This window comes from Corvus cornix, chromosome 7 (genome assembly GCF_000738735.6).
Source record: "Corvus cornix cornix isolate S_Up_H32 chromosome 7, ASM73873v5, whole genome shotgun sequence".
In the NCBI taxonomy this organism is placed as follows: Eukaryota; Metazoa; Chordata; class Aves; order Passeriformes; family Corvidae; genus Corvus; species Corvus cornix.
In genome coordinates, this window is record NC_046337.1 from 5,483,876 (window position 1) to 5,555,964 (window position 72,089).

The window sequence follows — 72,089 nt, forward strand, 5'->3', positions numbered from 1 at the left end:
AAATACAAAGCTGAAAATCTGAAAAACCCCAGCGCCCCAAAGAAGTAACAGACAAACCAGCCTCACCCACATACACAAATCTGTATTTTTTTAGAAACACTGGAGATTGAATATGCAAATTATAAGAATGCATTAATTATCATTAATCATTCTTTCACGAAGACTAGAACTAATTGGAGAAATAATTTGAGAAAATTGAAGTACATGACAGAAAGCATTAAGATTCATTAAGTTTCAATTCTCTGGTCTGTCAGCTTGTCAGAAGTAGATGCCTGCTATTCTAGCACTACTGGTAAAATACTGCATATTTTCCTAACCTAGTACACAATTTAACCCCTGTTATAGTTTGTCCTGAGAGTAACTACATCTGACACCACACATTTTTTGCTAAAAGGACCTGTCACAAGGAAATTTGCATCTCCATTTCTTTAAATCAGCAAAATTGAACTTGCTGGAATTTCACTATAAAGCATTTGCAGGTCCACCAGATATCTAGTATTTATTTACAGTAGTTGAGAGGTGCCAGCACACATTCAAAAAACCCACAAGAGATGAACAGCAAGGCATTTGAAGGAAAAGCTGCATTCAAAAAATATCCACCCTGCTCCATACCTACACCTCAAATTCATCTTGACCAGAACAGCCAATAAATATGCAAATACTTTATGTCCCTTTATTTGTGGTCCTGGAATAATCTTCCCCCATTTGAGTTGAGTTGGTACAAACTCTTGACCCAGCACGATAACCCCCAGTCCTGCTGTGAGGGAGGAATGAGGGCTTGGTGGTGTAAGAACTCCCTCATGTGTGTGTCTGACAAGAGCAGCCCATCTGCAAGAGGTGACAGGGACAAGTTCCACCATTCAATTGACATTTTTTTCTCCATTTAAAAACATATGGTGTGGGCTTTACAAAGACCACCACAGCTCTTAATCTGGGGATGGCACAACTACCAGAGGCAAGATTAAGTCTTTGCTGGCCACAGAAGGCAAACATTTTAGCTGTACACTTCAGTAGCAAGTAGGTGGTTTGTTTTAAAATTTCAAGACTCAACAAACACAGCTGGGTTAGAAAATTGTATACATAATACATAAAATTAATTTCAAAGCTTACAGAAAAGTCACCAACTTAAAAATATGGAAAATATGAATAGCTTATGTGGCAATTAAGGTTATAGGTCAGCCTGGAGTTCGAGCTTCTATGCTTAAAAATTTCACCCTATTAGAATGTTTTTGCACACGCTTCAAAATTTACCTTTTTTAACTGAAACGGCTCAGTCAACTGCAGGGAGAAACGTGGGAAGTCAAAAACTGTAACTGCTTAAAATGCAGTACCAGTTGCCTCCATTCTGATCAGCAGCACCAGGTCTGACATGGTATAATTTATTTTCTGCATGACTATCACTGCCAACGCATGAAACATGCATAAGTTGGGCAAAGCAGAGATTTCCACTCATTATACACCTACCCCTGATTGAAACACAGCACCTGCACGAAAATATTGTTATGCTCCAAACTCTGCTAAGAATGCAAGACAAAAATGTTGGTGTCAGGTAACATTTTCAAAGAAGCCCCTGCTCCCTGCCTGATGGGATGATGATCACCAGGTATTGCTGCAGCTCTGAGGCTGCTTCAGAACACTTTAACCAAGAGCTCAAAACACTCCTGCTACTTTCTCTATAAGCCAAGGCCAAGCAAATTCTGCAAAGTTGTTTTTCCCTCCTGAGTCTCAAAACCACAAGCTCATTTCTGCTCTTTATACATGACTCATGAGAAACCTAGTTTTACACTTAGAGCACCAGCTTCACATACTGTTTAAAATATAACTTATTGACACCCCCTGGAATGCCATTCCAAAGCACTCAAGAATTCTCACTGAGCTGGGCCTGGGCCAGGTTTTTTTCCCTTGGTGCAGTGCTGGAAATGGAAAAAGCAACTCCTGTGCATCACACATCTGAGCTTCACTCAACTCCTTGTATTTTTTCCAACTTTCTCTGAGAGTACAAAGAAGGAATCTTCAAAACTGACAATAAAAAACACGTCCTTCTAGTGGAAAATTGCCAAGAAGTTTGCAGAAAAATAAACTGTTCAAGACTAATTTTAAGTGGCAATTAAGAGCATTTCCTCTGTTAGCACACTATCACAATGTTAAGAGCAAAGTTATTTGTGTGTAATGGAAGCAGCTGGATCTTTAATCCAATTTACTTAATAAACCTGGCAAGTAAAATTTGTAGTGGAATGGGTAATATTCCACCTTGAATAGTAATTGTAACTGAAGTCACCTAAAACACAGAAAACCATTAATACTATGAAGTTTGGAATATGGCACAAAGACTCACTTTAATCAACTTTAATTTCTCACCTGACTGCTCAGGCTGCACTCTGAAATACTTCAACATAAAAGCACCTCTTCAGCACGTGGCAGGACAGGCAATTCTGTACAGCAAGAGATGGTTTTTATGCTATCAGCCTCTATCACCACTTGAGATTCAATATGTGAGCTTTTCCCTTTCAAAGAAAGAGAAGGACATACACAGGACTGGACCAACACTGTAAAATACTTTCAACAATATTCAACTAAAAGGAGAAAAAGCTTTTTATATGTGCTCAGTTTCCACACAAAAAACTGGAATTCACTATAGAAAGAAAACAGGTGGTTTTTTTAAATCAATGCTCATTGAATCAATTTTGCTGAATAACAAAACTTTTGTATGATGCAAGATAAACAACTCTGAAGAAAATCATCTTCAGAAAGGATAAAAATATAGCCTTCTAAAAAGAAAAATAATGAAGTTTAATATTCTTTTTTTACCTGGAATTTGAAGCTCAGATCAAACATTTGGATTGCTTAAATAATTCTGATACCACTCACAGTGGTAGCCAGTCCTGTTCCCCTCAGAGGTTACTGAGCTGCCTGTGGGTGTGAGTTATGCCACTGTTGATATAAACCCCAGGAGGAATCTTAGACTGGATCATTTAAGTCAATTAAGTGATGCATGTTTTAAGCACACCTGGAGAATTTTGCATGGACCTACCCAGCCACACACTTTTAATGAAATAACTTACCTTGACATGAGCATTTTCAGGAGTTCAGCATGTCCACAGTGACATCCACAGAGCAGCCTATCAATAGTCCCACATACCACTGCAAGGTATTTATAACCATATCAAACCCCTGAGCTCCCCATACAGATTACTCTTACATACCACTCCTCCTGTAACAAATGCCAGCAGCATTCCTGCTGGATGTGCTCATCAGCAGCCTGTGCTCTTTGGCAGGACAAAGGATGACGGGTTTTGACGGTAGGTGGAAGAAGAAAGCAGATTTCAAACCCACCAAGCCCATCTTCATCACCACAGCAGCAACTCTTCTTCCCACCAGTCCTGTCAGAGTCTGTGTAAAGGGAGACACTTCTCAGGTAGGCAAGTTAAGATGTTCAGAGCTTTAAGGTGTCAAAACAGAAAAATAACCAAGTTAATGGAGATCAGAGCAAGGCTGCAAGATGATCCTCCCCAAAAGAGGCTTCCAAAAGCACAGCAGCATATTTTACACTAGACTGACAGTGCAGGTAAAATCCCTTTCTCAAAGCAAAGGCAGCCATTGGGAACAAATGCAGATACACACAACAAATAAAGACAGACACATTCTGTATAAGTAACAACTTTATTGTAACTTGATGTGCTGAAACGCAAAAATATTTTCAGCAACAAGGTACAAAAAGTATTTCACCATTAACATCAGCTGATAAAAAAAGGCTGGATGGTTTGATACAACTGTTTACATATCTGAATTCTCTTTATCATTTCCACCCCAAAACAGGTCCAAGTCATTTCACTGGTTTAACTTCTAAAATAGGACTCATTGATCTTAAGCCTTCAAAAACCAGGTTACAAATACAGTGAAGTTCCTTGCAAAACACTTGAAATAGTGAATTCCCTTTACAAACATAGTCCATTTACTGTAAGCAGAAGCCAAGATACGAGACTAAGTGTCCTGGCTTAGCTAAGGAGCTGAGCTCTGCACTAAATATGCTATCGACACCAGACAAAGAGGACAGGTAACATTCCATTTGTCAATTACCAAAAAAAAAAAAAAAAAATCAATTAAGCTTAGGAATTTTAACCAACTGTAAAATTCGACAAAATTTGACAACATTTCAGGTAGCAGTACCTCACATTTGCAATTCACTGCCTTCTATGAAACACAGTTTCAAATACTGCACATGGCTTTTATTCTCCCAAGGGAGAAGCCTTGCCATGAGGATTTAAAAGGAATACAATCTCCATGTAGGTCTTCTACTGATCTCCTGTGCAAAGGTGAATTTTATACTAAATACTCAGTGTTTAGAAAAACATCAGAACTAGAGTAACTTTGTATCCATGATTATCACGTTTTGACATACACTTATCTTGTAACAGCAATTACCACAATTTCACAAAAATATACCATTACTCAACTTGTATCTGTAATACTTATTCCACTTGTTTGTGTAGTTTGTACCTCGGTGAAATTGAATTTAGGAAGCAAGAATCAACATGCAACAGAGGTCAAATGCAACTTGTAACTTTTCCATCTCAATTGTGTACCAAAGAGCATTCTTCTTCACCTTTAAAAATATGTTTTACAAAGACCTTGCACCCTGTTAAATCTTCCCTTCATTGCCACAGTTTCCTAAAAAGGCACAATGTGTTCATACTTCTGCATGCAGTAAATGGACTAGGAAATAAGGATTATTTATTGAAGCAACTTCCACCCAAAGCATCTCCTTAGGAGAGGTTTGAATGGAGAAAAAAAAAATATATATATATATAATACATAATAGCATTTTAACAGCAAATTGAGTCCTTATTTTTAGAAAGTCACCCTTGACAAAAAACACCACACAGTCACACACACACACACAGTCACACACACACACACAGGACACATGCAGGGTTCTCCCCAGAAAAGCATGGAAGTGGTGGTTCACATCTATCTGAGAGAGTAGTGTTGGCAAGCCAAAACATGGCACCTTCATACGGCATATTCCTAACCTGGAGGGAAAACTAGGAAAAACCCCCAAGACTTCAGCCTGGAAAAACCTGACCATTGATTATCAGATTGTTCCTGATCTGCTGCACTTCCAAGTGAGGCTGTAAGGGCAAGTTCTTGAGGTGTGGGGAACGAAACCGAGCTACTGAATCCGAAGGGGAAGGTTGTAATGACCAATGTCCCGTTCCAGTGAGAACACTGCATGTGGGTAATTAAAAGAGGTGAATAATTAGTGCACTCACTTAAGAATACAGCAACTGCTTTACCTTTTTCTCAAGATCGGACAGAACTTGAAAACATAAATAAATAAAGTCCAATCTAAACAGATGGATCAGCAGAGGGCTCTTTCCTGTTAGGGTAACACATGGTTCACACTGCCTGGCTTGAGGAGGGGACACTCTCTGATGCAGATGATATCACAGCACAGTGTCTGACATTTTTTTGGTACAAAGTGTGCTATTAGGCTTTAAACAAAAATAATTTCTAGAAATCCTTAAGCTTTCCATCTGATTACTGTAAGTTGTTACTTTAGAACAGGCTGACCTGGGCAATCATTACAGCATTAAATATTCAAGTCACTTTGCACGTGAGAGCTGTGAGTTTTACAGTGATGAGGATGAGGAGCTGTAGTCCCAACACATTATACAGTGCAGCAAAAACATCATAATTTTGGAATAAACACCTTCACCTCCTGTTGTGGAGAATGCTTATGAGACTTTATCTTAGATAAGTATTTAAAAATTGATAAATCTCTCTAAATATATAATGTGATGCCTTGTGTATGATTAAAATTTCCAATTTTACACTTTAGCCATCATAAAGATTTAGTTAGAGGGTAAGAAAAAAATTCATATTTAGAGGTTTTAGTCTTCAAAATGGGACTGGGCATTTTTTTTTTCCAATTTACCTTTATAAGTGGTTTACTAGATGCCAAAGTATAAAATTATATATTCTTTCCTCTAAAAATTTAATTCAGGGCAAGTCAGATGAATCTCAATGAAATGAGGATGGAGAAACAATCTGAAATTCTTCCTCTCTCCTCCCTGCATGACTTTTTTTAATAGGCAAACTCAAACCCTTATGCAAAGAGGTTTATAAGCTAGGTGAGATCTCCCATTCCCCACTGCAAAACCCAAGTCTTCCCCCCCAAAAAAAAAGAAATACAGCATATTATCACTATTACAGTAAACTCAATGCAAGAACTCAGGGAACATTTAGAGTGTGCACTACTGCAGACTTTTCCTCCCAATTGTAAACAAAGCTATCAAACACTGAGGATGTTGATATTAAAGCTAAGGTTCATATAATAAAGAACTGGCCCATGACAAGCAGTTTACAAATGTTTCATCTTTTTCACATTATGCAGAATTTCAATACCATCCACAATGCTAGTACAATAACTGAAATGCAAGACTGAGCAAGTCTCTGCTTGCAGATACCATCTGACATTTCAGGGAAATACTCCTCGATGTGTGCACAGCCTCCCCAGGTGTTCGTGGATGCTGTGCACATACGTCAAGATGGGAAAAATCCCTTCAAAGTTTTCACCATTCACATGCCTTTTTCAAATAAGCAAAAATATTCTGTTACTTAAATATGAAAGCTTGCAATAGCCACCTTCAATTGAGTCTTAAAAAGACATGCCTTTCTTTTCTAACAAAACTAAATCCCATGTGGCTGTGGGCATCTTAAAATGTATCTAAAAAGTTAAGCCACAATTACCTGTACCTCATTAATTCATCAAAAGCAAAATATATATGTACCACACAACATACAAAAGTTACACATTAAAAGTGCATATTCAGAATCCATTTGGCCCATTTCCTCAATTTACATTTGGTCATTCTACGCATCCTTGACTTTTCTATGCAACCACACACTGGGATATATTTATTCCATATACAACACCACTATTCCTTTTCACATTGAACTCTTTTACCTCTCATTCAGTTCTGCATTAAATGTAAACTAATGATGGACCGGAAAGAAACACAAGCAAGAGGTTTATTCTGTGTTTCTTTTCACCGCTGGGACAGCTTTGACACACACACAATAAGCATTACAAACTGTAATGAAAATACATTTTTGGGCCAAACCATTGCATATTTGCCCCCACAATGAAAAATAAATTATGTTCAAAGCAGTATATTGCCATAAATAGCCTGTAGGCATTTGCTGAAGGTAAACAGGCTCTCCCTATATTTAGCACTTGGCCTAGGGTACATGATGTGCCTCTGGTTCAAGTGCTTTTAACAAGAGGCCAGTCAAAACCTTCCAGTTAGCACAGGACCAACTATAATCTTTTTTTTTTTTTTTTCTTCTGAAAATAATGGAAGATCCCTTTCAAAAATTAATCTTCAGTTATCAACTTTACTGCATTATGGAGCTAGTGCAATCCTGCAGAGCCTAGTCAAAAAGACAAGGCACATTAAAAAATAATAATAAAAAAATCAAGATACATTAGACTATATGGACTAGAGAGTCATTGAAGATAATTTAAGGCCTTTCAGTGAATTAGAGTAATCAGTCTAATTTAAAGCTGAGGATTAAACCATAAATTATCCATCTGAAAAGCAAACAATAGGCTTTTTCAGCTCCTGTTCTGTGGACACGGATAACAAAAACTCTTGTTATGGTTTGTGAAAACACCTCTGGACAAGGAGGAGTGGAGTCAGTCCAATTTCTCTAGAGTTCATGGAAGATTTCAGGACTGTTTTAGCCGTTTGCGTGGAATGCCAAACTGTGGACACTGTGCAGACGCCAGAGCGCGAAAGGCCTCGGCTACTAAGTGAGGGTGGGAGTGGATCATGGACTTCCAGCCTGCTGTTTCCATTATGTCTGTTGCTTGGCTGAAAACAGAAGCATTAACAACAGTCACACAATTTTACAAACCAAATGCACAGTGGAGAAGAGCAGGCAAGGCAGAAGTGCTGCAGAAGGGCAGTCAAACATTGTGGAACACGCTGTGGGTGCTAGTGAGGATGCCAACAGAGAGAAGCAGCCGTTTGCAATTTGGGTATAGAAATATAATCAGACATGGGACAAAAGGTTCTGCTCTACTCAGTACCAGCCAGAGCTCAGCTAGAGAACTGTGTCAGAATAACCACCTTGAAATTGCTCAGGAAAAACAAAGAGGAAAACTGGAAGAAAATGAGGTCTAGTGCAGAGACAAAAAACAAGGGAAGACACGATAATCTCATTACATAAAAGGGCATGCTCAATTTGGGGAGAGAGAAGGATGACAAGTTGAATCAGCTGTAACTGCAGCAAAAAGGATGTAGTTCATCTCCTAGAAAGAGCCATGAAGGCAGATTAGCTGGCTGGCTCCAGACCCCTTCACCGGGAGCCTGCACGCTCAGTACCAGTGGAGCACACTGAGAATATTCACTCTTTTTTCAGTGCAGATGATGGGCCACATTCAACAAAATGGCTTTCAATGGCCACTTGATTTTTAACTAACACAAAAGCAACAACAGATTTCAGCAAGTATCACACTGACACCCAGGAGATTAAAAAATATGTATTTACTCAGTGTTATTTACTTTTTGGTGAAATAATATAGAAAAAAGGCAAAAAATTCACTTCGCACATGAAAAATAATACATTGGTTGGAATGCATGCCACACTGACACAGGATAAATTTGTAATTTGGAACTAATATCTTATGCATCAATCCCAAGTTCTTATTGCTCTGCATTTTCAAAAGCCTTTCATGAGCACCCCCATGCTGTTTCAGGAACATTATCAAGCATAAAGTTATCAGCTGACCTCTACACCACATGATCTCTAAAACACCTTTGGCAGATTTCTAATGCAAGCCTTTAATCTGCTACTGCAAGTCAGTGAAGGTAAGGGCCTTGAGAAACAATACCAAAGTTCAGACTCCCTGGTGCCCAGAGTCAGTAAATTAAGCCAGGCCCTCTCATATTATTTCCCTGAATTACTGCAGATGTTTCAGCTGAAGCAAAGATGACCAGCATGTTAACTAGCAAACATTCACGACAGAAGTCAGCTCAGGAACTTCCAAATCACTTGAGAAGAAATACATCAAGTAGTTACATAGTTATCATCCTGACTTATCTCTATTACTGGTATTTTACTATTTACCTTTCACCCCCACTTCTTTTCCACATCATGATCAATCATTATGCCTGTGAAGCCTTTTTTATTTCAAGGAGAAACAATAATTTCAACGAAGTGGTACAATACAGCCTTTAAGTTCTCTGGAGACTCTCTGATGGTAAGAAATAAGTGCTCCACTGCCCTTAGACTGTTTGAACCTACTACCGGCTATCCTGAAGCTGGCTGTCTTCCACTCTGTGATTCACTGGAGCTGCTGCAATCAGTGCCAGAGCCTGAGCCACACAGTCTCAACCTATTTCCAGTGTAGGCAGGAGCCCTTAGAATCAGAGGGACCTGACTGACGAGTTGTGTGGCCTCCAAAGCACTTGTGCTGGCATGTGGGAAGGTGCACAAACACGTCCCCGAAGGCAAAGAGAGCAACTGCCCTCCTTTCTGTGGAAATACTGCAGGCTCAGACTGACCCAAGCAAGTCTCAAAACCACACTGGGGTTATCACTCCTCCAGGCACAAACCTGGGTACTCAAGAGAATGGTTTTCTCTATAAAGGCTGCTTCCATCATCTCACAGCACTATGCCCCTAGGAGAGGGAATGAAAACCAGCTATTGTTAGGATCTCACACTGGAGGGCAGTAAACATTCCCTATCATTTAAAAGGGGAGTCACAATCATAACTGGGGTAGCATCTGCTGAATCCTACTTTACTTACAGTCAGTGACAGGCCTCAGTAGTGTGGAAATGAAGCAACAGTTCTTAAGATCTGCAGTCTACTTAGCAGTGTTTGTACAGAACATCGTGGGGCAGGGAAACTTACTTGCTATTCCAGTTTTTCCCATCTTTACACCCAAGTTGTCTAAGAACACTGCACCTGCAAGAGAGAATTGTGCTAATATTGAAAAAGTACACCAAGCATGAACATAAATATATTTAGAGACTCATAAGCATTACTTGCCTGTTAATAAAGTCTATTGCTTGTGCTTTTAGCTGTTCAGCGCTGTGCAAATCTGCGAGGATAAGAATGTCAGCAACATTTTCTACCGAGAGGTTACTACAGAGTGCTTCCTCACACATCACCTTCAGCCGTTCCAGTGCATACTGGAGAGAGAGAAAAACTGCACTAATCATTCCTCAAACTCGTTCCTTCTGTCCTCATCCCCCTACAGTTCCTAAGACAGTTCCAGCCAGGCTTGGTGCCTCCCAAGCTTAACATCAAATCACTTCCCCACAGGTACTGCAAAGCACACTGTGCTGCACTGAAGAGTCCCCAGGTGTAACACAAGCATTAGGCTTGACACAAACTAATTAAAGACCTTGCTGACAAAATTTGTATTAAAAGAACAAAAATAACTCATTTGGAAGGTTTTGTTTCACGTCTGCTTGGTAAGGGAGGAGGAGCAAGGAACCAAATCAGCACTGAGCAGGTTCACATCTCTAAGTGAGGGGAAAGAAATGATACAATGGAGTTTCATCAAACTACATTGTTTAAAACAAATTTTAGTCCCAACTCATCTCTGAATTTCTTGATTTCCCTCATACCTTTGATATAGCCTACAAGAAATCTGATGTAAAATAACTGCATTCCCACATTATGTTTTGCACAAATAAACTGTGCTTCTTTTTTGAAGGATGTCACAGTCTGAAGAGGTTTCATTTTTATTTTCTGATATTGCAGACAATCATATAACTCTACCTTATAATAGTCTCTACATTTATCAGTTACGCCCTAAATCAAGGCCAGCATTCAAAAAATAACCTTAATTGCTGAGCTGCCGTAAATCCCTTCATCTCAAAAAGCACAGCAGAAAAAGTATTTCAAAGAGCAACAATTTTAAGAGTAGACAAGATCCCAACACAGAAGAGATGAAAGATTAGAACTATTACATTTGTAGGGAAGACAAAAAGATGAAAGTTCTAAAGTAGCAGTACTTTAGGGAAGCACAGTTAATTCAAGAACTTGGATAAAACTTCTTGAAGAATACAAAAAACTAATATACTTTTTATTCAAAAACCAATTTTCCAAATCATATTAATGGTCTCCAATTTATAAAAAAATATGATACTAAATAAATATCTGAAACACTTCTCTTTAAAAAAAAGATTTATCAGCCTGCTACTGCTAAAAAAAGTCTGTTCTTTACCATCTTCCTTCATTTCTGATGAGAACTGCTTCTCATGTTTTAAAAAAGCAAAATATATATCAAACAATCTGAAAATAAGATTTTTATTTTTTTTTTTTTTTAAGATCAACATTCCCCAAGCAAACACCAGGTATGGGAACTTTGGAGTCAATTACTTACTTTGTCTGCAGCTGCCAACAAATTGTCAGCCATTTTCTCAAGGTTTGGTGCTTTTCCTGTGTAAATGAATCTCATCATTTCTTTAAAAACTTCAGGGTCTACATCATTTATTTCTACACGATTCTGGTAAAGAAAAAGAATCAATAAAAGTCTTTGGAATTTAGCTACAATTTCCAAGTGAATATCAAGTATCATCTGCATGCACACTGCAAGTCTTCATTCACCATCCATACAAAATCCTTACTAATTTAAGGTAACATTCAACAATGTTAAGCCGAAAGCAATCAAAAAAGCTCTTAAAAGTTAGGTAGAAACCAGCTGGAAAAGCTTCAGCAATTCAAAGTAATTGCAATTTTTTTCCTAGAAATGCATAACTGGAGTCTATCACACAGACTGTACATAAAGATCAAGACACACTTTCAGGAATATTTCAAAACGCTTCTGAGTTTCCAACCAAACAACAATGTATTTGGAATATCTGAGGTCAGAGCAGCAGACAGAACAAATTGAGCCATTCTTGGCTAGACTTAAACTGAGTCAACACAGCCCAGGTTTTGTTCTGAGAATCCAAAGAGCAAACAAAGCAGCACATTGAACAGCCACCAGCTGAAGATTGCCCTAACAGTGGCACTGCAGGCTTGACCTATCCTGTAACAGTATCCCCTATAAGCAACTAATGAAGTAGGAAATGATGTCAAAGATGTAGAAGCAAGAGCCAGAGTATAAAAATCCCAGGCACAGGGCATGTACATGGTCTGGTTTCCTATCAGTATGCAGGTGTAGGGCTGCACTGGAGATCCAGTGCTAACATGAAGGCAAGGGCCTGGCATGGCACATTATTGAAGCTGAGACATGCTTGGATTTCTTTCAGTCCAGGACCCTCAATAAAATGCTCCAATTCCAGCTGTGAAAGTTTCCAAACTGGAGAGGTTCAGTGAAGAGAAGTGACCCTCAGCTGTACCACAGCACCACATTCACCTGATGTACTTGTGCACACAAGTGGCATCTTGCAGCTTTCAAGACCAAATAATGATCACCTATCATAGCCCTTCAGTGAGGTGATCAGTTCCTCCCCTTTTCATGGATTCTGCCTATAACCAACCCATCTTTGATAATGCTTCTTCAAGAAAGACACAAACAGCTCCTCGCTGTGGGAGACATCAAGTGCATAAAAGCAGAGGCAGCGCTCTGCTGATTAGGTAACTACCCATCCAAAACACTTACACAGGTCAAGTGCCTGCAGAAGCTGCGAATGAAAAGAAGTGTTCCACTGCTTCAGGGCTTAATTCCAGTCATAATTCACCCCTTGTTTCTTGGTTACCATAAAAAACACTTTAATACTCTACAGCAAAACCTTAGTCAAGTCAATCAGCTGAGGCAAAAAGGGGGCAGAGATTATCCAGTCAATTGCACCAGTAGCTAATGTTTAAAAACATTATCTAGGGCAGACACAAGCACCTGAAAAAATCCAAATCCTCCAGCACCTCTCCACTCTTTCTACACAAATTCCCTCAGAACTCATCAGGAGAGGTTCAGGAGTTGTCCCTCCTGCCCTCATCCTCCTCAATCTGAACTACCTCAAGTTTTCTGCAATGTTTTCCACTTCCACAAGGTACAAATATTTACAGGTAACATTTTCAGTAATGCTTACCTTTTTGCTTTCCTCCATTTCATGTTCAAACATTGCATTAAAAACTGGAGATCGTGCTGCAGCAAGAAAAGTGACTATTAAATATAATCAAATGTTAAACTTACAGCAATTGAAATTACAAAATAATAGCAATACAAAAGTAGAAAGTACCTGCAAGGACAGACTTATGAGCTTTGAATTCTTGTCCTCCTACATAAAAACTGCAATCTGTAAATCTTGTTGTTTCCCAGAGATTCCCTAAATCTTCTGCTAGTCGACATTCAGGTACCTTCAAAGTGTTTGTATTAGACTGTCCTGATATATTTACTGAGTCTTGGACCACGCTTACCTAACAGAAAATCACAGCAAGACAACTCCTTCATAACTGAATGCCAACAATAATTAAATCACAGTACCTATTGCTAGAATTCCAACAATTCCAAAGCAAAGCAAAAAACAGTGAAGCTTCTGGCATTAGGCCAGAACCATAAGCTAATGCTTTACAGTTTACTTTTAAGTAACATTTAAACAAACAGGGCTTCACTTAGAGACTCTAATATTGTGTACTTATCCAACCAAAACAAAAAGAAAGAGCACAATACCACATACCACCTGACAGAAATGCCAAAGTAAGTAAGGACAGATAGGGTTCTTAGAAAACCAGTGGGAACAAAAAAAAGTTAATGCTATTTCAGAGTTAAGTTAACAGTTCAACACTTCACACACATCCGAGCAAAATATACACAATATAAATTTTTATACAGACCATCAGGATCACATGGTCACGGAATAGTTTCATAAGAACAACCCACAGATTTTTTAATAAGATATCCCTATTGTACTGACAGTTACGTTTATGTATAACCTGCAGTGTGATAATGCAAACCAAGTGCAAGTAACAGCTCCTTCATGTTTTCATTTTACTTAGTCCAGGTGAGGCCTGAATCACAAGTAATTGTTTTCCAAACAAGACTAAAAGCCGTTACTTTCAAAATACAAGATGTAGTAGGTAACTTCAATAATGAAATGCATGCTCACAGGATGTAGCTTCTGTACAGAACCAGTTCAGAAAACTGAAATATGTGCTTTTGAAGTGAATATTCTGCCATTATTCCCCATGTTTAAGTCTTTCATATAGGAAGTAAACAGGACAGCAGCACTCCCTGCTGCTTTTTCAGTTGTATTCACATACTAAGTCCTTTTAATCAGTATGCTGGGGAAACAGAAGAGCTAAGCAGGTTTTGCTTCTCTTGTCTGAGAGCACAACCTGAGAATAAAACCTTTGTAAAGAGCCATACTACAACATCTTGATCACTTCATCTCTCAAATACAGAAAATTAGGATTACATATTAAGAGAAAATGCTGATACTGCTAGGATCAGGGCTTTGGTTGATTTCCAAAGGCATCTGGAATAAATCTGGGATAAAGCAAAAACAGCCCAGCTAAGCTTCACAGAAAGTTTGAGCACTGCAAACCAAACTCCAGACCAGAAGAGGAGGAGGATGATCCAATTATGACAGCAGCTTGGGGATATGAATCACTGCCTAATTCCCTGTATCGTCTCATACCCCCTTGTGAATACAAGAAATTCCTTTACATTCTTCCACCTTAAAAAAAAAAAAAAACAGAAGAAACCCAAAGCACAGCAAAATTTCCCTTTCACAGTGAGACTGTACATTTATAACAGCAAAAAATCTATAGAGCTATTTCCCAGTTTCCATACACAGTGATTTCAGGAGATATTCATACACACAAAAGAAGTTTTAGCTTAGCCAAGCTCATCTTCTGTTGCCAGAGGAGAGTTATGCTTTTCCAGAGCCTTGACTCAAAGTTCATGATCCCAGCTGTCCACACAGCATCATTTTGTTAGCTACAGACAGTGTCTAGGGAAAGTCACCTACACACTCTAAGTGCACTTAAACTGATTTCTGACCTTCCAAACTTCTGGTTTAGAATAGCTTCTAGTATTTATTGAGAGATGTGCAACACAAGCATTTATTACAAATCATCTTCTTAAGATATATAACCCAAGCAAGGTTTTAATTCAAGTCTCTCCCATCCAAGTGGCCTGGCATGTATTGTCTTTTAAAGATTAATCTTACTATTTATAATTAATTTAAATAAAGCTGAAATCCAACTAAGTTAATCCCATATAACTACCGAAAACTTGTCAACTCAAACAAGTTCTGTGTGATGACAGTTAACAAGGATAATGTCCGTGATTTTCTTGATTTTGAATCTGTGGTAATCCAATAGTAAGGGTGATATAAGTGATTCCTGAGACTACTAAGCCAGGTAAGAGATCTGTGATAGCAGAGAATATGCTATTCCATTAGCAAATGGAACATCTGCAAGGCTTCAGTACTTTTGGATTATATGGGAAGGGAGAATTCAGTCAAACAGAGAACAGTGTGTCTACAACACTGAGGTTGTATTTAACCACTAGGTCACTTGTTGGTGGCAGCACCAGACTTCACAAAGTATTAAACTTATCAACCCTTCAGGTTCCAATCCAAGGACATATCCAGATGATCTTGAAAACCTCTGGCAACACAGAATGAGTATCTTTGCTGCCAAAGACAACCAAATAATCTTCCTGCAACCCAACAGGAAGAAGGGCCAACCAACAGTCAGTGATCAGTTACCTTCACTGAATACCTGCTACATCTGACAAGTTTTATCAAGCCAAGTGCAATATAGGCTTAAGACGTGGTAAGCCAGTTTTCCAAACAGGAAACAAGTAGGAAGGCAAACATGGAAATTGGAATTTAACAGTTAAGTTGTGAAAGGACAAAAACTTCAGGCTTGTCTATAGAAACAGGTCCTTCAAACAACACCTGTCATTTCTAAGGACAGCTGAAGAGCTGGTATCACACATCCAAAGAAAGAAATTCTCAAAATATTTGGATTTCCAAGTTTTTCCTTCACCTTGAAACAAGCCAGAAGTTATTTTAACACACTTGCTGTGAACAACTAAATGTTTTACTTCATTCCACATTTATAATCACAGTAGGTCCAACATTTCACAAAAACCACTCACATTAAAACATCAAGACATTTTGTCAGTGATTAGCATCAGAATTTAAGTAACAGTGTTCTCTGTGGAAAATTCAGTATTTCTTCTACTTACATTTCTTAAACAAACTTAATCTCTAAAATTAGAGTGATCTATTCCAAAACCAAATGCTACTTTTAAGAGCTGCTCATTTACATCAAAGTGTTCATTAAGAGGACAACTTAAGAAGAGAAAATACTCAAAAGTATCTTTACAGAACCATAAAACACTTGTTATATCTGCTTTTATCACCCAAATAATTGTATTCAAAACTAATTTATCATGCAGCTAATTTAACTTGTCTAAGTGAAAATAAGATGCACTATATTTGCAATATCTAGTCTCAAGGGCCACATTTCAATTATTCTTCCTACCCAGCATAATGACATATAATTAAATTGTAATCTTGCCAAGACAATTTTACACATTTCCTGTAAATACACAGATCAAAGTAAACTTATTAGCAGTTAGAGCATCTATCATCCTCCTAAGTCACTAATCACTTTATGGCAGCCCAGATAACCAGCCAATGTATATTCAACATACAGTCCACTTACACTGCTACTTTCTCTACTTTCCATTTTTAACACTAAGCTTTTTACTTAAATTTAATATGAAAATTTAGCTTATGAAAATAAATGATATTATAGAAGAACGGACCCACAATACACCGTGAAGTTAAATTCATACCACAGCTCTCAATATTAATTTTCAGTATCGAACACACCTTCTAGAAGATACTTGCATTTGCTCAGAAAACAAAATATAACAATTAGCCCAAAAATAAAGTGTTTGATTTACTGGAAAGACCTGTTCATTGGTTAAAGCCATCAATTAGGATATTACAGGAATATAGATTCTGACCATTAGTAGGGTTTTCTTTTATAATGTGAACCAGTATGTGAACATTTCCTTCTGCTTATCCAGTGAAAACCAATCCTCTAATTCCAAACACAACTTCTTTAAATAAAAGTGACCTCAGTAAAACAGCATTTCTGTAGACAGCACACACCAGCCACCTTTGGCATAAATAATTCTACAGTCGATTCTGATGTAACTGTGACAAGTTCATGGAGAAGTCCAGCAGTTTACAAGTGATCAATTCAACATTCTACACCTCAGTGTACAAGCACCAAAACAGAAAAAAATGCAATGCAGACAAAGCAATGTATATTTTACCACGCTTCTAGATTTCAGAAGACAATTTTAGAGCATGTTACTGCTTAAATAAACATAAATCTCTACTTATTCGAGCAGAAAACATTTTATTTAAAATTTTATTACTTAAAAATGAATACCCACCTCACAAAATAATGTAAGCTTGTCATCTGGTAGAAGACCATTAGCTTCATCTAGTAAAAAATCTCTTCGGATAAATTTCTTAAACCCCCAGTCCTTGCCTTGCACAAATCGATACGCTCTTTGGCTTTCTGATAAAAAATTGTGTACAAATACAGCAAGTTAAAGGAAAATATTAACAAATAACACCTCATTCCACATCAAGGCTAAGTGTTAATAAAAAAATGAATCAATTTCACACATTTGGATCACATGTCACGTTTCTAGAAAACACAGAACGGATTAAAACCTTTTTAATATTGTAATAGTGTTATTTTATAAAACACTTGATAGAACTTAGTAGAGCACAATTTGCAATTCAAACCATATCATCTCCTTAGATCTCTCTGGCACCATCCAGCAAAAGGAGTTTTTTCAGTGAGTGTTTAAGAAAGCCAATGTGTCAAAACAGGAATTGTTCGGAGGGAAGCACCATTACAATGAATTTGTCACCACAAACCCATCCTGACAACGCTCTGCAGTTGTCATAACAATGTGGTTTGACTTCTTCCTGAAACGGAAAATCTTGTTTCACAGGTTGAAATTAGTTTAAAATACAGTAAAAGCATTAAAATAGCAAAACAGAAATAAAAGATTTCAAGCAGTAAACTCTTTTTTGTCATTAAAAGATATTACTTGTATTTACCTTTTAGCCCTAGTTACGAGAATTTTTTTTTAATCCATCAGATTTGCTGTGACCACACAACTTTTTTTTTTCCCAGTTCTAATGTTCACAGCCAAAAAAGAATTCCCACAGTCATCTCAGTGCAAACACATGTAAATTCAGTAAGATCGCACATTTTACATGGCTGGTTCACTGAAAAGTGGCCACTTGATCCGCAAATTAGCCAAAGGAAAGAGCACCATATACTTTAACTCAAATAGGAGAAAGAGGTTATTTGGAAATGGCTTTGAGAATCTAAGTAGAATAAAGCACATTCTGAATTACATTTAGAAAGACTGTTCAAAATTAAGACAGCAAAAAATACTTCTGAAATAAGACCATAGGGGGAAGTGGGGAGGGATCTCATGACGAGTTCTTTAAGAAAGAACTTTCCTTTGATTCCAAGAAAGCTGGGCAAAAAACACATCACCATCTCATTTGCTGTATGCAGAGATGCTTCAGCCTTCCAAAAAGCAATTTAAAAGTTTAAGTCAGAAGTTTGTAATAAAAGCAACATGTTTTTCATGACAGAATCTGTTAAAATATCATTCCTTCTACAACCTCCAAAATGAAGCCATCAGCAAAGCCAGACTTCCCTGTACTATTGACCTTGGCAGCATCACTGGAACACACTTGACCACGTACCACAGAAAACACACACGTGTCACACACTGCCCTCACCACCAAGAGCTGGAAAAATTACATTCACAACAGCTCTTCACTAGGATTGCATCAAGCAAAATATCCTATCGAGATTTTCACTGTATTTTCAGAATACACTGAAGAACCACCTGGGAGCTGACACTGCAGGAGGTGTGAGGTCTCTACCACTGCCACTTCATCACACTCCCAGTTCAACAACCCCCCTGCTCACACAGAGCCCAGAAGCAGAGGAAAATGCACTTACTGAAGTGCAGTGTGGGCTTTGAGGGTGACACAACAAACACACAACACTGTTCACATCTGAAAATCTGTATACCAAAGAAGAAAATCATATTTCAAAAAAATATTGTCTAGGCTTTTTTTGGCATCTGGATTAGTGTTTTCACATTTTCCCCAACTTTTAACCTCATTAAACTGAGTGAAAAAGATTCAGAAAATCACGTTCCAAAAGGATTCAAAAATTTCTTTTTTAGGTTCAGCCCAGTTCTTTATTCTGCAGACTTGGGTTTCACTCTTAGCAGCAACAACCAGTGTTAACCCCCAAAATTAAGAGCAGAAATAGAGCAGCATAAAAGTGCAAATGTATTTTTCTTCTAATAAAGTAAAAATGTTAGCTTGCTCTCTGTTTCATACATAGCTTCACCCCTTGAAGCAGCAGCCTATGCATGAATTACCAATTTACAAGGGACATTGGAAGTGGGGCATCATTTTCCTATCTCAGTAAATACACAGCATCTACAGCAGCAGATGGCAAATGGCTGGAGAGTCCAAGAAATAAGACTTCTGTTGGTAATTTCCCAAAGTGAAAAGATATTTATAACTCCTGTGGTGCCCAACACAGCACAGATACTATTGCAGAAGCTGAAGACACACCCACTCATAGGATTTTTAGCACTGCAGGGGATGATGAACCAACAGAGAGCTGATGGGCCAGGATTTGGGTGTTTGCTGCAGCCCTACTGTCAGGAACAATCAGGTCACTGGAGATGGGGGTCCTGTGTACAACAAATCAACAAGAACCCACAATGAACCCCATAAGGCAAAAAAGGACAAGCAGGACACAGCTAAAGACTAAAACAGGCTGCCCAGATAAGCTGTGGAGTCTCCATCCTTGGAGCTCTCAAAGCACCACAGGTCCAAGCAAACTGCTCAGGCTGACCCTGCTTTCAGCAGGGGTTTGGGGCCAGCCAGCCGCCAGAGCTCCTGTGCAAACTCAACAATTCTGCACTTCTGTCATTATCTCCAAATAGTTTTTGATGCAGTTTCACATTTTATTACAAACACCAATCCACTCCTGGACTGTGTCAAGTCCAAATGTATACATTCTCCAAATGATTCTCCAAATGTACACAAACAAGTGTAGCTTTGCTCCAGAAGCAGGAAGCTTGCAGTGACTGAAGAAAACACCTCCATCAGTGTAAGAGGATTAATAGAGTGAAACATGCATGTGAAACATAAATATTTACCTTCCTTCCAAAGAGTCCAATAATTTAATTTTAACATTTGAACTCAGTTCTATGGATTTAATTTAGAGATTACAAGTGGGCCTAGTTACATAAGGAGAAATAGCATGAACTTTGGCTATAAACACTGCAGAACTATAGACTTTTCGTAAGAAATGCAGAACTTGCAACAAAACAGGGCCTGAAACATCTCTTAAGTCCTGGAGTAGAAGGGAAGCAAAGAAGAGATATTCTTCACAGACAGGAGTTGAAGCAGCACAAATTCAGTGCAGATCAGCATCAAATTATTCATTTTCACAAGAATCCCAGCTTTCCCAAAAAGCATTTCCAATGAAGGTTGTGCTCACAAGTTTGAAACTAAGAGCTTTCCATACATTTTTCATATCAACACAACAATTAAATCAAATCACCAGTTATTTCAAAGTCTTCTAATTCCTTGGGTACACGGCTCATGTTTTTAAACTGATTACAGTGCAAATCAGCTGAAATAGACCAAAATATTGTAAAGGATGTCTAAAAAAAACTGCCACGTATGCTTATCCTAATTAACTATAGAAATCAAACACTTCCACTGGAGCTACGAACAAGCAAATACACCTCTACTAACAGGAAGCAAGAATAATCTGCTGGAAAAACTAAGTGACAAGGACCTGGAATAACAGCAGTTGGCAACGTGCTGTAATTTATACTGCTCAGGATAGAATTAACACAGCTCAGTGATCAGAAACATGTGAAACATGAACAGGATTTTATAATTAAGTTTCTAAAAGGAAATTTAAAAAGGTATTTTTAAATTTTATCTCAGTATTAAATTCTGCTCTCAACTGAAAAAAAATTACATTGCTGATGTTCTTCAGGATGCTCTTACAAAACCACATTAATATCCCCTTACCCATTGCTTTCGTTTCTTCTCTTTTAGCATTCAGCAGGGAAAATTTGAATTTTGCTCTGACTTCACTTTTTGGACAACTGACTAAAAGCAAATACAATGACAAATAGTCTTTGCTTTCATCATCTAATCCCTTTGGATTCACTCTCAGGCACCTGAAAAAAAAAAAGAAGAAATAGTAATTTTTAAATGGTACCCAGAATAAATTCAGAAATACTTTTACAAGACACAGTAATAAATGCTACTGAAATAAAGATTTCCCTTGTGATTGCCGACACTTTGAAATTAGAACCAATCCATACCTACAGTAAAACTCCAAGAAGTGTCCAAGTTTTAATATTTATTTGTAATTTAACTTCACATTTTTTGTGAGTAAAAAAAAACCCAGAAAAAAACCAAAGCACTTGCTCAAATAAAGACCTTACCACTTCATTTTGTCATTTGGCCCTGATGAAAATGTAGAACTCTTTAAAACTTCACCCATTTCTTCACGGCAAAAACTGAAGTTATTAATGGTCCACATGTACGAAAATTTTACTACTTTAACCTGAACAAAAGATCAGAAGATGTTAAGAAAATTTAACTTGCATACCAAGCATTAACTATGAGAACTACTTAGGCTGTCAGCTATAATTTTTCGATATGTCAATAACTTTAATTTGGTTTTTCTTAACAATTATTATGACAATAAAAGAAAATAAAGCCATTGGAATTTATGTAGATTACCTGTGTGTAACACCAGCTTTCAGCCACAGGTCCACTGGACATCTCCCCAGGAGGAGGTGGGGTAGGAACCCTTGACATTGCCACTTATTGCAGGTTTATAGTATCAAGAGAGCAATCCAAACTTCAGCAATTCTCCTAAAAAAAAATAATTCATACATTTTGTTCATCCTTTTTGAGGTGTGGGAAACACAAAAACTCCTATTACTGTGTTTACTAAATGATGCATCTGAAAATTAAACCTGAAAAGAGGACAATGGCTCTGCTGGGTGTCTCACATTAATAACCACTGGAGCTCAAAACCTGCAGGCTGAGCCCTCACACAATAATTTATAAAAATAAGCACCTCTGCATCACACACCACCACTAATGACATTATTGACACCCCCTTTGCAAATTACCACTTTGCCCACTCCAGAAGCGTTATAACTTTCTTCAGGCTCTTCTCCTTTGATTTGCAGAATACCCAGAGCACTCAGTTATTAGTACAGTGCCTTAGTTTTCCACCCAGACATAATTCAGAAGAACACTCAGCCACCTGGGAGTAGAATAGGTTCACACAACCCTGAGATTTCTGAATGGAGGGTAAGAAATTAAACCTGCACTTCAAGTAGTATTTTCTTTCACAGGTGCCTTCTATCTTTAACACCAACAGACACAGCTGAAGAACTATAATCAACCATGTGCTCATTCCCTCTCAAAGGACAAAGCTGGAAAACAGCTTCAGTCAACTACCCAGCCCTGCAGAACTTTCCAACAACAAATAAAGTGATTTGGTTATGGACTACCACCACCTAACAGAGCACTACAACTCCTTCTGCCCATCAGGAACTGAGTCACTTGCCCAGATCGCTCACAGCTGGCTACAGAGCAGTCATTGGGCCTGGCTCATGAAAGAAGGTGGGCCCATGAGAGGGCAGCTCTGGCTTCCTGGCTGGCTCTCCTTCAAGGGAGGGTTTGCTCTCAGCTGTAGACAGCTTCCTGTCACAAGCACAGCCTCTCACTTAAGCTGCTCCATTAAACTGCTAAGAAGTGAAATGAACCCTAATCAAACCAGAAGAAAGTCAATTATTTCTGCCACAAAACATTTTCTCTTAGTACAGAAAGTTTCTTTAAACACACCCTGCTATCACTTAAAAGCAACCATCTTTCTGCAACATTTGACTGCTTCACTGTATAGCTCTTTTTTGCTGTGACAGAACAGCATTCATTGTCTTCCTCAAAAGATGTGATTGCACATCACTAATCATGATGGAACTCTCCAGGGACAGAGCAACACTTAGAAACAAGGTTTTATGCAAACATTGGTAAAAAGACACTGCGAGAGCACATACAATTCAGTCATGATGTGAACAAGTTTATTATTCCTACAGGAAGAATTCTGTTGTGTGAATTGCTATGATCCTCACTGGATGTTTTCCCACCTGCCTTTTCTGGTACTGCTTCTCACTCACAGTATGAAGTAGCCTTTCCACATCAAAGCCTGCTGACAGGGGATTGCTCTGAATCACGTAAGTATAAGACCTTGAAAAGAAAGCTAATTCTCAGTTTTCACCAGATGAGGAAGCAGATGCTTTATAATCATATCCCTTAACGAATCTCTACCAACAGATCTGCTATGACAGGGTGAAAACAAAATATTGAATAGGTCTCCTGCAAGATATGGATCCCTGAGACATTGAAAACTAATCATAAATACAATTCAGCTGTCTTTAATAAATGAGTTTTCCCCAAATAAGGCTTGTATTTGTGGCAGCATTCAGTACTTCATTAGTACTTTCCATAAATGAAAAACAAACAGCATCCCTAAATTTAAGATAACTGAGCTTGTTTGCCTCATATTTTTTTAAGCAGGAAACACATATATTGTGCATGTTGTGTTTACAGAGCTTTTGCTAACATGTTTACAATTGGTTTTGATTCTCTGTACAGAACCACCCAGAGTACAATTCCCGGGAAGGATACCTATCCACTTCTGCTTTTGTAAAGCAAATATTAGCACTTATATTACCCTTATTTCTGGAAGCACATCCTACTCAGTGGTAACAACTGAAGCTGTTCCCCAAATGCAACAGATTTGACATAAAACCATATCCTGAAAGGGTTAGAACAGCTTACCTCAGTCTTACTGAACCCGCTTGCTGCTCCTCAATTCTCCAAAGCTAAAAGCAGGAAGAAATACAGCCCATTCCTTATTCTGTCATTTGCATGAGATGCACAGGACTGTCTCGTCTCTCATCTGTACCTCAATTCTTCAGTCCATTAGACCAGTCAGCTTCCAGTAACCATGAAGGAACAGCAGATCTGAGCCAAATTTGCTCTGAAGTGGTTTCTAAATTGGAAAAGCCTGAAAATAACTGCTGTACACAATCTCTTTTAAGAAAGTGTTTGGTGACCTTGGGCCAGCTACCACTAGTTATCTGCCCACTCCTGTCTCACAGCTAAATCATCTTGATTCACTGAGAATTTAATTCCAAGCAAAGGTAGTTATTTGCAATTATTTTCAGGTCCATCTGTTGCCTTGTCTCTGTACCTGATCTACCCAGGGCATCTGTACTTCAGAGGCTGCTTCCACCTGCTGCAGGGCCTTTATTTAAGGAAGACCTGATTTTACCTAAGTACACTTCCCAGGTCCTTTTGAATAGCCTCAGCTTTTTGTAAAGTTTCCCCTTTACAGTACTAGAACCAGACAACTGATTTTCATGACCTTCTGGTACATCTCTTAGGATCAGATTTCCACCTCACTTTTTTTGCAAGGATTTACTATGCCAATCACATTTTTAGACTGAGAAAACTGGCAGAAAGCAGTAACTTTAAATCCTTGATGCTGGGAGTCTGTGTTGAGGAGCTGTCTGTATTTTTTAGTATGCCTGGGCACACAACTTAAAAAAAACAAGGGACCAACCAAGACAAACTGAATAGTGGAGAAGGAATAAACAGAGCATCTGATGCTCTGTTAACGTGTACCAAAACACAGGGAGAAGGATGGAAATGGTTTAGCAGTACTGCAGATCTGCCCCTCACTTTACTTAATCAGTTAATTGGGATTTGGGTGAGGTCATAGGGACATTTATCAGAACTTCAAGGTGAGAAAGAACACAAGGTTTAAAGATGCTGTCCTGAAGTGCAGAGATGTTTTGAGAAGGACTTTTGCAGTCCTCAGACTGACAGTCAGACCACGCTGAGTGGCCACCAATGGTCACCAGGGCAAAGGAGACCCTGAAGGTGAAAACAGAGATGCAAATACACACTCACCCTTTGTTCTACTGTGCTCTGCATGGCGAGGAGACTAAATACTACTTTGAAGACATTGTTTATGAATCATTGATTAGCCACTGTCATCAGCCCTGACAAAATGGTTCTTCCAAGTACCAACCCCTCATCACAGCCTATTAGACCAAATGGTTGGGAACAGAGAGAGCTGCAGTTCACAAAACCAGTTGGAGAATGACTGGGAGGAATTAAATCAGTGAAGGGCAGGAAGACAGGTCTGCTATCTGCAGGATGAAACAACTTAGAGGGACAATTTTCATGCTAGAACCTGCATTTATTACTCTGCAGGCTATCATGAACAAAGCAGCAGAAATGATGGAACATTATCAGACAACAGCTCCAAGAGTTTTCAGGCAGTGCTGTGCCTGTCTGGACAGGGCTCAACAAACCAGTCCGTGTGGCCATTCTGCCAGGCTGAAATGTCTGACCATCAGGGAAAACATGCACTGGGAACAGGAAAATGAGCTTTAATGGATGGGGTAAATGAAGTTTCTGGCTTTCAAAAGGAAAATAAGATGTATTCTTAAAGGGTGTCAAGTTCCTTTGTTTGGGTTTTTTCTAATGAAGTGATATATTCATACTGAATGTTGTACAGAAGTCAGCAAGGATTTAATTCAGGGTTTGTGTTCACTGTCCTACTTTAAAAAAAAAAAAAAAAAAAAGGAGAAAAGGTCAAAGGTTCTTTGCTTGTGCTTCCAGACCCCAAACACGATGGGCTTATCACTTCTTCTACTGGTCTGTTAAGGAAGGTACTGGCTTCACCTGATAATCGTTCTGCAAATAGACCAGATTCTGTTAACTCGGGATCTTTGAGGAGCTGATCCTCCTACAGTGAGCAGTAGGCAGAAATAAGATAAAAAAGGGGGATTTCTCAAAGCACATTTTATTTAGGAATTAGCTGAAGAGCTCTCCTAGTCAAACAAATACTTGTGCTAAATTTAAAGCCATCTCAAATTGATTATTGTTAATTAATTACCTGCACACAGAGTGTAAAGAAAGCACAGGCTACCTTCCAAAAAATGTACTTACAAAGATTTTCATCACAAGCTGGATCAGCTCTCTACTTTCCTAACTTTTAAAATGAGATCTTAAGATTCAAAGTGACTTCCTACATCAATAACATGACTTTCAAAAACACTATGTTGTTTCCTTCTCTAAAATTGAGTATTTATCAACATTCTAAACGAAGTTACTTTTCAACCTCTCAGAGCTAGACAAGAGCACATTCCCAGTCTCTTACATCTTGTGCTGGAATTATCTCAACTTTTTCACTGAAAAAAGCGACTAGCTCATTAAGAAAGCACCACATACATAGGAAGACACAAAGAAGAATTTTCTACACCCCCAATAATAAGCCCACAAAACACTTCATAAACCTGTTTCAAGAACAGCCCTGTTAAGAGGATGTTGGGCCAGCTCTCTCACTAGGAGCAGCTCAGTGCAACAAGCAGATCCCAGGAGTTGTGTCAGGGCAGCCACAGTGGAGCAGGTGCACACGAGGTGTTGCACATTAACCACTGACCATAGCAATGGTTTATCTCGGTATTTCAGTGAGGGATTGCAGCCAGCAAATTGCTGGTAGCAATGGCTAAACAAACTGTCTTCTGCAGAGTACCCAACACACCCCAAAAGTCAAATCCAGCCTGCCAGAACCCAACCCACAGATAGTTCTCCAAGCAAATCAGTGACCCTGTCCTGCTCCCTCAAGAGCGAGAAGAAAAGCACATTGTGAACTGGGTGATCAGTTCCTGCTGAGCCTCTTCCTTCCAGCATCCCTTCTTCCCAGGGCTCAAGCCTCCAGGATCAAAGTGGTTCCCTCCTGGGTCACACCAACAAATTAAACATGCATGTACTGCATATTCCATTTGGATGGTGACAGTCTTTTCCTGAGCAGGGCAGAACATTGCACAAAACACAAAGCTGTTATGAATTAACTTTTTGTCCCTTCTCTGGAAATACTGATATTTTATCACTGGCTGAAATAAAGATCACCTTCTGAAGCTGAACTGACAAATAATACCCCATTCCTCCAAGTTTTTATTCCTAGTAAATACATAATTCAGAAACCAAATACAGTTTTGAAATTTTCAGGGCTTGGTTTTTTGGGGAAAAAAAAAAATCTGAAGTCAGTCTTTCATTCAGTAAAATCAGCTCCCAAAAACCCACTCAAAATAAACGGTTACAGAGATACTAGTCTAGTTACAGAGATACTTATTTCCTCTCATTAAATGATCACCAGAAAATAAAGTATCACATAGTATTATATAATTAACATGTAAGTGTTACATGTAAAACTATCTATAAGTATTTGTTCAGGGAATCAGTTTTGTTTTTCAAATTACAGAGAAGGCAAATTCTTGGGAAAAACACCATCATCACTTCTTGGCTGAGAAAGAGTACATTTATGAATATAAAAATGAAGGAAACAAACAAAGCCAATCAAAATAGTTATGTCTGAAGTGGACATTCCAAGGCCCAAGACAAAGTTACCCCTGCAGTCTACCATGTGAAGCAATATTCCAGCTGGATGACACAGGTCAAGGTAGCATCAGCTTATGAAGGCCAAACTATTAAGAGTGAAAAAAGCCATGTCCCTTTCTCATTGATCACAGAAGGATTTGTGTAACAGCCACCCACTACCTGGCTCACACTTATTCAGTGGCATGAAATGCCTGTGGCTTGAAATTTATTTTTTTTCTGTTTAAAAGTTTGTCTTATAAGCCAATTATGCTTACATAAATTCCTAAGATTTTTACTAGTAGTAGAAAAAAAAAAAGAACTTTGCAAAAAATAGGATTGTTTTTTTAATTAGGAGGATTTGTATCCCTTCACAATTGATCTTTTTGAAAGAACTGCTGTTGTATTTCCTAAACAGCTAACTATTAAACTAAGTTTCCTGCTGGATGATCCACAACACAGTAACAGATGTCTGAAAGGTCTATTAAGCTCAGGCAGTTTTGCAATTTGTTCAGTTATTATCTTCTCTGAAAACAGACTCAAGATATACCTAAGAAAATTTAAATACTGTGTTTAGCATTTATTGATTTTAATCCCCATCTATCACTGCATCATTTGAGCAAACAGAATTACTCATCCTTACACAATTGCAATCACATATATACATCCCTAAGTTAGAAAACCTATAGGTTAAGGATGTACTACACTTCACATTATCTGTGGTACTTCTAACATGAAGAATTTCTCCTTTTTGGGGCAAAAGATGGGAACAGCAGTTGGACTACACACAGGAAAACCCTAAGACACTTAGTGAAGAGGCAGCCCATAACAATCACAAAGGTTTGAGGCTTTTTTAGAACATGATACTAAAAAATGCTTATTTAAGTACATGTTTGCTCTGGAACCACGCAATAGCAACCAAGTTTACACAAACCCAAGCTCTGGGGCTTAAATCAGAAGCTCTGGCTGCTCCTGTGCGCTTCATGCTTAACATCTCACCCCTGCCATCCCACAGCTCTGCTGGAAGCCTGTGCTCTGCCAGGAGACACAACCAGCAGCCACACCACGAGCCAGTTCATGACTCTCTCCACACTGTTCCAGTGAGAAAAAAATACTACCATGGACTGGACTGTGACAGCTGAGAAACTCCACATACACCCTGTCACCCCTGCCCGGGGACAGTAAACTCCAGCAAAGAGAGGGCAGGCAGCTGGGGTCACAGACATCTCAAAATAGCTGCAACTAAGACTCCGGAATCTAAAAGCACATCCCCGTGGTGGTTCCAGCAGAAAAGCCCCAGCAAGGCAAAACCCAGCACATGGGAAATGCCCAACTTTTCAGGAGGGTGGTGGTGTAGCTATGACTGAAAACACTGAAGTCAGCAGCTCAAAATTAGCAAGATAGTACCTATTAGTTGTACAAACTGAAAAGTTGAGTACACACCATTTTCAGGCTTTTCTCTAAATTTTCTTTCCTACCCTAAGCCTTTGAAAAATAAAGTTGAATTTTACTTCAGCTGAGAGAAAGCCCAAGTGCTCAGCAGAGCTGGAGCTGTAACTGTCTAGTTTACATCAGCCAAGCCTACTGATAAAAATCCCCCAGCATTAGCCTTGCATTATTGTTCTGTAATACAGGAAACCCACTGTGCTCTGTATTAGATATCCCAGACCATTCCCTACAGCAGTTATCCATACATTTCCCTGGAGAAGAAATGCAAGATTATTTCTTACAGCATTTTTCATTTTCATTGCCCAGTCTAGTTTTACTGGACCCAAAATAGGGGTATTTCCACCACGATTCCTCTTGGGAAACTATTCTATTCAAATAATCTATTGCTGTTGGGGTTTGTTTCCTGGTATACAGCCAAACTGATCTTTTCCCCTCCTTAGTTTCACTCCATTACTCTTACTCCAACAAATCATTGGCATGTGAAAGTATATTAAGTGAAGACATTTTTACCCTAAATGCTTTAGTTACACACAATTAAGAGTTCACCAAATTGAAAATGCTAATCTTAACTTTCTTCTTTGCACTTGGAACAGAAGTCTGTATTAGCCAACAGAATGTTGATTTCAACCAAACAAGAAAGTATCTTTCCCTAGGAGATTCACAGCTAGTCTGGGGTGGTTTGGGTTGTTTTGGTTTTCTTTACTTCTAAAACTTGTAAGGTTTGCCAGAAGCACTGCCCTACACTCTTTGGAGACAGGTGTTTTCATTTGCTGCAAAGGAGCTGTACAGAGCAGCACGATGTTCTCCTCATTAACCTCTGCAGACTGGCATCACCTGCAAAGCTCACATCGAATTGCTACAACTGCTTTCAGCAGGCAAAAGCTCACACTCACAGATGTTGTCAGGAGGGGGGCTGATCATCCATTTGTTGCCCTGTTACCTCTCACGGCAAACCAGTGGTCACATTTGTGCACACAGCTGCATCTTGGAGATTCTCAGAGTCACAGCTCATTTCAGGTCTGCTCTATGCCTGAGTGTCAGACCTTGAGAAAAAAACAACTGATACTTTTAAGCTAGGAAATCGAGAAAAAAAAGCCCAAAACTCAATTCTGCCAGAGGACCAAACTGCATTTGATGCTAATTTGCCCAAACAGTCTTGAAATTGAACTAATCCACAACAGCTGATTAGACACATCCTAAGAAAGACAGGCAGGTCAACAGGTAGAGCTGCACACACACTTGCTTTGGTGAATACGAAGCAGGAATCTCTAAAAGCCATCAATGCAAGCAAAACCTGACCTCTCAGAATTAGACTGCAGCTAAACTGGTTTAGACCCACAGAGATAAAGAAAATCCTAAAAGTTCATAGAATATCTTGAGTTGGAAGGACGAGTCCAGCTCACAAATTAGTCCAAGAGAAACTGGCTTCTGAATTTCAAAGACAAGTACACCATTGTACAACTTCTACCATTCTATTGTTCAAAAAACACCCAGGCACTGTTTTGCTTATACTTTAGGATTTAAGAACCATTCAGATATAATCTGTTTAAGATCCCTTTTTCCACAAGAAAAGCAATTCAAAGCTTGGCAGATCCCTGTAAGTTTCCCCACTTACAGCACAGTCTTAGTTGCTCAAGACAGAAGAAAATTTCCCAAGTAAATAGCAAGGCAAAGAGACTGGCACAGGCCTGTTGGGGTGGCTTGGCTGTGGAGTAAATAGATTTGGTTTCATCTTGAGTGCTGTCAAACAAGGCAGACCAGAAGCAGATCTGAGTCTGCTGCTCTTTGCCTCCATCCACAGAAGACACAACCCTGCTGTGAATCATCCCAACGAGGCCATCTCATCATACACAGAGTAGTGCCTGCAGTGCCGCCACAGAAAAGTGCTCTCCCAGAGCACTAAAATAAACAGAAGGAAAAAAATGCAATTTACTGTCAGGAAATCAAGAAGTCAGCCAACACCAAGCGCCGAGCCTCTCTCTACAAGTGACTCTGGAAACCTCTGAAAGCTCAGACACTGTAATTTATTAGTAACCCAGACTAACACTTGATGATGTTACTGCCATATATCTTTCCCCTCAGCACTCAGTGAGCAGAGTCTCACACTCGTTGGAGGGGATGGCACATTTCCAAACACAACTGCTATTTAAATCATTAAAAATTACGCCTGGCCTGTAAAACAATATTCAAAACCCCCGACTACAGAATAAAGGTGGATTTTACTTGATGATCTTATTAATATAACTAATCATAGCAACTAATTCTGGATATAAAGTTTGCCACACACAAATTTTGAGCATTACTGACTATGGAAGACTGTCTTTCACTTCCATCATGATTTCCTTCTCCCTCCCTCTGTTGTTTTTTTTTTTAAAGGGAAAACCAACACTTCAGGAGAATGTTACTAAAAAGGGGTTTTTTTGTCATAAGCAAGACAGGAACTCCCCTAATCACAAGCCTCTCATGAGATGCAACAGTATTAATTCAAATCTTTTGGATCTATTTACTGTATTTTTTCCCCTGGATCAACCACCTGCCCAGTGGATTTTGCAAAACTCACAAAAAATGTATTTATGCAAACTTCTTCAGTATAAGAAGTTTCAGTTTCTTAGAAGCTATATCACCCATCGCAACACAATTATTCTGCTGCCATTTTTTATTTAAATTTGTTTGCTATATGCACATAAGGAAACAGAAAAAACTACCTTGACATACTCTGCAGAGATCAGAAAAACACACTGAAAATAGATTTCATACATTTTATTCCTCTGAAACCATCATATGCCAAGTGCAGTGCCAGACCCAAGAGTGAGATCACACCCACTTGGACAGTCAGGACAGCAATGCATTACATTAACCTGCAACCACACACATCAGCCAGAGATTTCAGACAACTTCGTCTCCAGAATAACATTTTCAGAACTGAAATAATATGACTTTAAATAAGCTCATACAGACTCTATGTGGAACTTTCCAAATGCATGAAAAAACACCTAAAAATAGGAATAAATCCAGATGTACACAAATAATTTTGCTGCAATTAACTTTGCACACAGCACAGACACGTTAGTTAAAATTACTATTTCGTCCTGTTACAGCAACAGTTATTTGATTTGATATGCAAATATCAATGTGCCCACTGGTACATCTGATACTTACAAAAAGGAGCTAAAGTTCAATATTTTCTTTATATATTGCTCCACCCCTGAAGCTGAAGCAAACTATATTAACCACCTGTTATCTATATGCGTTTCAAAACTGTTCTGGTTTTATCTTCAAGAGTTTAGATTACAAACAAGTAACTCTGAAATTAAACTCAGTTAACAAGGAATCTATCTGCCTTAAAATTTAAGAAAAACTGCCACTAAAGAGTGCTGGTTTTGTTGCTGAGGTAATGTCTACAGATGAAGTAATTCAGAGCCCTGTTGTGTTCTGTGCTGAAGACAGTAAACATGTGTCTCCTCTAAAGAATTTAGAGAAATTATTAGCTAATCTGAATAATTAGATTAATATATTAAGTGCTTGAAGCAACAAATTACTTGTATTTAGATTTTATTTCAACTTAACCCAGTGATTTTTAACTTAAACTCTGTGTATTGAAATCATCTGTCCTTCAGAGGCTACAGGCCATGTTAATGGAGAAAACAGATTCATCAATTAGAAACTGAATATGAATAAAGAAAGCCAGGAAAATGAAAACTTTTGTGAAGTTTTCCAAAGAAAAAGTCAACATGGAACAGAGAGCTAGAAAGTAGGACACCAGAGGAGAAAGTTACACCAGCTATTCCTCAGGCCAGAGGAGTTCTGCACCTACACCTAATTTCAGTTGTTCAGGAAGCAACCACTGATGGCAATCACCCCAAACCCTTTTAGAGACACCCAAGTCTAATTAATTTGCTGAACATTCAGTACACAAGAAAACAAGGCATTTGAAAGACATCAAGTACAAGTCATAGCCCCCCCCATTTCCTTCATCTCCACTCACAGCCCTACTCATGAATCGATTTTGCAAAAGACTTGACCAACTGGTAAGTGAGCTCTTGGGAGAGGACAAACATTAAAGGAACAACCAGGAAGGAGGCCAAGAGAAAGCTTGGCTCCCAAGTTTCACCCAGTGATCCTTTCCACTGCACAACAATAAGAGGTTCCCACCCCATGAACTTTGGAAGTTTCCCAACTGCTGGAGACATTTACTCCAGCAGCAGCAGCACTGCCTACGCCAAGAGCTACTCTGTTGCATTCTTCCTGGCACACAATTGCTTTTTCTTCCTATAAAGCAGCCAGGTAAATTACACATCAAATGATACTTCACCTTTGAACTACTTAAGAATTCAAGTCACAATACAGTGCAAAGAGCAAATGTCATGAGAACCGCGGTGGATGAGCTGACACAAACTGTTACAATTAAAAGTAGCATGTGTAGTATTTTTCACCAAAAAATGAAGTGATAAATGGTTTCTGGGAGATGCAAGGCAGTATCAAGGATAAGTAATCTAATTCAGGGAATTTGGACATGTGAGCTCTCTGGGTTATTCCATGCCAATGACTTTCTGAATCAGCTGAAAGAGTATCTCACTTTCCACTACATTTCCCAAAAGCTATATGCAAACACTCATCACAACAACGTTGACAGATACATGCATGGTTGCAAAGTGATTCCTTGTACAAAACATAAAAAACCTTGTAGCTGATAAAGAATAATTTTAAACCAGGCTACCAAAAACCACACTGGAAAGCTATTAAACTTGGATAAAATAAAACCAACAGAGTTGAGGTTTATAGCTGAGGGATTTTAGGTTAAGCTCTTTCCAACACTGAACATACACTTCTGCCAAAATTCCACCACACAAGTTGAATAGCTAAAACATTACCAAACCCCCACATTTATGCACTCTCCGTAACACAGTTACACACACTTCTTAAGAAAAACACTGAACTAAAGCAAGCAACCATCTTCTCTCAGTTAAGAACATCTAAATTACCACCACTAAAATACCTCACAGAGTTGCAACAAATCTCCTCTAAGTACCGAGCACAAACCGAATGAGAGATTTCCTACTTCCATTTGAAGGGACAATTCCAATAGGAAGCCTTTTGATGTGAGTGGGACAAGAAGCAACAGAATGTCACAGGAACATGAACTGGAAAGTTTCTCAAGAAATCAAAGGAAGGAAGGTCTCCTGTGAATATGCATGTATTTTGTAGAGGGGAAAGGGAATCGTGGAATGACGGGATGGTTTGGGTTTGAAGGAAACTTGAAGATCATTTCATTCCAACACCCCCCTGCCATGGGCAGGGACACCTTCCACTGTCCCAGGTTCCTCCAAGCCCCATCCAACATGGCCTTGGACACTTCCAGGAATAGGGCAGCCACAGCTGCTCTGGGCAACCTGTGCCAGTGCCAAGAGCCAAGGTACAAGAGCCTCTTGGAGAGCACAGATAGGCATTAATCAAGCACTGAGGGAAGTGTCTTCTATTTCATCCTAAAAATGCAGGGCCCAGGACATACACAACAAAATGCATGGTCTTCATGCTTTGATTTGGGATACAGTATTTTGAAGATCCCAGGATTTTATGACTACAAGTATCAGGTTGCTGCTTCTGGGAAGTGTAACAATCTCACTTTAGACTTCCATAGTCTCAACCAGGTTTTGCTAAATACACAGGAAGCAGACTGCTTTTGACAAGGAGATAGAAATGCTCATAAGGAGCATATGAACCTGTCACAAAAACTGTGAGAAAAAAACACCAAAAATATCCACTTGTCATCAACAGGAAAATATAACAGAAAAAAGCAGGCTGAGGTAGTTTTGTAAGGCAAGACACACAGAAGCCTACGCTGTGGGCCTGGAAACATTCAACAGCACAAATTCCTAACTACCACCACTTCTACAAGGGCGTGAGATGCAAGGAGAAAAAACGTGACCAGATGCGAAGAGACTGTATATGAAAGGCTGGAAAAACAACAAATGCAGACAGAAAACCTGGGAGGAACAAATGAAGAGAAAAGTCAGTGAGACCTAAGTGCAAGTCAACTGTTACCTATTGCTGTCCTCAGCTATTTCTTCTCCACTCTAACTTACGCTGATAATGACAACTGGTGTCATTCTCTCCTGTATATTTATGTTTAGGTGCTTTCAAAGGCACAAAAATCAACAGCAAAACACAACCGATAGAAAAAAAGAGGAAAAAAAAGTAGTTTTAGAATATGTGATTTCAGTTGAACATGCAAAACTGTAAACAGCATGCACTGACAGTTGAAACCAGTGACTAGGGCCAGGAAAAAAACTTGGTGGCTTTTCAAATTCATTTTATATTTGTCTATAGCATATACAAGTTTTTAATAGCAAAAAGTAGCTTGCGCCGCCTATGCAAGTACAGAATGTAATTCTTTATTTTCACTGACAGTTTAAAAGCAGACTGCAAAGTACCAAAGTTAAAAGTTTGGCAGAAAGCTGTTTCAAGGGAATATAACACCAAGGATATTTCTGGATATTTAAAATCTCAGATTTCCAGAAGAGAGTTAAACGCGGTTTCTGCTGATGTACCAAAGCCTGACAAGTTTGCAGCTTTATATACAAAAGGCATATTGTTTAAAAATTATTTTCCCTTTCCTGAGTAAATATCCCCTTACAGAGTGAGGGGGAAATACCATGCAACAGACACACACTGGAAATCCTTCACAAACATTTATGGTTGTCCTGGCCACACATCCCAGAAGGCCCAGAGAGAGAAGCCAGGTAAAATACTTTCAGAAGTGACAGTAACTGCTAAGTGCCCCTCTAAAAAGGGATATTTGTTTCCAGAAATAATAAAACTTCTAGTAAAAACAGAAAAAGGGACCTTCTTTTTTTTAAACCTTTTTTTCTAGTGGTTAAAACAAAATGCCTTGGCAGTCATACAAATGGTTTAGCTCAGAACCACTGTGGTAAAAATTCCTGTAACCATATGGGATATCTATCAAAATAATGCTTTCTGCAGAGCTGATAAGAATAAGGAAGGACCCAGCTTGACTCTGTCACAGATTGTTCTTCCTGGCAGGAGGTTCGAAACAATCCTTTTTGTTCAAATACTATTTTTATAACTCTTAACGTCTCTTTAGAAAAGAACTGAAGAGTATTAAAATTGATTGCTGATTTCAGTACCCTGCAGTTAAAAAAAATACCGAGAGCTCATCGATATCACCCATGCTGCTTCCTTTGTTTTGCTGCTTTCCATTCTTCACGGTCTTTCTCACCTACTCGTGCCCTCGAACAGCCTCAGTGTGATGCAAATTCCCCCGGACTCCCGGGAATTTCAGCAGACGACATCATCAGGTGAAACCCAGCCTGAGTCAACTTCACTTCCTGACCACGTCTAAGATGGTGCGCGCAGCCCGGTGAATCGAGGGGAGCTCTGCTCACACACCATTCACTCCCTGCCACAGCGTCCCTCAAACTTTGCCGCAGCCCAAAGACGGCAAACAACCTTCCAACCAGCCCCCCCATACACACACACCTTTTTTTCTTTCTTACGAGGACGCGAACTTCCCAAAACCAAACTGCACCGGGGGGTAATGAGGGCGCGGGCGGAAAACACCGCGCTGTTCCGCGGGGCTCTCCGCGGCCGAGCGGCGGGCAGCGCTCACCCCGGCCTGCAGGAGCCCGAGGCCAGCGATCGCCGGATCCCTGGATCGCCGGATCCTCGGACCCCGCAGAGCCGACACCGCCCGCCCCGGCGGCCGCGGCCCAGCCCGGCCCTCCCGCAGCACCTCCCGGCGCTTGCCCCGGCCCGAGGCACGACAAAAGCTTTTCCCCCCGCGGCCCCGGCCCGGCACGTACCGGATCGCGGTGCTGGCGGGCGGCGCGGCGGGGCTCATTCCGCCGGGGCGGGGACGCTGTGACGGTCACCGGCGCCCGGCGGAGGCGAAGGCGGCGAGCCCGGGCGGCGGCGGAGCCGCATCGTTGCCCGCGCCGAGTCCCGCTGCTCCCGGCCGTGCCCGCCCCGCGCTCGGCACCTCCCGGCTCCCGCACGGCTCCGCTCCCGCTCCCGCCGCACTTCCGGGAGGGAGCGGTCACGCGGCCGCGGGACGCGCCGCTTCCATCCGGGAACGCGCGCGGGGCGGGGCGGGAGCGGGCGGGGGGGGCCGGGCCGCCCGCGGGCTGTGGGTGAGCGCTCCCGGGTTGCTGGGGACCGCAGCGGGCCATCGGGGCACTCAGGGCCATCCCGGCGCTCAGGGCCATCCCAGAGCACGTGGCGCAGGATTGCGTCCGGATGGGTCTGGAATATCTCCGCTGAGGGAGACTCCGCGCCCTCTCCGGGCAGTCTGTTCCAGAAAGGTGTTCTTCCTCGTGCTCAGGTGGAGCTTCCTGCGCCTTCTCGTGGCCTCGTGTCCTCTTGCCCGTCCAGAAGGATGGAGCACCTCTCCTGAGGGGCTGAGACAAAGGGATTGTTCAGCCGGGAAGAGAGAAGCTTTGGGGTGACCTTGCAGTACTTGAAGGGAACTTACTGGGAAGTCAGGAGGACTGTTTACAAGAGCAGGTAGTGACAGGACGAGGGAGAATGGGTTCAGATGGAAAGAGTAGGTTTAGACCAGATATTAGGGAAAAAAATTTATTTTGAAGGAGGTGAGGCCCTGGCAGAGGTTGCCCAGAGAAGCTGTGGCTGCCTCATCCCTGCAGGTGTCCAAGGCCAGGTTGGGCAGGACTTGGAGCAACTTGGTCTAGGGGAAGGTGTCCCTGCCCATGGCAGGGGGGTGGAACGAGATGATCATCGAGGTCGCCTCCCAACCCAAACCATTCCATGCTTCTGTTGCTTGGCACTACCAAGAAGACCCTGGCATCCTCTTCTTGGTACCCCCCTTTAGGTATTTATACACATCAATGAGGTCCCCTCTCAGCTATCGTTTCTCAAGCTTAACAGGCCCAGCTCCCTCAGCCTTTCCTTTTAAGAGAAATGTTCCAGTCCCCCAATCATCCTCATTGCCCTCCTCTGGACCTCTGCTCTAAGGGGTCAGCAGGCTCCTCTGAGGACTCCTTATTTACTTATTTATTTCTTGTTTTGTTTTTCAGATGAAGTTGACCTGAAATTGACACTCACAAGTTCCATCTGCTCCCCAGTATTGGAGCTGGAGCAGAGCCAGTCCTCAGTGACTGCTTCCCCATGTACAGGGCTGGTGTTGGGCTCTCAGCTTCTCACCCTGCCCACAGATCTGTTCCTGGCTGGCACAGGCATGGGCTTCAAGCCCTTCAGTCCACAGCCCCTGACCAGGACTTTTCTGTCGCCTCCACACATTCATGTTCACATGTTCAACCACCAGCAGTTCTGAGAGCTGCTGGTCAGATCTGTTTCCTTTAGAACCAGGTGAATTTCTCTACATCATTGAAGTAGTTGCTTCTAAAAATAAATGGTGCGATAATTTGTAAATTACATACACAGAACCGCAAAATTCCCTGTGGAGGGTTGAAAATAAAACTTAAGCAGTATGTTTTGCTTTGTTTTTCAAACAAACAGGGCTTTAAAGAAAACATCCTCTACGGAGACAATTAAGACCCAGTGACACCTTAATTGCTTCTCTTGAGAATGAGCACTAAGAATACACACACAGAGCATTGTGCTGTGTAAGGATACCCAGGCCAGTGAGGTTTCAAAATCGATATAACTGCATTAGTGAGGCTCAGAGCCCTGGATAATTCATCCTGCAGAGAAAAACTGCACTGACAGGGCCATACTGCCTTTGGTAGTACTAGTTCTCTCAAAACCATTTCAGGAACCTGTTCAGCACTGCACTGTATTTTCAGATGTCTCAGCGTTTTTTGTTTATTTGGAGTCTTTCACACCAGGCCTTGTAGGAAATATCTTTACATCCATAGTCAGGACTTACTCCATTCAGTGAGCAGGATTCTTGCAGGGGGACCTGGCTGCTTTTATGCGGCCCACTGCTTAGAAGAAAACACAGTAAGCACTCGTCACTTGTGAGAAACACAAATAGAACACAGAGTATCAGGATGTTTGGGGTTGTGAACTGAACAGTTCAGTGATTGGAGACACTGTTGCAACTGGGAAGTGAAAGATGTCCATTCTTTCACAGGGCAGAATTCAGTCACTTACTGGAAATCAGGGATGCATTCCTAGTTGTAACTGAAGAGTCTGCAATGGGAATCTTAGGATTTAAATAGAATAACTTAGCACATAAGAAAAACAGTGAGTCAAGCGAATCTTTGTATCTAGTAACCATCATCTCCCTTAAATCCCACTCCAGAGAAAGTCTGCAAAGATGAATCATTAACAGAAGTTGTGGAAAACACGCATATTTGCCAGCAGTCAAAAGGTGAGATTACATCTCACGCATCCCTTGGGCTGAAAAGTTCTTTTGCTCAGCCTCAGATATACAATATCGTGGGGGTGTGGGCACATGCCACAGCAGGGTGTGTAAATTGTGACCAAGCAGAGCCACTACCACCTTCCAGATCTGGAGTATCCACTTGGATTTAGCAGAAGTTTAACTTATTTTCCTGTGCTTTTCACCCACTGCTTAGTCCTGTTCCCTGCTATTCCCCCGCAGATTCCCATTTTTGCACCCTCTCAGTGCTAAATTCAAGTGCCACATGTAGCGTTGGCCTCTTGTGTAACATTAAGGTGGAATTCTGTCACATCAGGAGGCATCAGTGTGATTTGCATTTTGGCACCACTTAGTGGGTCAACTGAGATAAGTGACCCTTCATGCCAGACATTTTACCAAAACCAGAGTTTGTAATCTAATTAGGACAGACAATGGTAGAGAAAAACAAGGCAGGGTGATGTGATTAAGCACACCTCCAGAAAAAAGATTTTGGCAGAGACTGGAGTGAAGACAAAACTTTCCTGGGTCCAGAGTGAATGCCCTGGTCATGCTTCCTCAGGCCAGGCAGGAGGACCCACAGGAATATATTCTTACAATATACACCATTTTCTGGCAGGACCTTGGTGGTATTTATACTTTCCAAAGCTTTTCATAGAACAATGCCATGTTAGTTTATTGTCCTAAATAAAACCTAACACTAAATGTATTTCGTTTCCAAATTACAGCCTGGGAAACTATTTCTAGAGAAATCTGAACAAGGCACCATGGCTGTTGTAGTTGCTTTTAGTTGTACACACAGCCAGCAGTGCTGACTCCTCTATTTAGACTGCCCATCACTTCTCATTATGAAAAAAACTCTCATTGCGCATATTTGTGTGTGGGGAAGGGTTTTTTAATGTGAAAGACCTCTAAAATAATTTTACTTAAGAATTCTCCTAGGAAGATTAAGAAAGCATGTTCACATACAGCTATAAAAGGATTAGTATTTGGAGATTTTAAGTGCTCTAGTCTGGGCAGGCAACAGGGTGTGATCAAGTTTCAGGCTGTTGGGACTTTCACCTTAGATAAACCCTTCAAAATACAAATTCTGTCTGCTGTAATATTAAACATCATATTTCCTGTGCTTCTATGTGAAATAGAGAATTTATTCTAGGCTATTGATGAGATTTCTTCACCCTTGCTTTGTGATACGAGGTGAGCTGAATTCAGCTGCTGCACATGGTGATGTTAACTCTCAGGGCCTGTAAATAGATTGTTTTTAGTATTACTCCCACAGATTTAAGGGAAGTACTTGCATATGTAAACATGAATTGAAATTATTTGCAAAATGCAGTTGTGAGTGGAAGTCATTTTCTACCCAATAAGTAGTCACATTTCAATGGTGAAATTATATATCCTAATTACAGATTCATTATAAATCTCTTTGAGATATTTCTGGTGAAAGGAGCCATTTATACACATGCATGTAAGCACATTGCTGCAATAGGTTTTTAAGATCCACAACAGGATTGTGTCACTAAAATAACATTTTTGAAAAAATTAAAGACGGGAATATTGATTTAATCTATTTTCTCAATCAGTATAATTATTTTATTAGCATATTCTAGAAGAATTAATGGCAAATAATCCAAGAGAGGGCTATATCACATGCTTTCTGTTTTCTTTTCCAGCCAGTTGTCCAAATGTGAGCACTTTCTGGAGGAACCATGATAAATCCGTAGCATCTTATTTCAACCAACCCTATTTATTTACTTTTAACAGAGCCAGCAGACAACACTGCAAATGCACTGCCAAGATGTATGGGTGACTTTGCATTAAGTAAATGCAAAGGCAGATCTAGCTGATATAAATCACAATTTTATGGGCAGTTTTAAAAGACTGAAAAATTTCAGCAGGAAAGTGTTTAGTCTTTTTATAATATAGTGGCTTCAGAATTTGAATTGCTTTTTGGAATTTAAAATTCCAGGGCATTAAGATGTCACTTAATTTAGAGTGACTTTTCCACCTTAAAATGTTTTGATATTTTCCTGGGCTTCCTTTCTGAAAAAGAAAAGTAAAGAATAAAACTGCTAAGCCACAACAAACAACTGATTTCCTACAAGGTAGTGATACAGCTCTGAAATTATTCAGTAATGTTTCAACAGAATAGGTCTTCACTTGAAAAGGTCAGTGTTTTGAAGCCAGTACTCTTCACTGTGAAATATATGCTAGTTGTAGCAGGAAGGTTTTAGCAAAGATGCAGTTTCTCCTGAGAGAGGAGGGTGGCATTGGAGGAGTGAAGTGCACCTGCCAGTGGAACAGAGCCTGGCAGTGGGGGATGAGTCACAGGCAAGTCTCTGTTTTTCCTGATTCAGTGTGAATTTTGATCTTCTATCTTTGACCGCAGATAAAAACCACCCAGCTACTGTAACCACCAAGTCTTCTCTGTTTATACTTTGTATAAACAAACACTGGTTTTAGCAGAGACTTGAATTTGGGACTTCCAAACTTCACCTGAGCTCAGCAGCTGCTGGGTGTGAGCTTCCCTTTCTTCTTCCATTAAAAACAAATAAATAGACACTGAAAATATTTTCGTGCAAAATATGAAAACATTTCAGTTTTCTAACTTCCATAAGACAGTAAAATGTCTCCCAAATAGTTTTAGTCAGTTTTTCAAAATATTTTATTTCATGAGGTGCTTATATGTTATTAGTGTTAAAGAAAGAATTATTAAATAGAATTTGCTTTGTGTTGTCATGTTCTTTTCCCTCAGTTTCTCTTTCTGTTTGTTCTATTCACTGTTATGCCTTAAAATAAAGAATAAGGACTTCAAAGCAGGTATCCTATCTTCCTGTGGATATTTCTTTAATTCATAATGGCAGAAAACTTACTGGAAACTGGTTGCAGCACTGCATGACAATAATTTTTCTGCAGAATGATGAGCTGCAAGTCACTGACCATCTTTGTTTTATTCCTCCTCAGTATTTTCTAATGTGCTATCACCAGTTTCTTGTCAAAAAAAAACCCATATTCCTTTAAGTCATGCACCCCAACAAATATTCTTATTTTGTACTTAGTTTTTCTTCATTCATATCTGCCAGAACTCCACAACCATGATGGCTGTGTAACCATGTGCTGTGTCCCAGGTTTTTTCTCCTTTACTCTCCCTTCACTGCCATTGCAGGGTCACTGAGGGTCACAAGTGAGATGGCAAACCAGGGGTATTATTTGATGTGCTCAGTAAGTCACAAATCTGACAGCCACAACTGGACATGGTAACACTTTTTAATATAGTTTCTTCAGGGAAAGATGATTTTTTTTTATTGCTTTGTAAAATTAATAGACTCTTTTTAGGTCTTGCTAAAGGATGAGAAAACCTCTTTAAAATTCTTTGCAAATAAGCATTCCTCTCCTTTCAAAAAAAAAAAAAAGTAAAATCAAACCCCATGGTTTTAAATGTTATGCCAGATTTGTCCTCCTCTACTTCCTTCTGCTCTCCAAACAGCGCTGAAACACAAAGGGTCTTCCCTTCTACAGACTTCAGAGAGTGGGGAAACTTCTTTTTGTACCAGAAAGCAACAATAAAGAGCAAATTTTGCTTTGTGGCTTATACTCATACATTTGGTAATGAAGCCAAATGCAGTCTTTTCCTTATTTCAATACTAAGTAGCTTTTAAAACGGCTTTAAAAGTAACTTTCATAGAGAGAAGAACAAGAAGTTCTGAATTTTATGAAAGCCCCAAACATCATCATTTATAAATGGAGATATGCCCAGCATCTGAACACAATTCAGTTGGCTCAGAGAGCCTATGAACAGACTCTCAGAAGAATCAACAGATTCTTCACTGAATGAAGATCAAGCTGCTAAGGCACATTTAGAGGAAAAACCACACCTCAGTTCAGTTCTGTCAGGAAGACAAGTTGTTTTGAACTTTATCACCCTTTTTGGTTGTGAGATTCTGTGGTGTTGCCTCTCGAAACAGCCTCCTGCTTCCCAGCTGATAAACAAAGTCCTTAATTATGCTGCTCACAAGAGCACTTTTCAATATTAATATTCCCCAAATTCTCTTGAGTTTCATGACAGGACTTGGCTTAATTGGCTCTATGCATGGTAAAAAACCCTATATTCCTTCTAATGTAGCATTTTATAGGACTGAGCTCTTCTGCCATACTTTGCAAACCAAACATTTTTAGCATGGAGCACTAAGTACATAATTTTTAATAATAACTAAAATAAAGCAGCATTGTCAGTTCAGTAAATGCCTATTTCTAGACCTGTGAAATATGCATAACAGGCAACTGGATATTTACTGATTGTTGCACAATAATTTACCCATGAATTTATGAGTTACACATTAAATTGCCTATTTTGTTCAGTTCTTATTCCACCAAAGCATCCTGTATTTTCTTATTCTTTTTGTCCTTATTGCACGATTTTTTGGGTAGGAAATCATACATATGGGAGAAATATTAAATTTAAAGCTCATGCCTTCATGTTTTGCACATGGCTTGGCCTCTGTTATTTCAGGAAGTTAATTAATCTCTAATGAAACATGATTTTACTGTGTATCATTTTCATTTGACCATAAATTGTTTTTCATGTTTATTTTCTGAGAAATGAAAGCATTCTAATGGCTATTTTTTCTAATTTTTCAATTTCACCATCCCCACAAAAGTCATAATTTACACAGCTTGATTCATCACCATTATCTATAATTAATCTGGTCATATGGTTTTAATAAAGTTAAATAGTTAAAGTGTAAGACTGTGACTATCTTCCAAAAAAATGTTAATTTTAAAGAGTGCTGGACCATGTGCACTAGATAATAAGCAATATTAGATGTATATGTGTATAACAATATCTTTAATTGTAAAAATAACATAACCTGTGCAATAAGTTTGAGTTTCTGTAGGAAAATCTCCTAAGCAGAATGATTCCTGAATTTTAGTGCAAATATATGGGCTCACTGAATTTCATCCCTAAGAAATATTGGAGATGTGCGTAAGAGATTCCCCATTCCTTGTGAATAGATGTAAGGACAAATGGCAGATTCTGAACACCAGAAAAAAACCAAACAACTTTCAGGATTATTGGAAGGATCCCAATGCAAATGCTAAACCCCAAGCTGGGGACACAGAACAGCCCTGTGGTAATTCCTAACAGAATTCTGCTAGATATTTGAAATTTTGATGAAGCAAACTTTTTCATTTTAAGACAACACAGGTTTTTCTTATTTATTTTTTATTTCTTTTGGCATCTATTTAGATTTAACACCTTTTTACATATCTGTGTGTGCTGTAAGTGCTGTAGTTCTCCTTAGCACAGATTTTGCACTGTTGGTGTTTTCATCCAGTTCATTTCTCCTTGCTGGCAAGCATTTAGTGTCTCTAGACATATTATGATTCATAAGATGAATAGCTTCCCCTTTTTCTGGGATTCAAGAGACCAGCATGGAAGTATCCTATTCCTAGAGCAAAATCTCAGATGAATAATGTAGTATGACAAGTGTATTACTCACTGATGGAGATCTGCTGGAGTCTCTTCAGCAGCTTAAAACTGCTGGTCAGGAAGAGGGAGGTTAGGGCAGACAGTGGTCTTCTGAATCAGATCATGTAGTGGTAAAACAGTGTTAGAATCCTTTTGCAATACTGTAATTGGATGCAAACTTCATTTGAGATTTCAGCTTTCAACTGCTTTACCAAATTTACATAACACAAATGCTAATTAGTGATGAATAGTTGAATATTATACAGCAAACTCCCATGCACATTATGCTTAGGTCAAAATCCCACTTATATCAAAAGGTGAAAGTGGCTTCTTTTTTAAAAAAAAAAGTTTATTGGCACTGTTGATTTGGAAAGATGTGATATTTTTGTATTTACATGTGGGTTCATTTTGCATCTCTTCATTAAAAAAGAATTTGCCATAGTTTCCTCAAGCATATATTAAAAGCCAAACTTTCTTGTAACTCAAAATTCAGGTGCCTAATTGCTCTCAACTCTTTCTTCTTTCATACTTTGAATACTTCAAATTAAATACTTGATGTTTAGAATCAGATATTTTAATGTGATTGTTTTATGCCTGAGCATCTCTCTATTGAATTCAACAGAATTATTCATATAGAAGGTGACTCAGTAATGGTCATGTCAAAAAAAGCAGGAATTCCCTGTGGAACAATTGCAAGATATTGTGTTCAAATTCAGAAGACATAAGTAATAGCTCCCTAGTGCGTCCTGGTGAAAAAGACCAGGTAGGTACCAATCCAGAGAGATATCTTGCATTTCAGTTGTTCAGTAATGAAATACTGGAATGCCCTTTGAATTTTAGTATTTCAAGGTATTATGAGGTAGATAATTAAAAAGGAAGAAGTCAAATATGATCATCCTGGATAACTAGCTTGAACTCTCTTTAAGTGCCAGCCAAACTTGAAGCGTGTTATCTCAAACTCATTGACAGTCATTGACAGTCATGGCAGCAACTCTAAAAAATATCTTCTAAGAACACAAGGATCAGATTTGTCATCTAAACCACCTGTTTGGCCCTGCAAATTCTAAGAGAAGAGAAGATGACAGCAGCATCTCCTCAAAATGAAGAGACTCACGGGGAGCTGTGATCTCATGAGCATGGAATAGCTTGAGGCTTTTCTCTGAGTCGTCTCTGCCTAACAGCAATTTTAAGGTCACTCCTGAAAATGGACAGTTTATTCTGGAGACAAGAAACAATACTTGGCAAGAAAGAAGCAGAGATCAATTGGCACAATACATGACTGTAGTCCAGTTAATCAAAGTGCCTTTGAAATACTTTTGATTTGCTGCTTTGGTATTGTGTTGTTCTAGAAATCAGTTCTAATTTTTCATCCAGCACTTTAGGAAGGAGTCTGAATTCCATAACATCTGGATAGAAAATTATTTCCGTTTAGTGCTTTGATCAGTCTTCATTGACAAAGCTTCATCAACCATTACTGAGATTGATTTTTTAGTTTTTATTTCAAAATATTTATGCAAGGAAGACCTTTCACAAATGTTAATTCCTTGGAATTACAGCTAACTCAGAACCCAAAACAGAGAGGGAAATTTCCAGCTGTTGGTCTCAGTTAACATCACCTCACACTTGTTTCTAGCTCTTTGGCTGCTCATTTGCAAGGAGGTGGATAGCTCTTATCTCTTAACTGTGGGCACCTTGTCTCAAATGCCTTTACCAAAGCTTGGGAATTTGGCTCTTTTCTACCTAAATGAACAATCACAAGAGGAGCTTAAAGAACTGATTCATGAGTGCTCCTCATCAGTGCCAAACATATTTACTTATGAGAAATGTGGATGGTAGTATTGTGTTTCTGTTCTTATTTAAAAGGATAAGTCTATCAATACTCTTCTTTGAAATAAATGGAAAGCTGTTTTCCATTCAGCTGGCCTCTTTATCAGAGAATTAGTTATTGAATGGTCAACGTTGCTCGTTCGTCTCCCCATGCACTGGGTAACAGAGTGCAGATACACACACAACACGGCTTTCAGAGCAATGCAAAAGAGAGGGTTTGTGCAAACTCATTTATACAGATAAGGGAAGCCTCTGAGGACTTGGGCCCAGGGCTTCATAGCACAGAACTGCCAGGATGGGTCCTGGGGCTGGTTAGAGACAATGCTGAAAAAGGAAGAACTTGTGCTCCTCACATTACACAGTTTATTCATAGCAAATTTGCAGTTATATAGTATGGCATGCTGGTTAAAAAAGCCTTAATTAGCTCTTCTGAGTCCCAAACAACCTTAGAGGTGCAGGCCCTGCATTATTGCTGACCATGCTCACCTGAAAGAAAGAAATTATGAGTGGTGTTAGTGCTACCCATGAAGCACTAATACCACTCATAATTTATATAATAAAAAAAAAAAGGCTGAAGTTGAGCAGCAATTATGGCTGAAACCTGCAACATTTGAAGCTTTTTCGACTCCTGTGCTGTAAGGAGTCTTTCATGTAAATTGGATGGCACTTAGATGAGGAGTACAAGTTGAAAGACAGAAGAGTGTAGACCAGACAGTACAAATCTAAATGCACGGCTCAGACGTTTGCCACAGTTCTGGGATTTCTGTAAGTAGCAGATAAAGAACAATTCTGTTGTAAAGCTCGAGCTGTTACTGTTCAGCATTCCCAAGATGAAATTTGATGTCACTGAGCAGATTTATGGCATCCACAACATGGCAGGAAATACAATTAACAAGGCAGAACTGCAACACCTACAGAAAGAAATTGGGGATGGAAAAACAAATGAAGATAAAATTGTTTTTCTTTTTCATTTTTCTTATTCTTTTGTTTCTGTGCTTTCCCACTGTGAAGCAAGGACATAAAATGATTGATGCTGTTACTAGGCATAATGCCTGAAATACAGAAGTATTTAGTGTCTGATGAGAACTGTGACCTAAGACAGAAAGAGGCTTCAGAGTGAAAAGGATCAAAACCTTAATAGCCATTAATGCAGAACAATCACAAAAGTTCAAGGTAAGGGAACAGGGAAGCAGAGTAGGCAGGCACTGTCTGAGAGAGCAGACACTGACTCTTAAGGCAGAGAAAACACACAAAAAGCAGGAGCTAAAACACTCAGCCCAAAATATTACTGAGTGTTGTGTGGGCAGAGGAAATATCCCAGTGTTTGTTCCCTAAAGAAAATGGAAGCTGAAGGACGTGCAAGTACCCTCAGAGGCTACCAAGAAACAAAAGTTGCGTGACTAGATTCTCGAAATGGACACTTCTTTTCCAGAAAATAACATCCTGGGTGTTATTTTTCCACTTCCTTTAAGACCAGTAACAACCTGGGTTCTGGCTGAGCAGCAGAGCTGCAATCTTGTTCCAACAACACTGATAAGCCACTGACACGTGACCACCAGAAGAGAACTTCAGCATTGCAGGATCAATGGACTGGCCATCAAAACATTCATCACAAGATGATGTATTGTTGCCTGAACTTTTTGACAACTGTCACAGAAATACCCTAGCTTCCAGGAAAACTGCTTCCCAGAACAGCTGAGTAAATCTCAGATGAGCCATTAACTTGATCTACCACAGAAATGTGCCACTTTTTTTCTAAAATCAAGTTGAGTTAAATTTTTTCTGCTTTTTTCATTTGCTTTAAAGTGACTTCTAAAATGTTTCCTAATGAAAAACCAAAATGAAATAATTATGTAACATAGACACAGAATATTTCTTACAAAACATGTTGACTTCTCTCATTCCCTGATATTTTTGACTAATAGCTAGACAAAATGTAACTCAAAACAACAAATAACTTGGGTTGTCTTCAGTGTTTTGGAAAATAAAGAAGTATTTGGCCAAGGGAATCATGGAACATGTGCCACAATAATGAAAAATTGTGCCTTAATATTGAGTAGCAGGCAGAATTCACTGCTCTGGAATAAGGAACTGGTTCCACTTTCCACATGAGAGACAGGCCAAAGCCTGAGTTGCCAAAGCTGTCCAGGAGAACCAGAGGGCTTCCCAAACGTCCTCTGTTTGCGAATTTTGTGAATACAAAGCTCTCTGTGAATTCCTGTGTTACGTTCACCCTGACATTTTTACAAACCCCAGTCTTTGTTCTAACAGAATCTCACAAGTGACACAATTACAGAAGTGGACTAACAAACATTAAAACTGACAGAACATAAAATGTTCTCAGTTCAGTGGCTTGGATATAAGCTAAAAGCAAAGAAGACAGCACATGTTTCTTCATTTGAAAAGCTTCCCCCAGAATCTTCTTTCAGGGACAGATTGAAGAGACAAATTGTACTGGAGTTCTCCAATCTGTCACAGTAGAGGAAAGCTTCTGAGCTGTAGAGACATGCCTTCAAATTAAAAATATATCATTTCATCCAAGAATTTATAAACCTTTCTAGTTCAGTTGGGTTTTTTCTCTCCCTTTGAATATCAGAAATGCACCTTCTAACTCTTATACAGGTACAAACTACCCAGACAACTGTAGCAATCCAAACCAAGCGTTGCAGCGTTGACGTTTTAGTATATTTTTAATGCTAGTTCTTTCTTCAAAATTTAAAGGTCAATGTAGTGCAAAGTGAGGGTGTGTTTTAATGGGAGCTCCAGGCTGAAGATGATCATCCATACCATAGGGAGCTTGAATCCAGGCTCAGTGATCTCACTGAAAAAAAACCAGTACAAGTGAGAAGTTATTGTCTCTCATGCAAGGAGAGAAATTTTGTGTAAGACCCTACAAAACAGGTTAATTTTAAGGGTAATGCAAAACTCAACCAATCTCTGACTTAAAGTATGTGGATTTATTTATCCTGGGAGATTTTTCTTTTTACGAGGAACCTGCATCAGTGCACAAGAATTGGTAGAATCTCATCATGGTCTGACATGATGCACATAAAATTGAAGAACACTGTGTTTTCTGATCAAGTGATTCCTGTAAACACAACTTCCTTGGTGGCTGCCTATTCAGTGCTCATCTATGGTCATCTGTAGAGTTATACTTTCATATGAACTCTGTTCTAGCATGATGTCATGGGTCATAACCTTTACAGTTTGGTAAAGATCTTAAAAATTATCATTTACAACTCATTTTCTTCTTGTAATTCTTCTTTTTGGGAAATAAGTCAACTGCAGGTTTTATTTTCTTTTCCTCAGGGAAGGTTCATATATATTTTTCAGTTAAGCATTTTGATTAAGTGAATCACTGAGGCTTTCTGTGAAGTCAGTCACGATATTCATGTTTTACAAATGGGGAAGATGCAGAACAGAGAAGGAAAGTGACTTTCACTGTGACACTGTAAGTGGCAAGGCTGGGAATAGAAACTGGAGATCTTTACTGCCAGATCCACTCTAGTAAATGGAGACCATTCCCTGTGACTCCTTATTTTTCCATGATTTGCTTTTTAAAAGTCATTATCCTTGTGGGTTTGCACATAGTATGATAAATGATGTATTAAATCACCTTTACCAATTTCATGCAATTTTATTGCAAAATAGTAGAAGGCGATACTCTGGCAGTGTTTTGTAGAAAATTAAAACAGAAAAAACCACCCCAAAACCAGATTTTAATTCTGACTCTTTAGAATTTTCAAAAATTCTAAGAGAGTTCAAGGAGTGGGAATGTAAATTTCAGGAAATTAGCAAAAGCATTCAAAGAAATTGTTGTAAAAGTGAGAGTGTAGAAAGCCTGTAATGCCTCAAGGAAAAGGAAATGCGTAGTGGGATGTAACTCAACACCTTTCATTTGGGGCAATGATTTGAGGGTGTAGTAAATTAGGATTTTGAGCTCCTGTTGCCCCATCAGAAAAGTCTTGTGTTCCCTCTGCAAACCATCATCTCACATAGGTTGCATTTGCCAGTTAAGATGCTCTGTCTTCGTGTCATGGTAGAAAACCTTTCTAAGCATCCTCATTGGTCTGGATAATTCAACAGGAGTGCAGTTTGCATCTGTGGCTGGTGTGGAACAGATTTATATTGCAAAGTGGTTTGATCCTGCAGAGATTTGGTTTTGCTATTTGCAGTCACAGCCTGAGCCAGAATGAACAGTAATGACCAATCTGGAAAGAATCCCTAAGTCATCACTCCTTTTACCATGGTAAAAGTCTCAACCAGACATGATTCTGTTTCCATTCTCTCTCTGGCTACTTTTTTTGACCTGTCCCTGAACAGGGTCATTCTCTGGTTGAGTTTAAAGATTTAGATAGAAGAACGACTTCCTGAGCTCTTACCCCATCTGCTCTTGGAGAGACCCAGCGGTTTCTTTTAAAAATGCACTCTTGCAAACTTTACACCTGAGCTTGCTGACCCCTTACCAGCAGATTATGTTGAGGAACCCCCATAGCACCTTCTGTTATTCTTAGGGGGTGGGAGGTAAGTTGGGTTGTGCAGAAAAGCTTCATGAAACAAACTCAGACCCTAAATAAAAGTTTCAGCCTAGAGTAAGGTTTTTGTGACTGAATTATGAGCCTCCTGTAATAGAAACTGTAAGGGAAATTCAAACAGGCTATTAATTGTAGCAGTGCCAATATATTAAGATGAGTAAGATTTTCTAAAGGTATATACTAAGCAATTTCAGTTCTTTTTACTTGCTTCATTAGGAGGAAATTCTTTGCACATGCATTTCCAATAAATGTGTGTGCTGATTTAAGAGCTCCTGTATTGGAGTCAGTCACCTCTGCCAAGACTCAGAAAACACCATGTTCCTAAAGCCATCAGGGTTGTACTGCAGTTACATGCTCCTCTCTGCCTTTGGCTTTCTCTAATCTTCATCTGACCTGTGGTAAATTCACGCTGACTGTTCTCACCCTCAAGGAAATGAAGTAAGATTAAGGTTTCTAAGAGTATAAAGTTCTGAAAATAAATATCATGGTCCTGAAGCCTCTTGGCTGTTTTAGGAAATGGTACAAGTCCACTGGTCACGGTATTTTGTTCAGTTGACAGAACTGTTTTTTGGAAAGGCTGAAACTTCTCCTTTGAGAAGGCCACTTTCGGTTATTCTTGGTCAATGAAGGATTCCCTGAAATTCTGCCTGGAATTTCAAACCCAGAGAGAGAGAATCAACCCAGAATTATCCATGGCATAGTGGCTCTGTCACACAGCAAGAGAAGAAAGCTGGCTTAAGTCCCCTCTCTGCCTGATTCAGGTCAAGGATTTGAGTCTCAGTTGAGATCTTTTGTCGTAGCACTCACTTCACCTGGTCCAATTTTTTTTTTTAATATTTACATGCACTGGAACAGTTCTTTGGAAAGACACTGTAAAAAAGGAAACAAGGTTTGCCTTCTAATTAAAAAAAGAAATTCTGTGAGTCAGAACTCTTATCCAGATCTCATTCTTCAGGAGTGGATTGTGTGAAGTTCACAATATATGTGCATTAATATGTTAGCCACAAATCAATGTGAAACCTAGTGAAACTTTAACTTAGAAGTGATAACACTAAGCACAGAGTTCTACACTGAAGTAAGAACTGCATCTACAAAAGCAATTCTTGTCATTGAAAGAAGAGAACAATTTTGTTTCCATAAAGAATCATCTGCATTGGGCTCCTTCTAGCTGTGCATGAGATAAAAAGTTTATTTTATTTCCTTACTGACCCTCTTCTGTTCTTCATGTGCCAAACCTCTGTGCATGCTACTGTGAACACAAATTTGTGTTACATCACTGTAGAAGTGCTTGCCTTTGTGTGTCTGGATGCTTAGGTGTATTTGGGGAACAGGCACCTCTGCCAGAAACAACTGAGTAAAAAAATATGTATCAGCATAAATGGTGTCTGTTTTTCCTGAGTATTCATAGTCTCATGGGAAGTATTTCCACAGGCTTCCTTTAAAAGAATGAAGTGTTTGGAAAGCCTAAAGGGACAAAAAATCATTTCCTCTGACTAAGCATCCCTAAAATGTTAAACATAATTTTCAGAATACACAAAAATATACGTTACTTCATTTGACTTGCTCCAAAAAAATTGGTTTTCTGCCAACCTCTTCTTCCCTTAGCTTCTCTTGTAAAGATATTTCCATTCTGAGACCAGTTGCAAAAAAAATAAGGACTCTCATCAATGGAACAAAATCAACTTTATAACAGATGAAACTGGACTATCACAAAAGAAAGAAAATTTGATTTATGTTGTTATTGAAGTAAATCCAGAAAAAATTCTTATTTCTGTCTGTCCAGGAACACATGCAAGACAGTAACTCCTCACTGTTTTCAGCGGCAAGGTACCTTCAATAGCACTTTGAGCTCCAGGTGGCCCAGGAGACCTAAAGACTGAGAAATAAAAACTGTTATTAAATAACAGTTTTTATGTTATTTAATGACTGTTAATAAAAACTGATACCAGGCTGCCAGAACCAGTGAGGCTGTTCCAATATACACAAGCTGAAGCTCTGGCCTGTGAGAGGCAGTGGTGTCCATCAGTACCAGAATGCTGTCAGGAGGGTTTTACACTGGCACCAGTATAAAGCACCTCTGGTTTTTTTTCTCTGCTCTGAAATCATGGAACTCCTTTTCTTAACTGCTTTTCATTACAGTTCTCTCTGGAAAAATACCAGTAATTTAAAGGTTAATAGAATGCTGATGTCACTGTAATTAGAGCAGAGGAAAAACATTTTTATAATTACTGCTAATGCTTTCCTGCTGTTTAGCCAGTAAGATATGGCCCCAAATCTGAGATGGAAGGTGGGTGTAGAGATCTCTGTGTGAGCGAGAACTTGTGACAGGGTGATCAGACTAGTGCAGAAGTGATGCCTGAGTCACTGGCAGCATGTTGGAAATTGGTCATTAAGAAACCCACCTGGCAAAAATAGAAGTCAAAATGTCAAGGATGAGGATGTCATAAAAATGCAGTTTATGGCACTGGTTAGCTAAAAAAATTCAGGACATGGATAATCAAAAGTCATGTTTTGATTTCACTACACAGCATTACAAGTAATCCCATTAGAGTAGGAGTTTTACATTTTCAAAAATAGCTGTGATGCTGCAGAGCTGACCACGCACAGGAGCCTGTGGGAGTGACCTCTGGGACAGGGCTGGCAGTCGGTCACACCCGGATCATTATCCCTAAAGTTCTGTGCCTGGCCACTTCCCATGGAGTGAGTTGGTGCCTTGAAGTGCACAGTGAGGTCTCTGCTCTGCCTTCCCAAGATGGGAAGTAGCATTTCAGAGCTCAGTGGAATAGCTGGGAGCACAGAGAAGCTCAGCTTGGGAGGTTTTCTGTTCCGCTGATGGGAGGCCTCTCAAACTTAAATTTATAGTTATACAAATTTCTGTATTGTCAAAAGACCATAAAAAGAGAATAATTGCTGCATTGTAGTTGTTTCAAGAAATGTCAATTCCTTTCCCCATTTTCCAACAGAAATTCAATATTAGTGGGTTTTTACTAGAAAAAGCATTTGTTTGCCTGCACCTAAGACCTTAAGAAAAAAACTCTCTACAAATAAGGCATCACGTGAGTTTTGCTACCTTTAATGGAATTGCCTTTGCTCAATTGCTACTGAAATTTTACACTCTGATGGATGCTCTGATGAAGACACACTAACTTCCTTCTGTGACCCTCCTGGCACAGCACTGGGCTCAGGCACATTAGCTCTGTCCCTCAGAGCTGCTCCATACAGCAGTAGCTCAGGCATCCTGTGTGCTGTAGTATTTTACAGTGCAGAAATGCCCCAAAAAACTCATCAATGAAGAATAAATTTTACTGTTGTTCTTTCTACTATCACATATTTCCCAGATTCCCTTTGGCAGCCCTGTCCTTAGTCGCCTCATGGTTTCCACGTGTCGCAGGGGATGTGGATTGTAAGAAACAAAAAGAGTTTACAAAAAAGTAGCTACATGTTTCAGTGCAGAGCTGGCATCCCCTGGAGGAGCTTGGGATGAGAGAAGCAGCATGTGCAGGTGAAGGTCAGAAACACCAAGAGGAGTTGGAGAATGTGATAATAGACAGGAGCAGATAACAGGAAGAGTTTCACTGCATGGGGAACAAGCAGGGCAGATTAGGAGGAAGATAAATAGGCCTTTGAAACTTCAAGTCTTCCCCTTTCCAATTTAACATATGAAAGTGAATTATATCTGTATGCTTATAGGGTTCTAAAACTGAGAAATAGCCAAGGTTCTTTTCTGACTTCTTTTCAGTGTTCCAGCAGCTCAGTTTTCACTTTGAAACACAAGTGGCAAGCAAAATGTTCCGAATGGGAGCTGTACAGTTCTGAAAGGCATGGCCTCCAGAGGTGATCACTACAGCAGCAAGTGTTCCTTTCTTGTATCATCTCTGCAGTGATCAGGACTCTTGTACAGACTCTGAGTGTTGTACCAAACTGCCCCTAAGTGATTTGAATGATTTGAAATTGCAAATAAGTTATAGTTTAGCTGCACCAACTCAAATGTAATACTGAAACTGCATCCTCAGGTATCTATTTCGCTACTACTTTTAAGTGAACTAAACTATTTGACTTTTAACTTGTGCTGTGGATGTAGTCTGCATTAACTTGTCATCATGGTTGAGAATCTGAGAGACCTGAGATCTTCATGGTCTCAGGCTTAGGACAGGCTTTTTTCCTACAGGCCAAATTGATTAATAAGAATTGACACCCAAAGGCTTAGCATAAATTTATTATCTCTAATTCTTTTCAAGCTGTTTTGACTGAGCTGTTTCGACATAGAGTATGGACCAAATAAGTCAGACATTTCAAACAAAACCAGAAATTGGAGGAATGGTACCTCTTTTATAGACCCAAGAGTTCTTTACAACTCAGGTAATAAATACATAGGAGAATGAAGGATACCATTTATATCTTGGCTCTTCAGAAAACAGGAATCCTCCCCCTCAGTTAACTGTAATTGCTGTGATTCTATGCAAACATTAAATTAATTGCTTTAATATAGTGGGAAGATCACTGTTCAAGAGGTGGCTCATCCCCTCACTTTTAGGTTCAGTTTCCAGCTTTCCTAGCTGTCACTTCTGTTTAGACTATATCAGGCTAAAATGAAGCTAATCACAGACATGCAGCGTGGCAAATCTGCTTGACCAGAAATTTCTCTTCACTCTTCTGGCAGGATTAGATCCTAACATTGTGTTAATTCAGCCAGGCTTTTCCTCTGATCAACAGAGTGACTAATGGTCCTGACTGTGGTGTTTGTCTCAAGGGCAAAGCAGACCGTGGCAGCCAGGAACTGGAGCTGTCATGCTGGGCAGTCAGCAGTGTTTGCCTTGCTATAAAACTTAGCAAAGCTGTGGCCATGCAGAGATGCTGCTGGAGGGGAGCATTTGCAGGGGACCTGTCATTTGCTCAGGCTCATGGAAAGCAGTTGTCTTCTTCAAGCTCCAGGGGAGCAATCCTTGGACATGGAGAAAGCTTATTTAGACTGTAAGGGACAGTTTTCCAGTGAGGTGGAAGCCATGCTATGGGTGTCAAAGAGTTCTCAGGCCTATCTGAATCCTTTTTTACATGTGTTCCTTCTCCTCTTCTTACTTCTGTCGTCCTCTGCTCCTTGTTCCCCTTGCTCCCATGACCTGAGATTGGTGAAGACATGGTGATAATACACAGCAAACAGTTCTTTGTCAGAAAAGCATGTGCACAGATCTTGTCCTCTTCACCAGATATTTAATTTTAATTTGTTACAGTACAGAAAACAGTGGTGTATGGAAACCATATTGACTGACATAAGCTTCTCAAAGGAAAATCTAATATGGATTTCATGCACATATTGATGGAAAAGAGCATCTCATTTTCTCAGATAATGGCATAGAACTCTCAAGGACATTTAAAACAATGAGATTGTTTTGTGAAAAAAAAACCAAACCTGTGTGAGTTAGTTCACCAAATACCTTTAAAACCAATATGTGCTCACTATTGCTTGTCCTGGTTTTGGCTGGGAGAGAGTTCATTTTTTTCATTGCTCATAATCTGAATCTGCAAATAACATTTTTACTTCATTTTTAAATGCCCACACTGTACTGCATGGCTATTTCAGCAGCTTCATGTGCAGTTTTTTTATTGAGGGCAGTTTGCCCACAGCAGCTTTGGCACTTTCAAGGTGAGTAAGCATAGTAATAAGGTAATGGTTTTGCTACTGCAATTAAAGGTGAAAATTATTTCTTTTAAATTTGCAAATACTTTCAGTGGATACTGGCATAAACTCACAACTATATAATCAGTCCAAGAATCTACACTAACTTTCAAAGGTCAAAGCACTAGCATAAAGAAGGAAAATGAGATGTAATGTACCAGTTTCTGTGATTCCTACTTTCCTAAGTTTGCTATCAACAGCTATTGCAATAATGTAGTAATGAGGACAATTGTCAGCATAGGCAAAAAGATTCTGTACCTTTCATTGTAATATGAAACTCATCTTCCTAAGTATCTTTACATGCACACTTGCTAAATGCAATAGTCAATCCAGTAGAAATGGTTTTCTCCTTTACCTTTTCCCTTACATCTAAGCACCTAAGCAAAAATGTGTTTTTGATTGTTTCTGTCTTAGCACAATAGTTACACAGTATTTTTCATGACAGAAGCTCACAAAGCTCTTAGCAATCTATTAAAAAACCCCAAAACCACAACAAACCATGAATGTAACACAAAGAAGAGAACAAATTAGCAAAAGCCATGGGATAAGAACCTGTTAATAATATTTCTGCTATTAAGTGACTCCTTCTGTGCCTTTAAACTTGCACTGTGTCCTTTGCCAAATGGCTGCTCGTTATGCGTGTGCTGGCTTTTACCTCTCTAGATAAAAAAATACTGCTGTGGTAGTATTAATAGTGCAGGCAAATGGTTTAATCACAGGAAGGGACAAGAAGTTTTCTTGTAATCAGATGAGTATCTTCCCCTGGTTGAAAATTTAGCTTGTGGCCATTTATAACCTTTCTATTTTCAGCTGAAACCTGAACCCTTGTTCTTTACACGGAGAATGCTGCTTTCTGATAATGTTCCCCTATAACTGAGAGGAGGGGTTGAGTGTTGAGCGTGTATTTACGGGTCAATATTAGGCCTCTAAATTTCTCAGGGAAACATTTACTTCTGTCAAATTCTTTGCTGCAAAGTATGCAGCTCTACAGATCCCCTGACTTGACTTTGCTGGCTAACAGTGATCCACAGACCACACTTCAGGCACCACTATCCAAAACCAAAGAACAGCATGAAAGGCAAACAGTAGTAGGGATCTCTATCACAGCTGTGTTCCGTTGTTCAGCTCTGTAGTGTCATGCTGTTTCTTGATCCCAGTTTGAGAGAATTTTCTTATCTATAAAATAGTAGTAGAGATGTCAAGTACAACCACTGTACTTGGAAGAACTGTTTTACTCCATGCCATGAGTGTTACACTGGGAAAAAAAAAGGTGAAGGGCCATTTCATATTTCTCTAGGCACCAGTGAATATTTGTTTCCACACTTTCCACTGCATAAAAATGGTTTTTTTCCTGGCATACATGGGCTTGTATCTGATTATTACAAAATATTTTTTGAATTTATGTTCCTTGTGTGCTTATTTATTATATAACAAATGTTCAGTCTATGTCACAAAATTGCAGCCTCTTTGTCTCCTCAGTTTAGTGCAGCTAAGAAGAGGCAATTAGTCTGAGAAAATAAATGTGTGTTTCACATGAAACTGCAGCAGCTTGGAGTGGCCTCTGCTCACAGTCCCTTAACTAAGAATTTTTAATTTAGGGAGGTTGTATTAGGTGCACAGCATGAGCCTATATCATACTGAAGTGTCCTTGTATGTACAGGTTGTGTAGATATTCTTCAGTTTTAAGATGGGGACAAAAGTATCAGCCTGTGATCAGATCCTGTTAAATGGATCATGTTATTTAAGGCACAGGGAATGTAGCTAGTTACAGATTTTGATATTTGCAGTGCATTGTCTGTATTTTGCCTGTGGCACAGAATGCAGTAAGAGAGCTTATTGCAGGACCTAAGTATGGTACACGTGAAACTTGTCTGGGCCTTAATTTTAGTAGCAGTTCTGTCATTACTTTTCCTGTGCAAAGTTGTACTCCTTTGGCCAAATGAGTTTTAACCCGAATTGAAGCTGTTTCTCAGGAACAGATTTGCTTTAACCATCACTTTCATTCTTACTTGTGTGTGTTGGGCTGTGGTTTTTTTCAATGGCACCTGACTACCTCTCTCACTTGGCATTTAACCTTTTTTTTTTTTTTTTTTTTTTTTTTTGATAATAGATGTGTGAGAAGGCCTTCTGTGAGCTTCCAGAGCTTGCTTTCAAAACTCAATGAGTTCCCAGTCATACGAGCCCTCTGCAAGATTAATTCAAGCCAATAGAGGATTTAAAAGTGAAAGGGGAGAAAAAGCAGGTCAGCAAGAAATATGAATAGACTGATTAAATCAGTGGGAAATGCTGTGGTAAAAGACAGAGGATTCCAATTCCATTTATTATAAACTGGGAGGCTGAGATGCTTAATAGCAAGGAAGGACAGTATTGCTTGAGAATTGGATTGAATTGGCAGAGTACATCCACACATTCTCCTTCCAACAGAATGATTGAATATGTAATATAACTTGGTACCAGTGCTTGGTCTCTGCTTTTTAGTAGGAAGACTGGGAACATAACTCCTGAGGAAAAGATCAGTGGTGTTTCCTTCCACCAAAGGAATGAATTATCTAAGAATGCATTGGATACTGTGTGTTTTTGTGATTTCTGTTTTAAAATAGTGATGACAAAACCAGGGTGGACCTAGTTCATCACATTCTGTTCTGAAAGGCCAAGATGAATTCCTGATCCAGTGATCAGTTCCAGAGTCCTAATTGCTGGTTGCATACAGCTATCAATACATTCCAGAGTATGGTTTGTTTTCCTTTAAGTCCTAGATTTTACTGTAGTAAAAACATTCCCCACTGCACTGGAAATTGATACAGGCAGGAAGGAGTGTGACTAGGATACTCCAGGAAGAGTTAAATTTGAAACAAAAATCCTGGCTTCCCTTAAAACCTATTTATAAGAGACGTATCCAGTGTTGATAAAATGTGCTGTCATGTGGCTTTTGGATCATGAGAAGCAGATGTTCCCTGGGGTTTTGTCATCTCCAAATGAGATAAGTAATTTAGGCTTGTGATTGACTTGTTACAGACATGCAAAAATCACAAACACAACAGAACCCCAAACTTCATTGGGGAATCCAGTGACTTGTTCTGTATAAATATTCAGTGGTAGGAGATGAGACAGAATTTCTCGCTATGGCATTATGCATGCACCCAGCATGATGGCATTTTAATTCTCTTCTTAGATGGTACAGTGCTGTCACCCCATAGAAACTAGAAATTAAAAAGTCTGTGCCAGCCTGCACATTCCCCATGCTACATGGAAGAAAAGCCATCTGAAGGCTCAGAGGTGGCAGAGAATGTCTGGATTAAAGTTTGATGACAAAGGTACACATACCCTGAAGATCTGACTGTTATCATCGCCATCTGACACTTGAGAGTGCTGCTCAGCAGAGTGTGAATTGATGACATGCTGTTTGTTTCTCCTCATGCTAACTCCCTGTGTGGGCATGGCTTGTGTGTGTGTATATATATATATGTATATGTATATATGTTAAAGTGGACTCAGCTATCATCATTACCTGGAAGTGGACATAGAGCCATGAGAGATTCAGAAACTTGGAGCCCAGGTTTGTGTACAACTTATTTATGTGGAGAGACCCTCCCTAGGCAAGTTAAAGTCACTGATTATAAGTGCCCATGGAGAGGTTTCACAAAGTTAAATAAACTGTAGTAAACTTTGTCAAGTTTCCCATTTGTCCCTCAGCAGGTGAGTTCTAAATGTCTTCACCATGTTTTCTAACAGCCTTCCCAAATCCTTCCTGAGTCCAATTTCTTGATGTCAGAACAGGACTGGGATCTGCAACCACATCAAAGTTAACTTGTGGGATTTTGCTTTGCTTTTCATAGTTATGGATGCTAAGCTTCAGTAATGTGCTTAGTGCTGTAAGAGGCAGCAAAACTGACACTTGGTGGCCCAAGGAGTGTGCAGTCTAACAACAGACAGACAGTGCAGAGCGTGCTGGGAGACCTGGGGAACACACTTCTGAGAGAAGTGGTGCTTTTTGAAATGATGGTTGGGTGCCTGACAACATTTACATTAGCACTGGTGAGTATTCACAGCTTCAAGAATGATGAGAGTTTGGGGAAGGGATTTGGCTCCAGCAGATTTTATTCTGCCACATGCAGAGGGATCGGATCAGTCGACCGTTGATGGTGTAGTCATGTACTCTCCTTCCTTGCTTTCTTTTTTTTCCATGTGGTGTTTAAGCCTGCTTTTTGATCTGTGCCCCTTACATTCTGCACTCTGACTAACAGGCTGCTCACAAATGCAGAGGGGTTTGCGTCCTGCCAAATGTGTAATTACTGCAGTACTCCAAGCACCTCACTGCATACTAAGGAAGTTTTGCTGGCCTTACACTGATGTCAGATATTGCTGTACCAAAAAATCATCTTCAAGAAAATAAGCTTCTTTAGTCTATGATTTTTAGTAAGTCCTTCAAAGTAAAATTGATATATTTGGGCCCTTACTTCCTTTTCCTTAGTTATGTGGATATGTGTAGGATTAAAACTTCTTTCTCTATTAGTGATCTCTCTTCTAGTTAAATAAGTGTATTTATTGAAGGGACAATTCTATTAGTAGCAAAAAGTGTCTAAAGACAAAAAGTGAGAAATTTTCAAGCATACTAACAATGCGAATTGCTAAGCTGTTTTGGGGCCGACTTTAGAACAGAATACACATGAGGAAATAATTTGTCATATGCTTAACTTGTATTTGGAATAGATTAATGAGCATGGTATCTAAAATCTGGGTCATGCAGTAAAAGTGAAAAAAACTGACACGCAGCCCAAGTGAAGTCAATGAAATTCTCAAGTTAGGAACTGGAATAGGCCTTAAGAGAAAACAAGAGATATTTAGGGTAAAGCTGATGAATATGACACACTTCCCTTTGCTCTAATTCTTTTGCCCTGCTTGAGCTTTTGTTCCAGGTACAGATCCCGGGCTTGCCTGTGTTTTAGCCTTCTGATTCTAGAAGCAGCTGAAGGCTCATTGTTTCCCATTGCAGATGTGTGAGAAATCAGTTCTCAGCACACAGTAACTGTTTGTTAATTGTGATTACTTTAAAGCAAATGGGTCTCCCTCTTAGAGTAGTGATGCAGTCCTCTACTAAGCCTGACAGGAGTCATCCAGTGCAGGCTCTAACAAAGGAATGTATTGTTGTGTAAGGGGCAAATTAGTAGATCTATAGCTTTACTCAGAAGGCAGCAATTACTGTAGTCATGATTTGTCACTTAGTTTGTGAATATTAATTATCAGCTTCTCAATCTATTTCCTCTGAAATAGGCACTAACCACTGGAGATGACCAATTTCTATGGACTGGTTTGGGTTACCACTTTTTCTTGTGTTACTGCCATTGCCTCGGGCCTCGTCTGCACTGGGTGGCTTCAACAGAAACACTCTTGCTCTTTCGAAAGAGCTGCTGTAACTCATCTGTTCTTGGTTGAGAGTCCTCACAGAGACTGGTTTTACCTGCAGATGCTGTGCAGTGTTATAAATGAGTGTTTTGTTGTCTCCTCTGCAATGATTGAGTGGGAGTTCATTTACAGTGCTCCGCGGGATGCCTCCCTGGGATTGTGAAATCCTTAACATCAATGCACTTGGTCCTCTGCACCCCATCAAACTTTTTTTCACAAACTTGGTGATTGCTTTAGACTTGTGTATTGGTTTCTCTTTAAAAGAAAAAAGCAGTGTCTGTACAGTTGTCTTTTTGTTTTGTATGCTAAGCTACACTCTTTTGTGATTTTTGACTTGCTTTTTAGCAGAAGGGAGGCTGTGTTTCTATTTGCTCTAGAAGCAGCGAATTGAATTTAAATAGAGGTGAGTGTGATCTGGTGATGTGACAGGCAGGCTTTTCCCAGCACCACCGACAGCACAACTTCCCCAGCTCTGAAATGGGATGGGCAGCAGGTCAGGGCATCCTTTTGCCCCAACATCCACACGCCTCAGCTTGTTGCATTTCACCTCCTTGTGCTTGTAAGTGTCTCAGCAGAGTTTGCAGGTGGGGACTTGTTGAAACTCTCCCTGCGCTCAGACAGCACCGGCTGCTCCGCAGATTTCCATGGATTCCACAGCCCTGGACATCCAGCACCAGCAGCCCCTTTGTCAGCAAAGGCCAGAGAGAAAATACCACTACAAGGTGGGAACAGAGCAGGTGGCTCAGCTGTACAGGAATGAATCACCAAGTTCAGCCCCTGGCAGGGGCTGTGAGGGCTGATAAGGCGGCATCCTCAGCTGGAGCAAACGTGCCTCATTTCACTGCATCTCAGCTGCTCTCCAGAGTGAGGCACATCCAGCTTCCCGTGACTGGATTGCTGATTCACTATGAGAGTTCTGTGGGTTATGTGGAAAGAGGAAGTCCGAGGCTGTCAGGAGAAAAGGAGGAATCTTCATTTTTGGAAAGTGGCAGGGAGGACAGATTTTGAGATGTGGTAATAGAAAATAGAAGGAAAAAACATTATTGTGACAGAATGTGGATCTGCGCTGTTCTCCATTTGTGAGCCTTCATTTGAGAACAAACTGAGAGATGGGATTTGCAAAGTGGCTTATATACAGGTTGTGGTTTTACTAAATATATACTATTGTTGACCAAGCTTTCTTATTTCATCAGAAAAAATAAATTTCAATCTCTAACAAGCCAAATTCAACATGAGATCAGATCACTGCAGCTGCTACAACTTTGCCACGTATATCCACAGAGTCAAGAGCTAGTGCTTTAAAAAAATGCATATTTTGCAGTTTTCTTTCATCTTGAAAATCAACAGGATAATAAAGATAGCAAGCATTTTTCTTTAGTAATTGTTAAGTGTCACAGAGGCAGTTAGGCATTCTGTAATTAGCTAGAGAAACACATATATCCTTATGCATTGACTCTTTAAGGTGTTTTATTACAGTTTGACAATCATTTTGGGATACTGAGTAAAGGTGCTTACACCCTCAGCCCTCGTGGCCATGCCAAAGCAGGAACCAGCAGGAGGTTCAAGATCTTACAGTGTTGCAAGTAAAGGCAAGTAGTTTACAGCTGAGTTGTTTGTTGCTGTGAACATTTTATTTTCCTTGATTCCGAGACCATAAAATGGTACAGCAGATAAAGTATTTGATGTGTACAAAAGATTAAGTCAGAGACTGCAGGGTGGGTCAGTCTGAAACATATGGACAAAAAAGGGCATGGTTGGTTGTGGCAGTAATCATTTTTTCTTCTCTGATTCAGGTGATCCTTACAAACTTGCCTGGACATTTTGTGGGAGAGAAAAGAGTTGTGTTGATGTGAAACCTCTACAGTCATGTCTCAGAGCTTCCCAGATCACCTAGATTTGTAGTGGGTAATGGGTTGTTATCTTCTCCTCTTCCTTGTCTTTGACTTGCAGCCTCTGCCTGTCTCTAGTGAAAACACCAACCTCACAGTCTCAGTTTGCTCTTTACTCACCCCAGAGTGGCTGCAGTGAAGCAAAGCGGTCAGTGCAAGTTGTTACCTGGGCGTGCTTTCTTTTAACTGGTTGGCATTAGAAGAGATTCAAACAACCCAGTAAATCTTCCAGCAGACCACCCCTCATAGTTCAAGGAATCCCATTGAAATGATTCCTAAGCTACCACCATTATTCTGGTTTCCAGCAACAAGTAGGCAGAACTGCTAGTGTGGCTGCTGTTCCATCACTTGTCCTGCTGGGCAGCTGGTCCCTGAAATTTTTGGAGACCGTGCAGATGGAACCAGAGAAGTTGGAACAGCTCTGTGCCCAGAGGAGCAGCCAAACTTTAGATGTCCAAAACCTCTCTGTCCCCACCATTAAATTTCTACAGTGGTTTCCAGAATCCCAAATTGAACACTCAGGCTCTCTGCTTCATAGCTGTCTCCACTGAAAATCCAGCTGATGCTGGAAAGTGCATGTGTGCGTGTGCCATGTGCTATCTACCTGAAAGAAATGTGTCTGTAAGAGAGATGTAAGATTTGCCTTTTGAAAAGCCATTATCTGGAGAAATGAAGGGTGCTGATTTTACAGCGCTAAGAGATCCTGCTGAATGGAGGGAAAGCAGCATGGCATGAACCTGTGAAAAGCTGGAAAGTTTACAGAGGACTGATCCCACAGCTCCTAGCGACAGCAGCTGTGCTGTGACATACAGAGTGATGTACCAGTTGTCTGATCCATAGGTTTCACTTCTAGGACTATTATTTCTTGGCAGCCAACCTAACGTAATTACGTATGTTTTCCTGCAACAAGTAAACACTTTATGTGGCTGAGGAAACAGCTGCACTACACTGAAGAGCTCATTTGCATAAATATGAAAGTATAGTTGCAGAATTGCAAAATTACATCTTGTGTAGGGTTAATGTCAAGGATTATAAATACCTATAATGCCCCTTTATTTAAAAGGAATTAATATTTAGCCATTTTGAACATTGAAAGACAGTTTGTCATCTGACTATTTAAAAATGTGACTATCTAGTCTAAAAATAACTTTGAATGTGACTCTGAACTGGAGATCTTTGCATCTTTCCTTATTTTCTGATTTGAGCTACTCTTCAGAGAGTGGAGAGGCAGAGAGACACCTTCAAAAAGGATTGCCAAGCCAGATAAAATTTGCCTCATTTTCTTTGAATTTAAACTAGGCTTCTTGTTTGTAAATTCATAGAGGAGTTTCTGAAGGAACCTGGTAAAACTTCTTGTGTGTGAACTACATAATACAGGAACTAAACTCCAGGCTGCAAGTAACGTGACCTGGGGTACTCACTGAGTCATAACACAAAGTGTTTCCAGAAAAGACCTAGTGACAACACAAGTGCTTGTGCAAATATGTGTCTAAAGGAAGAGATTTGGTGGAGAAAAACTTAAAGGTTTGTTTCAGTCCCTCACCTGCTTCACTAAGTGACCATACAAACACTTGTGAGGTACAAGATGTACAAACCAGAAAAGAAAGGCTAAAAATGTGGAGGATATGGACAGCACCAGCCCATACTTCCCTAAATGATATGTGGATTTACAGCATCACACTGGGACAGCTGAGTCCCTGCTCTGTGCAGGGGCAGCTTGGCAGGGAGACCTTGTGAAGAGGGCGCAGCTTAGGTGGTGTTTAGCCCAGTGCTTTAAAAGAGATTTGTCACTCGTTCTGTGTCACCACAAGGCAGGGAGGCTGTAAACTACACACACTTCTGTAGAGGGGACAGAAACCCCTGAGAACAGAGCTCCATGGGCTGCTGGGGCCACCTAAGCCCTCTCTGCCTCTGCCCCCAGAGCCTTTGTGCTCACAGCACAGTCAGCACATTGCAGTGCTGACACAGTGCAATGGGTCCAACCAAAGCTCTTGGTGCTGGCCCCAGAGTGATGCGTTGTTTTGATTTCTTGAGTGGTTTTATGCAGATTTGATTGACGTGGTAGGTTTCAGCTGATAGATTCAGTTGTGAAATTTGTTCAGCTTTTAATGAAGTAAGAGCAGAAAAATGCTCCAAGTGTCATGACAGCATGGTGAGATGAGCTCTAACTCATCTTCTCATGATATTTCAAAATATGTTGCCACATTTTTCCTCCAGCTGTTTATTCTGCCCATCTGCTGGATGCTGCCTTTCTTGTTGGCAATAGAAAATCCAGTTGCAGCGCCCAGAGGGTGATGAGGTTTTTTTCTGAGTTGGTTTTTGCTCACAGTTTTAAGTCTTGGCACTAAAGCAGCTCAAGAGCATGAACATGGACTGTTGAATGATACTGCATTTCCCCAGAACCTGCTGCATTTCTCAGAGCCTGCTCCTCTCCAAGAGGAAGTCCTGCTTGGTTTCATCCTTTTCCTTCCACCAGCCTTTGTGAACAGATCAAACATTAACCAGAAAGAAAATTAACCTTATTTTGGCCAAATCAGCGTGGGCTCAGTGGCTTGAGGGCACTGTGAGAAGCAAAGGAAGAAGGAGAAAGAGAGAAGGTACCAGCCCTCCCGTGGGCAAGCTGTCAAATTTGCCTGTTTAGATTACTGATTCCACAACATGACCCCACTGTCACCTCCAGCAAGAAGATGGTAACCCAAATCCAGAGGGTGGAGGTGCCTAACGCTCTCAGGGCCATCTTTAGCTTTTCTGGCAGCAGATTGTTGTAGCTATTGAGTGACTACTTTGCATCAGCATTTTGGGCCTGGAGAAGATAAACTGTTAACGCTGTAGCCAAAACATCCTTGTTACCTTGGGAAGAAGGCATTGGACCGTTACCAAAAATTTGGTAAAAATAAAAAACTCCTTAACACCAATGTAGCAGGCATTCTTTGTTTGTTCCAGATGCATGAGGGGATATCTCCTGTGAAATACCATAGAAACATTCATAGAATGCCTGTCCTCTCTAATATCCTTCTCTGAGCACAGAAATCACACAGCTGGAACACACATAACAGAGGTTCAGGAATGCATGGGATGGGGGGAGTAATAGGAACTTTTTAAACTGGCTTGCTATTAAGGGTAAGGGTGAACATCCACATCAACTTGCATTCATCAGCTCCTGGCCATGCCCTCCCACCCATATATTCCTTGCCTCTTTCATCACCAGTGATGCACAGGAAGCTGATTCATCTAAAATTTCCTGTGACAAAAAAAGGAAGAGCTTAAGGTGTGATGGAGACGCTCCCTTATTAGCATGCAAGTACGTGATGAGGAAATATTTCCTCTAAACACTGCTGATACCTCTGAGACAACAGCAGTCAGATGAGACAATCCATGGGGCTTTTGACTATTCCCTTGGACCCAAACTGATTTTCTCACCATGTGGTTTAGAATGGGAGGTTATTGGGATGGTTTGGAAACCTGCAAAGCATCCAGGATTGGTTTTGTGCTGAAGCAGACAGACTGGAACCAGTGTGTATTTATAATAAGCTTAAAAGAGCTGTTGTGGGAAAATAAGACACCAGTAAGAAGATGTGGAATTAAAGAAGAGAACAGGTGATAAATATGAGAAATGTGAGTTGGAGTCACATGTATGGAAGGTATACAAAGTAGCAGTACTTAGCACGATGCCAGTAAGTTAGTGTAGACTAATCAAATGTACATATCATGAGGAAAGGTGAGTGAAGTCATAGTAATTTTCTTGTTCCTCAAAAAGGGGAGCAGAAATCTGTATCAATCTGCCTCCTGGGTACTCTTACAGCTCTTACAAGCTGCAGGAAAGCGTATCCAGCTTCAGAAGAGGATGTTTGTGCTTTTCAGGTGATCTTGCCAAGACAAATAAACAAACAGGGCCAGGAAATGGTCTTTTTTGAATTTAAACAGGTGTATTACTCAGTGTGGGAAGACTGTCTGAGAATTGATGGAACCCTGTGGACTTGCTATAAAGCCTGGATGATGAAAGAATGATAACATATGTGAGAACTGAAGCTGAAAAAGCATGTCAGTTAAAAGTGAGGCTGGAAATGCAACAGGACTCCGTCTTGTTCTCCCAGTTGTTTGAAATTCTCAGGCATAAGCCTCTTAACACTTGCTGGAAGAAGACATGCTAAAGATTACCAGCCTGGAGGTATTAGGCTATGCAAGGCATTAGGAATGGTAATTACCATGACCTCATACATAAATAATCATTTAATAACACAGCTGATTTCTGGAGATGTAACAAGGTGCTGTCAGAGTAGAAAACACAAAAAGGAAATTTCTTGAAGAAGGAAATGCCTTCAGTCTAAGAACTATAAAGGAAAGAAACTTTGAAGAACAAAAAGCAAGCAGTATCGTGTTCCATAAAAAGGCAGTGAAGCTGAGCAAGAGATGCTGCACAAGAACCTGTTGGCAGGTTTTCAGACTTTGTGAAATGCTAATGGTAAGCTCCTAAACAGGCAGGCCAGGGCTGGCTGGTACTGCAAAGTATCAGCTCCCACTAGACCAGCATCTTTTTGATACCTTTTCAGATCAGCTGTTTTCCAGTTAGCTGAAATACAAACATAAGGTCTAATTTTAGATATATTTATGTTTGAAAAGTGGGACTTTATCCATGCAATTACTTAAAATGTCTGGTTTGTTATCTTGTTTATTACTCTGTTGTCCGAAATCTCATCAATTTTATGGTTAGCATCAACTCTGGCAGTGTTTACAGAGCCAAATAAACTTCACAACAACTTTCTGGTGTAAGATGTGTAATAACTTGTAATTCATTGTGCAGTTTGACAATATTTATTCATAGCTTTAACATTTGCAACTTGATAGCCTATTTTAACAATACTGCCGAAAATGTTCTCAAACAAACATTTCTGTAACTAAGCAATCCTAATGAATTTACATCATGTATGGTAAGGCATTTAATTTTTAATTTAAATTTAACTCCAGTTGGAATACCTCTGAAATCATTAATGGAAAGTCAATGAAAAGTCATGAATGTTATTAATTGTGAGTAGAAGACTATTTTTAGTCTCTGTTCCCTATGATCACAGAAGACTTGTTCTTAAAAAAACTTGGTTTTGAGAATGAGTCCTAGATCTGTGCTGCAGATTTCTGCAAGGAGAGATATTTTTAAAGTGGCAAATCATATCCAATTAAGACAATTGAATATAAAACTTTAATACTTAATTGCCATATGTAGATTTTGCTGTTTAATTTATAAATTTTCTCAGTTACATAGGAAGAGTTAAATGATGAACTATTGATTACTACAGATATTTACATTCCTGCACTAATTTTTTTCCCCTTTTCTCGCCCAACATTTAAGAAGTGTCCTTCTGAGGGCAGTACTTAGCTAGGAATGAACTATCCAAAGCTGTGGGTTAGTTTGTGGGGAGAGCTGCTTTTGTTATTTAGATGAAAGACAAGGTTTGTATAAACACATTCTCACACTATCCTGGGAGGATTTGCAATTAAGTGAAGTTAGTTAGATAGAGAATTATGACATTTGGGCCAAATAATTTCAGAATTTGTTTCCATAAACTCTTAACTGAGAAGCCACTGGGAGGGTTGGTGACTCTGCTGTTTAAATTATTTTGTTTCAGAACTCAAGACATCCATGTCTGTTTAACACTGTGTGTGAATTCCCCTGAGTTTCCTTGCAGAAGAGTGAGGTTTTTGAGGAGTTTACATCATACTGTAGGAGTATTTTTTATTTTTTTCTAAGGACACGATTTTGTGTTGAAATGTAACTTCTTTATAGTTCCCATTGTTCACTGAATTTTCCAATTAGTGTCCACAGCAGCTGAAGCCTGTGAGAATTCCCTGTGGATTACAACATTGTGTTGAACTGCAGCAGATATGAAGGTGCTGTGTCAGAAAATATGGAACACTTTTCCCAAGAACACATCTGCAATTGAATTTATTTTAAAACTTGAAAGAGAAGTTGAAATTGAGGTTTTCTTACAGCTTCTTTCTAATCTGTGTTTTTCAATCTCCTCTCTTTTTGCCTGAGGATCGATAATATGTACTCTGCCCAGAAGGTACATTTGTTTGTTACAGAACATCTCATGAGCCATCATTTCCAAGCTGCTGGACTGCAAAGCCAAGCTGAGTGGATTCTTAATTTTCTTTTTAAATGTCACTGACTTCATTTCAGGTTTGTAGAGGTTTTTTCCCTACTACCTTGACAGCTAGCTTTCTCTTTGTAAGTGTCTCTTCATTCTTTTACTATTTCAGTATAACTTACAGTTGTCCACATAAAAATTGAAGGGCTATACTCCTCTCACTCCTTCCAGATAGAGGATTCCTGTGCTGTAATTCAGAGTACTAGGAGGTAGGCTGTTAAATAAATGACTGGTGGGGCTGGATGACTTTGGATGTGATCAGTGGCTTATGAGTGACTCCAAAAACCTGATCATTGCTTCAACTCCCACCAGCTTAATGGAGGCTGGGTCAGAGCCTGCATAAAGCAGTAGGATGAGGTCTCTGCACTCCTCCAGTACGTGGCAGGACCACCACTGTAACCATCCAGTAGAAAGTGGGCAGCTGGACATGGTCTTCACTGTCCTCAGAACCCAAGTGACAGCTGGAAAACCTTGAGGTGAGGAAGACTCAGCTTTGCCTGATTGCATGCAAGCCTTTCTCTTCAGGATAACTGAGACACCTTAAAGGAGGACAGAGGGGTCCCTAAGGAGGCCATCAAAAGTCCCTGCAATTTCTGCAGCCCTGTTTAGATGAGTCACACCGAATAGTTCCCAAATCAGGTACCTCATTCAGATGGCTCACCTTTCTCTGCAGATTGCATATCATGATAGTGCAACTTTATTCACCGTTACACCTACTTCTTTATCCTGTGTTTCACTGGGGCAGAAATAGATTAGAGGCAACCTACAAGTCACAGAGAGCAGCAGAGGGAGTTCCAGCCCCTTTTAGAAAAGATCAGAAGGCCTCTTCTTCTTCCTCCTCCTCCTCCTCCTCCTCCTCCTTCTCCTTCTCCACCAGGCATCAGGCACAGTACAAGAACTCTTGAAATGGTATTTGATGGTTGTTACTACTAAATAAGTCACCACTAACATTTAATCAGTTTCTAAAGTCATGAATGAGACTAATGACATCAATAATAGATCATTCATTCATTTCAGAAGTGCTAAATCAATTTTTCTGGTATTAAGCCTGCAGAGGGGAAAATGCTAAATCAGCTGTAAAATACATCACTACAAAGTGTCAACTGGAATTCTAACTAGGATCCTTTGTCTTAACTTCTATTAGTAATTGATAACAGGGAAACATTAGTAGCACTCTTGACTCTAATGCTAATTCTCCTCAATTCGAGATGGCTGTATGATCTGACACAGCTGGGAGAGGAAGGGAAGAAGTTAAGTGATAAAGGTGGGAAACTCCAACAGCTGATCTGTTCCTGCCAGGTTTCTGTTTTGTCAGATGTGTTTTAGAAGGTCCTGTCCCCTGCTCTTTGCATGGGGCTGTTCTCACCATGAGGGGCAGAATCCTTCACCAGTGGGTGAAGGGGGAAGGAAAGGCTTCTGACAGTGAGAAGTTCTTGCAATGCTAATACAAAGCTCAACTGATCCTTGTACTGAAAATAGTAAAAGAGTCAATACACAAACCCTGACTTTTATCCTTTCCATCCTGGATAATGGATCCTTTTTTGAGAAATACCTTAACTTTGAATCCTGCTTAATTTAAACAGCAAGCTGTATTAAACCTTTCTAAAATACCACTCAAGGCAGCTGGATTTTGTTGATGGGTGAGGGAAAAGAGAGTTGCTTATCTGAAGACACATTCTAAGTACAAAGTACTGTTTGAGTGAAGCAAGTGGAGCTGAGTAGATCTCGCTTTAGAAGCAAGTCTAGTTATCAATTTCCTGTACCACTTACTTACCCCAAGAGCACTCTTGTATTCTTGCATTCCACCCTGAAATCACAGT

At 39.7% G+C, this 72,089-nt stretch overlaps 1 protein-coding gene across 2 annotated transcripts; it reads right to left on the reverse strand.

Moving 5' to 3' along the window:
• Positions 1-3,641: 3,641 nt before the first annotated feature.
• SPOPL (speckle type BTB/POZ protein like) lies at positions 3,642-37,035 on the reverse strand. 2 transcript variants are annotated; one of them, XR_005602330.1, is made up of 11 exons: positions 36,831-37,035; positions 21,835-21,969; positions 21,534-21,655; positions 21,112-21,263; positions 17,394-17,521; positions 13,207-13,384; positions 13,057-13,112; positions 11,406-11,528; positions 10,061-10,203; positions 9,818-9,976; positions 3,642-7,877 (listed from the first exon to the last, which is right to left on the reverse strand). XR_005602330.1 is itself a non-coding variant. In XM_039554989.1 (11 exons), exons 2-11 carry the CDS (start codon positions 21,910-21,912, stop codon positions 7,733-7,735), a joined length of 1,179 nt encoding a protein of 392 aa, XP_039410923.1. In that variant the 5' UTR covers positions 21,913-21,969; positions 36,831-37,034; the 3' UTR covers positions 3,642-7,732. The 2 variants fall into 2 exon arrangements, 1 of the variants encoding a protein (XP_039410923.1); XM_039554989.1 differs by having other exon boundaries at positions 9,923-9,976; positions 36,831-37,034.
• Positions 37,036-72,089: the final 35,054 nt, after the last annotated feature.

Coding starts and splice junctions, on each gene's coding strand:
- SPOPL (XM_039554989.1), bottom strand. CDS start 21,912: ATGTCAAGGGTTCCTACCCCACCTCCTCCTGGGGAGATGTCCAGTGGA. Junction 21,264..21,533: donor CCAAATGACAAAATGAAGTG/GTAAGGTCTTTA, acceptor TTTTTTTTTCAG/GTGCCTGAGAGTGAATCCAA. Junction 7,878..9,922: donor GGGAAAAACTGGAATAGCAA/GTAAGTTTCCCT, acceptor TTCTGTTTTCAG/CCAAGCAACAGACATAATGG.